Below are 69703 nucleotides of genomic sequence, written 5' to 3' on the forward strand. Positions count from 1 at the left end.
AGTCGTACCACCAGCCGCTGCCTGGCGTTATTGCACGTCACATCGGCCCAGGTAATAACAAGGCTCACTCCCATATATAAGGAAAATAGCCCGAGAAACCTAAGGTACACAATACGCTACTCTTTTCATAGAGTCGTCACTTTGCTGAAATCTCTTTCTTCCATACAATTGCCTCATTATTCTGATTTAGGCATCAGAAGGTCCCCCACCATAAATTTTCCGGCTTTGTGCTCCTACTTCGATCCGGATACGGCGGCAACAAACATCATTCTAAACCCCATTAGAGATGTACTTGTTTTAAGATATAAACAGAATGAAAAGTTGTTATTAAAAACTACAATTATAACAACCATCAGCCGTATAGACTTGAACCATACTTAGGTTCTAACCAAAGCTGACAATGACCCCTAAAAACATCATACCATTCATCTGATTATTTCTCGTAGGTCCTCATCCTCATAGAGCATCCAGTTATCTTTTAGGATTTGGCCAGCTGTCCCCCTTCTTGTCGGGATCGCTGCTGCAATTTGAAGGACCTGGTGGTGGCCCACCTTTAGAAAGGGTTTATATAGAGGTTGTATTCGTCCATTACTTTGCAAGTCTTCCGGCGTTGGAATTGGGAATGTTTCAACTGAACTGAGAGGAATTTCTGCATCCTTGCTCTACCGTATGAAGGATTGAAACATGGATGAAATTTGTAGCACGTCAGGACTAAAATGGTCCGGGAGACCAGTTAATGTGTGTCTGAGATTTGTGACCATTCAAAGTTCATGAAATTTCTCACTGGAAATTTGGCAGGGAAAGCCTTTGTTTTCTCGCATGATTTCATGTTCTCCATAAAAATGGTGGTGACCTAGGTTTCTCACAAAAAATAAGGAAAGAAACAATACGTAGTCATGACTTGACCATCATGTACTGTGGAATAACGAAGTGATTTAACCTATACTCAAAGTCGAAGTATCTTGTACTAATTATGAGAATTGTTTTCAGCCGTCTTTAAGGAAATTTTGGACATTACTCCAAGAAAATTTGGCCTTCCATAAAAAGCTCATATTATTCAAAGTTTATCAGATAAATCCATGCATGCATCATAACTTGGGCATTCCACGAAGTACGAACCAATTAAAAATCACGTGTGCCATAAAAATTAAAATTAAAGCAGAAATTAGAATTGGTCTAATGTCACAAACTCTAGTTAGATCATGGAAGCATTAGCACGGAGTTTCCAAAATACATGTCGCTAGAGATAGCTTAGACATATATGTCGATGTGGCTGATCGACTTGTTTGATGATGTGGCGGCGAGAAAACACATAGAAAATGATAGTTGCAACGAGAACAAAGCCCGAAAAGAAAGCAACCGAAGGTCGACGATCCTCGTAGACGGAGGCGCAATTGAAGAGGAGCAATTGCCTTCGAATTGGAGGGTAAAGGAGCCGAAGGCAGTAAATAAAATCAGAGATTGAGAGAATAGGAGAAAAGCGGTAGAAAGGAGATGTGGATCCATAAAAAACAAAGGATCTTTGTATAATAATCTACCAGAAATAGAGGATATGCAGATCTACTAATGAGATCAATATTGATTCATTAGGAAATAGAGATCGGCGGAGAAACAGACGATCTGCAGATCCACCAAAAAATAGAGAATTCGGATTCTGATTCATCCGGAACAGAGATCGATAGAACGACAATGGGTCTTTAAAGTTTCTTGGCATGGCGACGACGGCACAGCAAAGGCGGAAGAGATGATGGCAGGTTACGTGATCGGTAACTCTAATACCATGTTAAAATATTTACAGAAGAAGAAGAAAATAATAAAAATATTCAGTACATCTAGGGGTTATATATACTTGTGTATAGACTCTATACAAAAAATAATAATATATACTGATATAGGATCCCACTAACAATTGAAAATATTACTGACTGATACAAGTTGTTATGTGATCCCTAAAATCACTTTAATAAGATCACGTTAATAAAGAAAAATAATATAGGTTGATACAGAATTACGCTAATAAAGAAAAATATTGCCGCAACTACACCCATAGGGTGTGAGCCGCCGTTGTACTAAAAAAAAATATTATGGGTGATGCAGGTTGTTACGTGATCCCTAAAATTATGCTAACATCGTTTTTCTGAAAAATGCAAAAACTTATATAATTTTTTCCTTTTTTTTGAGAAACACAAAAATTGGTCCCATTCTTTTTTTTTTCCCTTACTTTCACCATGTAGCCTATGGCAATGTAGAAACTATATAGCCCCAATCCATCCATTTTCTCCTGAGCACCTTTTTCCCTAAGTGCATATTTGCTGGACTCTAGAATAAAAATAAAAATGAGTGGTTTCTATTCCAACTATTTAATTAGAGAGAGAATTCCGATTCTAGAGGAAGAATGAGAATGTCTTAATCTTGTACAATCCAATATCTATTTTTTTTTCTTATATTCAAATTTTATTCTAATTTTAATTTTAATTTTGATTATGAACTAAATATATTAAAGAATGTGGCCATTCTGATTTTTATTTAAATCTATTTTAATTTTAATTTCAGACACAAATTAAATGTGTTTTTAAGTCTCCCCATCTTGTCAGTAGAAAACCAAGAAAAAAAGGGTGGTTTTCTTTTAGGGGTGGGGCCAGTGGAGTTCACGCGGCAAAGACATTAAAATGCATTAGATGCCGTAGGCAATGCGTACTTTGAGTCTCCCTCTTACAACTAAAAAAAAAATAAATTCATCTACAATGGTGAAAAGCTTAATATACTTCTTGTTCTGACTTTGGAGACACACAGGTTACATCGCAGGACAAACAGTAGTGATTGCTAAATCAGAAAATTAAATTATGGCATTTCGTGTTGTGAAAAATTGAAGCCAAAAACGGTTTAGTGATCATCGTAGGGATATCTCGGAGCACTTTCACATCGTCACGCATTCATAGACACATGAGAGATAAAATTGCAAATGTCGAGACTGTATGTTCTATCAATTTAAGAACATATCAATGCAATTCTGCATTAACAATTTTTTCAAAATAACAACATTCACAACCCAACGAGTAAGATGCTTATCATCTGAAAATAAAATTAATGAAACAAAAATGTTGTAAAGTTTTACAAGAACCATCAAAGTATAGACTCGAACACTACCTGGATCCTAACCCAAGCTTACAGCAAAAATCGCCCCAAACAAAGCAATATATGGCATTTCATTATTTCTCGTAGTCCTTATCATCATAGCACATTCATTTATCTTCCGGGTGGTCAAGGGCAGCCTATGTTGGGGTTACTAGTGCCACATGAAGGACCTGACCCTGGCCCACCTTTAGGAAGGGACTCCAACGCCAAAACTCTCTCCACGAGCCAAATTTCGGCTTGCAATGGCCTTGTAGCAGCGAGAGGCTGTGAACTAGCAATCAAGAACACAAGAAACATCAATCCCACCATTTGCCTTCCTCTCCATGAACTCATCTCCTCCAAAGTTTCTACCTCCTCGACTGTCGTTGTGTATCGGCAAGAATGTCTCTCTTCTATATATCCAACTCGTTTGGCTTTGGTGCAGTGGAGAACCTTAGATGGAGAGGGTTTAAATAGAGTTTGCAACATGGATCGTTGGTCCATTACTTTTACCGGATTCGTAGACTGGACCCAGGAGGAGTTTCTGTATCCTTTCTCTGCTGTATGAATGTTTGAAAAATCGATGAAATGTGTTGCATGTCAAGACTAAAATATCTCATACGAGAAAGTTAGCATGAGTCAAGATTTGAGACCGTTCAAAGTTGATGAAATGGGTCGCTGAATATATGGCAACGAAATATGGTAATCAAGGAAAGTCGTCTTTCTTCTCCCTCCTTGTATCTCTTCATGTTCCCTGCAAACTCACAAACATGATGGGAGAAAAGTTGAAGAGGTCGTGTACTACGTACCCCAAAAACTGGAGTCAAGGAGAATTAATTAAGCTTCCTCATGACCTCAAGTTGAGGTGAAGCAAGATTTGGACCGGATCAAAGCCTTTGCAGGCCAATGAATGCATGACCAGTCTTAAGTTTTACATGGTGGCGCCTTTTACGGGAGTTCATGGTCAAAATGAAGAATGCAAGGAGATTTACTACGTGCGTGGTCAAGAGGGAACTAATACAAGTCGTAGTCACTACATGCCAAGGCTAGGGTCCCTCGTGTTTGTTCAAGTCAAACATTATTGCACCAGTAGGAAATATGGTTTCCACGCGAGGGTTTCCGTGGTCAAACCAATATCTCTAGGCCAAAGTATTTTTATTTTGCATGTCCGGTAATTAATCCTATAATTTCTACAATAGATACGTAGCAAGACTAGATGAAAGTCCCTTTCTCACATTTGTTCTCAATTACATTGGTGGAAAAAACTTCTACCTTCTACATAATAAATTTGTGAACTCAAGATTCAATCTGAGTTATGATCAAGAATTTCAATTTTTGAGAAGTACCGTGATCGTCCAATAAAAATTTGGTAGGTAGCTAGTATGCTTTCTATACACGAATCTACCATTGCATTGGAATAATTATACTAGAATATAGGACGAATATCTTGAAGAGATGGAAGTATAACAATAACAAAGAATAAAGAATAAAGAGCATCAGTTTAATAAAAAACTGAGGAGATTGACTCCGGAATGAATTTTGCTGGAAGCTTGCAAGATTCAGGTCTAAACTTCTATTGATTTTCTTATTGTTTTTTTTTTTTGTCTTTTATTCTTTGTTTGGTTTGGGTCAAAATCTCACTTATCAAAAATCATTATAAAAGAATTCTCGGGGCTTGGCCATTATATATCTTATCTATGCATAATATCATAAAAAATGGATACAAATTTTGAGTGCAACAATATCTCATTTTTGGATCCTATGGAATTCATAGGCATAGAAAGAGTAGATATAGGAGAAGAGATGTCTAAGGGTGTTATTATTTACCAAACAAATATTCCTGAGTCGGGTGGAAAAAGGGGGAGAGCTCTCCATTCCTAGATCCCTTGTAGCTAGGTTCTCCATAACCACAAGAATCGGTCTATTATTAGCTAGATTCTCTAGACCTACAACAATCAATCTATTTTTTAGAATCATATACATACTTAGCATATTTGTCATAGTTCACATGGCACTTCGGGTTTGATATGAGTTATATTTTCTTTATAAACATGAGAATTTATGTTTATATGGTACTATGAAACATCAGTCATTTTGGATTTGATCTTAACATGTTTGGATAGAAAAAAAATTATTGCCTTATCAAATTATCTATTGAGCCATGAAAAAGATTCATCAAAAGAAAGATATTGTTACCATACTATCAAAAATATTAGCTACTAATTGATTGCTTTCTGTCCAAAAAATACATACAGCCCTAGTTTCTAATGAAGCCAATTTGATGGATTTATACTCTTTTTTGTCCAAGTTACTTTCTTTTTTATCAAAGTCACTTTTTTTTTTCTTCTATGTGAGTATCGAGAATATCTGCATTCATTGATCTGAGATTTGCATCTATGAATTGAAATATTCGATCAAATCATCTTTTTTAATTGGGTATGGCTTCAATCGTTCCTGGAGCTAGGCAAAAAGTTAACCAGGAGTTAATTCCAACTCCCACATGATCAAAAAAAGTGAAAGGTCTTGAGAAGAAAATGGTGAAAACATAATTTTTTTTCTTCTTCTAGGCAAATGCGATATTGAAATCTTTCTCGAAAGTACAATTGAGTTTTGAGATCAGTTCCATATTTACATCTTTTACTGGTTAGCCCTAATTAAGTCCCCAAACGACATTTTTTTTGAAACAAAGTCCCTCTTTATTTTTTTTTCCTTTCCAGTCACTTGGATCTTTTCCACTTTACCCTTTTTTTTTTTCAAATCTTCGTGTCCATCTCTCCATTTTTTGTGAAAGGAGGGACAAGTAGCATGATCTAATCCCCTGCAGGAGATTCTTATTTCTTGTATTTTTCATTTTGCATTTAGTATTAGTTAAATATGAGAAATTCATTTTCTTTCAGTTGCCATTTAGCTAATAAGTCTATAGATATTGAAGTTCAACAAGATGTACTATATTTGAAGCAGTTGTTCGACATCTTACAAATTTGCGGTAAGAAGAGAAAACCTCATTCCTTATATATAAGAATTTGCTGATTGTGATGAGCATCCAAAACCCAAATTTTGCATATAATTTAATACTCTTTGATAACTATTGCTTTCATCGCGACCTCAGGTCCTGTGGCAAAATTGGTGGAGGGAGTTCAAAGTTTAAATAATGTATATCATAAAATTAAAATAATATATTTTATATATATATATATATCAAAAAAGAAAACCACTATTATAACATACTACTTGCTGATGTTATGGTGCATCATAAAATCAAATAACATCTATTATTTGCGTATTTATCATTTCTCTACATAAATAATATTTTTAAAATTCGATTTGTTATTTACTTTGTCTTTGAAGGAGTTTGTATAGGTAGAAAAATAATATTTTTTATTAGAAGGACAATGATTTGGCAAAGAACGCTGCAAAATTTTGTTATTGTTTGCTATTTTTAAATTTGAAAGTGTACTTTATGGGATCACTAATGAGTATTATAACGGTTATATACCTTTTGTGAAAAAGATAGATAACATCATTGAAGTTCATCAAGGTATTTTTTGTTGTGAGTTCATTGGGATTATGAATTAGTGATTTTACCAACTCAACCAATTAGAAATCAAATAACACCACCATTTGATCCTTGGCGGAGATGCAGTTAACTTTCATTAATTATTTTTGAATCTCATCCTTTTTTTCACTCTTTCCACCTCTCTCCCTCCTTGACATGCCTGCATACATTTTTCCACAACCCAACTCACATTCATAGATGAGAACTAAGTCATACAATAAACAAAGTGCAAATGCTAAGATTGCTGACTAATTTAGGAACAAATCAGTACTGAAATTTTGCATTGACCGGTACTTGAAATGAACAACAATCAAAACCCCACGAGAAGGCACTTATCTTCATAAATAAACATATGAAATAGGCACCTTGAGCCTATTGCTTCCCTCAGAAAAAAATTAAAAATAAAAAACAAAAACAAAAATACATAAGGAAATTATTCGAAACTTCGTAACAACCACCAGAGTATAGACTTGAACCCTACTTAGGTTCTAACAACAAACACCATCACCCTATAAGCATTATTGCACTTCAGTATGTATTGTAGTTTCATCATCATAGAAAATCCAGTTATCTTCCAGAGTTTGGGCAATGGCCACCCTGCTTGTTGGGATCACTGCTGCAGTTTGAGCCAGGCGGTTGAGGGGGACTTTTTGGAAGGGACTCCAATGCCAAACCTCTCTCGACGAGCTGAATATGCCCTTGTAATGGCCTTGCAGTAGAGAGAGGCTGCGAACTAGCAATCAAGAACATAAGAAACATTACTCCCACCATATTTCTTCCCCTCCACGTAGCCATCCCTTCCAAAGTTTCAAGTCTTGTGAATTGGCTTGAAAGTATTTGGAATTGGTGCTGTGAAGAACCTCTAGGTGGAGAGGGTTTAAATAGAGGTTGTAACGTGAATCACTGGTTCATTACTTTTGTCGTAGTCTTAGCATTGGACTGCAAATGTTACGACTAGACTCTATAGGAATTTTTTTATGTCCCTTCTCCATTGCATGAATGTATCAGACATGGATTAAGTGTGTTACGCCACATTAAGAATAAAAAGGTTCAAGAGAGCGGTTAACATGAGTCGACATACCTGACCGTTCAAAGTTCATGAAATTGTTCAATGGAAACATGGTAAGGAAAGTAGTCAGATGACTTGACCATGATCCAGTGTGGAATACCAAGGTCATTTAATTTGGCCTAGTCTCTAAGTCGAACTACCTTCTACTCTCGGAATTGTTTTCAGCTGTACGTGTTGAGGAAATTTTGGACATTAGTGCAAGGAAATTTTGCCTAGCATACAAAATGTTAATATTATTTAAAGCTAATAGCCATAAATTATAACTTGTACATACTACAAACCAATAACAATATATAAGAATCATATGTTGTCATGCTCCGAACCCGAAGCGCGATAAATGTCCCATGCCTGTACGGCGAACCATACAGGCATGCAAGGCTACAGATCATATCAAAGCAATAACAAATTTTTAAAAATTTATTTAATTATTAATTTGTTCAAATAGTTCTTACAATAATTTCAAAGTAACATGTGCTAATATAAATCAAATATTCTAACTAGTCTAACTAAAATGGGAATGTCTGAAAGAATTTTCAGGAAATCTATCGCACTCCCAAAGTCCCAAGCGATCATGCGTATGCATCTGGATCTGAAAACATGAAAAATATGATAGCGAGCTACACTAGCCCAATAAGCGACATAATACCCAAGAGTGGAGTCAAAGCATGTGGGATATTTAATTAAAATATAAAATAATGAATGAAAAATCAATCATCAATAAACATATTTTCCTTTCAAAATTTATTATTACTTTTATAAAAACTGATAACAGAATACCAACATAAATAGGCTATAGCCACATAACATAATGGCATGGGTCGCACAAAGTAACAAATACTACTATTATTAACCATCGATGGCAATAGTGTCCAAATACCACTATTCTAATCATTGGTGGTGCAGTGTCGAAACCAGATTTTTAAAGATATAAGTCTATAGGGCCAACGAATAATACTTATTAGCGGGGCAAAAATAGATCATAGCCATGCTGAGAATACATATATACAAAATAAATTTTTTTTATAATTTATCTCGTTATATTTTTTTGATTTCAGAACATATAACATAATTTTAAAATAATTATTAATATGCCTAACCAATTTAACTAAGTACAAAACTTATATCAAAATTTAATCTACTAATCAATATTTTACTAAATAATTTAGAAAACATGCTTTGAAGTATTAAGTTACTTACATCTTCTCGCTTTAAATAGGTAGGTAGATCAGGTTTACCTGTTTAAATATCATTAAAATATAATTAATTTCATCGGTAATTTCAAAGCCAAACAAAGTCAAAAATACAATTGGACACGACTTCGTAATAGATGAACAGGCCCAAAGTGAATACAGCCCGAACTTGGCCTATAATGGGCATGGCCCAATAGGGTGAACAAGGCCCGAACTTGGCCCACAATGGACCAACGGAGCCCGAACTCGGCCCACAATGGACACAACCCAATAGGGCCCAAACTCGGCCCATAATAGATACGGTCCAACAGGCCCGAACTCGGCCCATAATGGACACGACCTAATAAAACCGAACTTAGCCATAATGGACACGGCCCAATAGGGCCCGAATTCGGCACATAATGGACATGGCCCAACAAGCCCGAACTCGGCCGACAATAGACATGGCCCAACAGGGTCCAAACTTGGCCCAAAATTGACAAGGCCCTATAGGGCCCAAACTCGACTTATAATGGACCTGGCCCCATAGGGCCCAAACTCGGCTTATAATGGGCACGACCCAACATGCTCGAACTCGACCCACAATGGATATGGTCCAACAGGGCCCAAACTCGGCCCACAATAGGTACGGCCCAATAGGGCCCAAAATCACCGAACTAAGCCCAAATGAATGTTCACAGCCCAAAATGTTCTTCATCATGTTAAGCTCAGAAACAGGGAGAGAAGAAGGAAAAGAAGGAAGAGAGGGAAGGAGAAGCCGACGAGGTGGTCGGGCCTTAATGGCCAGAGGCCGTCGTCTAGTCGACGGCAAGCCAACCGCAGTGGCGGCCGGCGGCCGCTGTGGCGACTGGTGAGAAGAAGAAACAGAAAATAGTCTCGATTTGGTCGGTTTGGAGACGGAACAGAGGAAGAAATTGGCTTCGGTTTAACCAAAAATAGAAGAATAGAGGGAAAGGAGGCTCACCAACACATCGACGGACGAGAAGGATCTCGATCGCAGTTGCTCAATTCGGCGATCTTGGGGTGGTGGCGGCGGCAGCGATTCCGATGAAGAGAGAAAAATGGATCTCAGAACAGGAGAGCACAGGAAAGAGAGATCTCAGGTAGTGGTGCTTGGTCAAGGTGGCACGCCGGCCACCAGAGAAGGAGAAGAACCTCAGCCGAGGATAGCTCGGCTGGCGGCTAGCGGCGGCAGAGTTCAAAGCAGGGAAAAAGAGCCTCGGAATAGAGTATACGGAGGAAATGGAGAAAAAAGGAGGCTTTGGGCGACGGTGCTCGATCAGGGTGGCACACCGGCCATCGAGGAAGGAGGAGAATGAGGGAGGAGAAGGAGAAGAAGGTTCGATGCTCTAAAAGGGATGAGGGAGAGGGGTTTTATAGGCTCCCGAGTGGATAAGCCCAAGAGTGGTTGCACCGCCCCCGAGGAACGTGGGCGGATAAGCACCATGAGATGGTCGGTGGCCATTCTAACTCTTCGCATGGTCGGAGAGTTCAACTACCCGTTGAGTCGTGCCGACTTCGCGGCCTCTCTGCTGTGAGCAAGACGGAGTAAGAGCTCCTCTATTCTGGCTTTGGGGCCATGGGCTGAAGTTGGCTGGGCCTGCCGGCTTCAACCCATTTAGGCCTATTCTCCCAAGTAAAACACAATTAATTTAGGCTCGAGCCTGGTCAACTAACCTTCAGGTCTATCTTTTAGGCCTAAGGCTTCGAGCTTCAAGTGGCGCCTCAAGTTTCATGATCATATTTTTATTTAAAAATACTAAAAATATTTTAAATAGATGTTAAATATAAATAATTAAATATTGTCAATAACCAATAAAATGTCTATTATCTCCTTAGGTTCACAAACCAACAACAATTATCAATTAAATCTACAAATGCTGTCATGCCCCGAACCCAATGCTCGGGTCGGCTATGTGACACAACGACATACTTCCTAGGGCAAAGCCCTAAAAAATATACAAGACCTAAAATTTTTTATAACCTTAATATCATTAAAAAATAATGATCTCAATTCATAACAATTAACAAAACTGGAACTATTACAAAATTTAATCATCCAACCAGTATCAATGATAGTTTTTCTACTTATTCTTTCACCCATGATCCCAACTATTGCCAAGTACCAAGCAACCTGCAACTCCGAAAGAAAAAAGAAAAGAGATGGTGTGAGCTATACGAAGACCTAGGACATGCTTGTGGATTCAAATGATTGTATGATGATAGCTGATACGTTAACACATTAGATTATACCGTACTGCTCTGCCTTCTATCACATTGGATAGAGAAGGGAGCACTTCGTTAAAGATCAAAGTTTTACAATGTACTCAAGGATAGCTTTTGTATTGAAGATCAAGAATATGAAGGTTGTCTTCTCAACAACAAAAAAAAGAGGATCCAATTACCCATTTACCTTCGTTTTAGGTCTTAACTAGCATGTAATTTGTGGTTCTATAATTATAGCACAAACATACCACAAGAGAGAGAACCAGGACATGGCTTTAGCATCTAAACAAGCAACTTGGCATGCACCATGCATGTCAGCAATCAAATGGAAATTGCCATCCGCATCTCATGTCTTGCATGCTCCTTCCATGCGATTAAAGATTTCTTCTTTGACTTGACTTTCATTCAAGTTGCGGATGGACTTCCTTTCAGCGCATCATGCCGACTTGCACGACGGGCGGCACAACCGTCCCCTGTGCCCTTCTCGCCATGTTGGCGTGCCACCCTGCCACGATAATTCCAACAAGTATCCAATAAGAATTCCTTATGTTGCAACTCGCACCTATTTTTTGAAATATAATATAATTTTCCTCTGCAGTGCCGCAAAGTGCTGTGCATCACTCGATGATAGATAGACGAGCATTAAATAAGACAGTCTTACATGCCATACACGCATGCTTCGTCCGATGGCCATCCATCTTGTGATGGTGGCCACAAGATCCAGAGTCTATAATTTTTCCGAGTAAAACAATGTAACAACCCATGACCTCATTCAAAATGGCTAGCCGGAAGGTATTATTTGGGTTCCTTGATCCTATATAAGTACCCAAGATCTACCCAACGAATAACCGATGTGGGACTAAACACACGCCCGCAAGGATTCTCACATACTCCTCCCGTTCAAGCCCTGACGTTCTCGTCAGGCTAAGGGTTCATATCTATTCAAATCTAATCATAAATACCACGATTGTCCCATGGTCAGCTCCAATGAATCCATGCTGCAGTATCTCCTAGTCTACATATGTTATGGGCCGGATCCGCTCTGATACCATTTGTAACAACCCAGGACCTCATCCAAAATTGCTAGCCGGAAGGTATTATTTGGGTTTCTTGATCCTATATAACTACCCAAGATCGACCCAGCGAATAACCGATGCGGAACTAAACACACGTCCGCACGGGTTCTAACAAACAAAAGGTGGGAAACTAATTTATGTGGCACTATCCATTCAAGAAAATATTCGATACATACATATGTACATGCATGCAACTATAAATAACACATGCATGGATGCAAGTGTGCAAATATATCAAAAATACCTATAGCCATGTCAAAGCCACGGCGCTGGAGCTCTCGGTATTCCTGGCAAAGAGCACATCGTTCACAAAGGCAGTGTACAAGGCAGTCGCAGCAGGGCCTCTCGGCCAGGCGGAATTGTGTCCTCATCTTGGAGCGGTAGAAGCACGAGTATATCCAGTGGCAACATATGATTCCCAGAAATACATAGAGTGCCCCGCTTGAACCGCATGCTGTATCCAAACACCAAGCCAATTAGATCAACAACCATAAGGAAACCAAACTGGTGCTTTAAATTTTTTGACCATCTCTGGTTTTGATAGTCTAGAACTTTGATAAACTCTCAGTTATATTTGTCTGATTTGTGAAGAATGGAATTAAAAGCTAGGCTTCATTACATTATTATATCCAATAATAAATATATAGAGAGGGTACGTAGTTTCAACTATAGGAGCATTCTGTCCCATAGTTACAAACACACAATCATTCCGTTCCTAAGAGAGGGGAACGTTATAATCTTGTGGTTACAACCGTGAATAGTTAATAGGCATTTTGTTCGGGTTCAATAGGTACAATCAAGTGGCAAACTAGAACATACCCGCCTCGGCCTATGGTGGCAAACCAAATAACTGCACTTTGGACCGCAGTGGCAAATTAATGTGTCGCGATTTGGCCCATGACAGGCAGTCTATAACAAATCTGGTCCAAATTCTTTTATTCATCAATCAAATTATTCAATTTTATCCAAAAAAATATAATTTCATATTATATTTCACGCCCAAATACTAAAATAATTAACATTATATCCCAAAAACCAAAATCATAATCTAAGCAAACATAATCGTTGATGTTGATATGTCTATATATTAACCAAATATATATGTCAAAAATCTTTAATCAATCATACATAAAATGATACAAATCTCAAACTCATCAACACGTGTGATTGTGTGCAGGACTCCTTACTTCTATCGATGACAGACTCAAACACTGAGTATACTGATCCTCTTCTCGATCTATGAACTCGAGAGCAAAATGGTCTGCTCAACATCTTCTTTTCCAGACAGTTGTCCCAATACAAGATCAGGCCTAATCATTAGAGTGGCCCCAACAAACATGATTAATGGTACCAAATTATGAAACAGTATTAATTTTTAGCATTGTCTGCCTGGACCTCTGGTCCTTCCTAAAGATTCCGGCCATCAACCACTCAAATCTGGCCGGCGATGGTGGCCTAGAGCGCTGCTGGGCCGCGAGGAAGGGAGCAGCGGCAATGGATGGTGGCCGGCGATAGTCGACGGCGGTGAACAAAAACCGAAATAGAGCACCCTGTTTCGAGTTGAATTCCGACGACTTGCCAACTCCAATCAAAGAGAATTGATGGCCCAAAGAGGAAAAAGGAGAGAGAGAAGTTGGGAAATCTTACCTTGCTGCCAGCAAGATCTCACGGCCAATCAACAATGAAACCCTCCACGGAAAGATCAAGTTTTCCGACTCTAAATTGAGGCTTCAAAGGAGGATACTAGAGGAGGAACATAGACCTCCTTTTATAGCCTAAAACCAAGGACAAGGAGGATGGTCCGGTGGCATCGAGGAGTCCTCCTCCACGACGGAATCGGAGAAGAAGACTGACTCTTGAAAGGAGTCCGCTTCTTCCTCCCATCTCACATGCAGAGCACATACGTGAGAATTCTTTTTCTTTTTCACCCAACTTTGAGATTTGTGCATGAGATTTGTGCCAGAACTTTATATTCTCCCTTCTTAAAATAATTTCGTTCTCGAAATTAACATACCAAGGCATTGAAGATACTCAAATCAAGTCTACTTAATTGGAAAAGCAAATTAAGTCTTCTATTGCAAGACCTTTAGACTTAGTGTTTTTGACCAAATTTAAAATGATTTAACCAACTACACTTTCGCTGCTATGTCACAGCTCCCTAGTGTTTTTAAACTTATACTCTTGATACCACTTCTATCATGCCCCGAACCTATTACCTGGGTCAACCACATGACACGGCCGCATGAGCCCTCAAGCGATACCGTAGAGATCATGCATGGCCGAAGATGAACAAATATCCATTAACTCAACAAAGAAAAGCCGTATATTCCAAATAAATAAATCCATCATTTTCAAATAATCCAACTAGTTCAGTTACAAGATCTTTAAATGTTCATCGGTATGAAAAAAATAAACTAACTTATAACTCTGATGCTTGAACTTCACACCCAACCTATCCGAAACTATGCATCCTATGACTACGAAAGAAGAAGAAAAAAAGTGATTGTGAGCTTTATAGCTCAGTAAGAATTCCACACACTCACACAAATATAAATATAGTAAATTTAAACTAAGGATTAACTCCATATCTCATCAAAATAAAGACAAAAATTATAAAGCCTCGTACCAAAATATTAACGCTTTGCCCGCGGTGGCAAACCAAGATAACACAGCACTTCGGCCTGCAGGGGCAAACTAAGATAACTGCACTTCGGCCCGCAGTAGCAAACCAGCATATTTATGCTTCAGCCCACGGTGGCAAACCAAGATAACTGTGCTTTGGCCTGCAGTAGCAAACCAGAATAACTGTGCTTCGGCCCACAGCGGCAAACCAAAATATCCATGCTTCGGCCCACGGTGGCAAACCAAGAAAACTGCACTTCGGCCCATAGTGGCAAACCAATGTGTCACGATTAGTCCCGTGACAGGTAATTTATAACATGTCTAGTCTAAATCTTTTTGTTCATCAATCAAATTATTCAATTTCATTCATACAAAAAAAATATATATATATTTTTATATTATATTTTACGGTCAAATTCCAAAATAATAAGCACGATATCCCAATGGTTATATTCATCCCACACCTCAATTACTGGCTTGTATATGTTTTGGTCCTAACTATGATAGCAAAATAAGATTAAGTGGTTTCTAAAATTTCAAATGCCACTATTTTGTTAGCCCTCATGGTTATCATATATGCAACAAGCTTCTCTAAAAATCAAGACATATATGCAACAAAGAGAGAGACTTACAAGTAGCTCCTTGGTCCACAATCTCTGCAATCTGGCCAAACGTGATACACGGGCAGAAGCAAGTCATGCAACCTTCAAGAGAAGAGATAAACTTGGAGATAATTCATCATACCTTGATACTAAAACCAGTAATTTGAGGATTCAGGATAAAACCTAAGAAGAAACCTACAGCTCCAGCAGTCGGTGGTGCAGTCGCAAAGTCCGGTGGACCATAGATGAGGCCCCTGCTGCATCTGGAACGCCGAGGGAACGCCCATCGCCGGTGGCAGCCCGGCCGATGGGTATGACTGATTTGGATACATGGTGGCTTGGAGATTGATCAAAGAGAAAGAAGGCCTTCTTGTGATGTTGAGCTGCAACAAAGAAGCAAAGCAATAGAGAGAATCCTCTGGAGATTGGTTTTTTAGAAATAGGTATGCCCACATATAAGGCCAAGTCAAGTCAACGCCCTTCTTTTTTTTCCTCCACTTTCTTAACAACTTGTTGATAAGTATGAGCACGAAAAAAATATCTAAGGCTCCTAATGTTTCTTATTTGAGATGACATTCTTTGATCCTGAGGTTCCACCACGCGACAAGGTTAGTGCCTCCAGCAAAAAAATATTGAATGGTTCACGTCCACCAACTCAGCTGTGGACCAGTCCAACCATAGCGCACCACACGTAGCTATGTCTGTATTGCTCCATTTTTCGTCTATTTTTTCTCTCCATATTTATGTATGTTGCTCTATAATTAGGATTGGTCCACTGTTGATGTTGATGGATCTAGTTCAACCAATAATTTTGGATGCCTTGATCTATTTAATTATCTATTTTGTTCTTTTGTGACTTGGCATGTGGGTCCCACCTGACAATGGTATGTGTCTGGATTGTTGACATGGTGCATTTTTTTTGATCCATTTAGTTGCCTAACTTTGCGTTCTAGTGACTTGGGAGAAAAGTAATTAAACATGATTGTTGGGCTTTATAATGAAAACGAAAATGAACTCAAGCATTTGGTTGGAGAAGTTATGTTCTCGTTCTCACTCTAAAAGGACATGAAAATGCTTCAATTCTTTAAAATTTAATTTCAACGCTTCTCTTAGTATTCAAATTCTATTCCATCAGCTTATCTAAAAATTAATTTTCCAATAATATCTCTCCATTAATTGTTTAATAGCTTTTGGGAAGTGCAGATCATGGTGACTATTCTGATTCCAAATTTTAGTGGCGAATCCAACACATCGCAAAAATAGTTATTTTAATTTTCATTCTAATTAATTTAGATTCCAAATGCGAACCAAATGCACTCTCATTTTTTTAGTTTAAATATAATATAATATTATATACTACATGAGAGCTATAATTAAGAATATGAGAAAAGATAAAGAGGATTGGAGGTCTTTACTACTCCAAGGTGAGCTTCATTTGTATCCTTCTACATGCTTGTTTGGAATGACCGGGGAAACAATGACATAAATCGATAAGCAGATTAATAAATAAATACCATGAAAAGCTGGCATATTTCGTATCCGTTCCAATCAAAATGGAAGGAGCGATCAAATGGTAGCCATCAGATCATCTGAACTAGAGATAAGGACGAGAACAGATGAAGAATTCTTGCTATTTCTTTCATTCATAAATCCAATTGAGATCCAGCGAATGCAACTAAAACCTTGTACCTGTTGTCGCAGGATCCGAAGCAAGGTCAGAGCGCAGCTCGAACGAGCTTGAGGTCAGTTGGAACTGAGCTGAGCAGGCTGGCTGAGATAGGGTCGCTGGTCTCCTCCAAGGATAACTTGCAAAAATTCGCTTGCCAAAAAGTTTTTAACGGAGGACTCTCTAATGTCTAAGTCAGAATAGAGAGACAACAGTATGGAAGAGAGAGTTCAGTAGAGTTTTGTTCTTTATGAGCAATATAGCATGCATACCTGAGGTCCTCCAGGCTGTCCCTTTATATAAAGGAGTCGGATTTATCATTACTTGGGCTGACGTGGCGTGCATTGAGGGCCAAGTATTGACCGATAGCACGATCGGGGCGTGAAGTCAGTCCGCGTGGGCGGCGTGCAGTGCTTGTCAGGTGCAGACTGTGGTATCTCCAAGACTGTGAGCTACTAAGGCCGTCGGTTATGAGGATTGTTAGTTCTTGTGACATGTGTTGATGGACTCCTCGATCGGGGCCGAAATCGCTCACCTCGGATGGATGGATCCTCAGTTGAGGCCGACGTCGTTCACCTCGGGTGGTCGGCTCTTCAGTCGGGGCCAAAATTGTCTAAGATCGAGTAGTCCAATATTTCTGCCATTAGTACTAATACTAGGCGTGGCAATTTATGACCCGATCTGTTAACTTGATTTGCAAAAAACCTGCTTTAAGCATGTTCGGATTTGACATAAATAAGTTTGGGTTATAAATGGGTCGATCTATCTAAACCTATTTATTAAATATATTGGGCCATGTTTAGACTTTTAACCCGTTTAACCCGTTTAATAACTGGATCATGTTTTGATATAATCTATTTAACCTATTTTGTCCTATTTAACCCAACCCACTTAATTTGTTGAACCTATTTAAATTTATTTAATTTGTTAAAAAACCCACTAAACCTACAAAACTCGTTTAACTTGACTTGACTTGTTTAATGAATGGGCTATGCAAGTTTGGTTGGATTAGCTGTTTAATAAATAGGTTGGGTTCAGATTGAGAAATTTTTGACCCCAAAACTCACATTTGACCCAACCCGATTGCCACCCGTAACCAATACAAAGTTTAAAGGTCATGATTTTATAAATTATTTGTTTCTTAAATCATAGTTAGATCCAGGGAATGCATCTGAAACTTTGTACATACAAATACGAAGTCTAGAATTCATGAACTTATAAATTGCACTTTATATTTGATTATCAATAATCAAAAAGAATCTGAATGAGAATCGGAGTGGAATGGGACACGGAATAGATTCATTGTTTGAGGTAAAAGAGGAAAATCAATTCAATTCTAATATTTAATTTAACTAGTTATACCACAATAACCTATCAATTTTATATTATTTTTGTTTTATTTTTGGTTGCACAATTCTCATTCATTAGTTTAAGCAACAATTAGTATGTTATTATAATGCATGTTACTTGATTCTTTACTATTTTTAATTAAAGATTAGTTAAATTGTTGTATTTTATTAATGCCATAATCATCCATATTGACTCATATCAAATATATTATTTGTTGCAATGTTATTCCATAAATATTACTAATCAAATAATTTTCCAAAAATATCATTCATTCCTCTTAGTCTCAAGAAGAAGAAGACAGCTCTACTGCTACTCTATAACTGCAAACAACCTGGAACATGAACAGCACAAGAAATGAAAGGGAAAAATTCTTGTCAAAAGAGACTTGTCTAATCATGTATTACACGGTTCTCTCATGAATGGATTAAATTAACCACACAGATTAAATGGTCCAATCTGTACTGATTGCTTTCAATGTTCTCAACTTTTGAAAAAGCTGTCGTTAAGAGGACTCGCAACTGAGATGAGTTTCTTGGCTGAGGATGGAGATGGAGAATGATCAAGAGACTCATGACATTGGAGAAACCATTCATAAGACCCCTATGGAAAGACTACCAATCTCGCATGAGACCATTCAAGGAAACTCTTGGGTCTAGTTCTAAGTCTGATTCAAATATTAAGCAAGTTCAGGATGATGTATCAGATGACGATGAAGACGACATGGATGATTCGGATATCCCTAGAGTTTCAATCTCTGAAGAAACAAAATGTAGCCTTCGTAGCCCTTGGGCACGAGCAGCGATCGTAAAATTGCTGAGAAGATTGTGGAAGATGAGTGAGTTTGAAGCGTTGTATCTTGGCAATGGCTTTTATATCCTTCATTTTGACTATGCAGGTTATGTGAATGATGTTCATGTTGATGGACTATATTTCATTTTTGATCATTGCCTACATGATCAGTGATGGAGGCCAGAATTTCAGCCATCCAAATGCTCTTCCAACACAAAAAGGGACGGGCTTGTATCTTTTGCATGAAAGAAGGATTCGTCTTCCTCCGTGCAAATCTGCCGTGGGATCACCCATTAGTTGCTTTGATATCCGTGCAGCTAGAAGAATGAAAGAGTTTAGAGTGCTTTGAAAGCTATGTAGAGTATGATCTAATGGTGGATCAGAAAGCAAGATGATCCTTTTTTTTTTTTTTAGCACACTGGCAGCTCACCCTAATCTTACGTGAGTATTGTCATCTGAGTCAAGAGACAAAATACTGCACAGATGTGGAGGAACGAATACAAAACAGGTCTAGAGAACCTCTCCAAAATGGTGAGTACCAAAAAAGGCGACCCAGTCATCAGTTCTATTCGCCTTCCGGAACACATGCACAATCTGAAATGTATCACACTTCCTCAGCAACTTCGGGATGTCATCTAGAAGCGGGTGGTCGGACACCTCCGTCTTCTCTTCTAGAATCCACTCAATCACTTCCGCTGAGTTTTTCTCGAGGATGATGCTCCTAACCTTCAATACCCGTCTTGTATAGGAGACTCCCTCCCAGGCGGCCCGGAATTCCACCCCTAAAACTGAGGTCTTGAAGGTACGTTGCCCTTCCATCACGACCAGTCTAGACTTGTGATCCTTTTTTCACATAAGAGATGTATCCTATCCATAAAAAAAATATTTACTTACGAGACCTTACCCTAATCGGAATAGAGTCAGCGTTTAAAGCATCTTCTGAAACCAGAAAAGGCTGCTTGACAGTTGACACCACCATTGGTAGCTGATTTAAAGATCACGATGAGTAACTAGCTGGAGGCGTAAGCCAAGTGCCCAAGGTAAAGCTCACAACCGCCTTTCGATCTCCGATGAGATAGGGAGACGGAAAGCAGTAATCATAGTGGAAAAAAGGAAAGTTTTTAACTCCTACGGGGCGGTTTGGAAATGCATATAGGAGGCTGGGGCTTAACCGGCTGGTTAAAACTTAAAATTACTGTGTCCCCTTTTTGAAATAATTTTAACATGGTTAGGTAGATAAAGCGTCTTGAGTACAAAAAAATAAGGCTGCTTTTTTTTTTTTTTTTCTTTTTTTGGGGGTAACGAACCAGACCTTAACCAGGTACTATCGAGGGACCAAATCCTTCTCCCGAATCTCTTTTCCTTGGAGAAATTTCGCACCCTCAGATATCACCGCCCCGATCACTCTCCCCCGTCAAATCTCTCTCTCGCTCGCTCGTTCGCTCGCTCCCCGCCACCGCCCCTCTCTCTCTTCCTCCATTTGCCACGTCCCCAGCTTTCTCTCTCTTATACCAGTTCTGATAAATTGGAGGGATGGAAAGAGCCCTACAAATTAGCGATCGATCTCAGGGCGAAGATGAGCCGAGAAAAAGATGAAGAGAAGCTGCTGATTAGGAAACCAAGAGGAGGATCTGCGCATCCAAATAGGTAATTATGTATATCCCTTTTTGAGTTTTTTTTTTTCCTTTTTTCAAAGAAATCTTCTAGCAGTCCTAATCCGAATAAAATGTATTAACGTCTATAAATTGGCATTTTAGGTTTTTTTTTGGGAACTCTTTTGGTTTTTTTTCCCCCGATAAAAAACGTATTTTCTGATACGCGATTCGGGATATCTGGAATCGCGTTTCGTAGCCGAATCAGATTCCGAGCCGCTAAAATGCGATGGCGGGCTGGTAGGTGTAGCAGGCGTTTGATGCAACTAAGGGTCAATGGCAGGAGGGGAAAAGCAAACTTTACCCAATTTATCGATGACCGGTCTGGATTTTGTTGCATCTTATATTATTTAATTTTTATATGTGTTAGAATTCAAAATATTGCAAGCAGGGAAATGAAAAGCCCGCAGCTAAGGTGAGTGGTGGATCCCCATTCTATCATCTTTGGGGCCGTTTGATTCCTTGCTGCTAGAGGTACGTGGCAATTGGAGTTGCATACATGTGAAATCGCAGGAATTCTAGTTACATATGGCTAGATTTCTTTTGTTTGGATGCAGGGCTTGTAGTTGCTTCAGTGCCTTTTTTTTTTTGTGCAAGAATAGAAAATCTACATATTTGGGTTAACTGGAAGAGGGTATTATCACCTTTAAATAAATAAAGTTAGTGATATAACTCTTTACCCCTATGTTTTCCAAGGCGCAGTACTCTAAAGAGGCAAACCTGTTATAAGTGTGACGTTCCAAGTTATGTATCTCTTGAGCGTTTTATCGAATATTTTCTGCACATATATTCTAGAAAATAATTTTGAAGTAAGGCCAGATTTGAGTGCATGGACATGGATTTGTTAAGCTTCTTGGAGGGCAAGGTGGCAAGAATGAACCCCGGAGCACAAATCAACTGAGGCAGTTTTCATGTCGACCCAGCCACCTTATCATGCTTCTCCACGGAAGGGTGGTCTACTCTAATGTTGAGTATCTCCAAGATTTTAAATTCCATAGGACGGAGCTGTCTGATTTTCTTGAGGAATCAGAATTGCATCCTATCCTGACATATGGGACAGGGATATCCTATGATACACCGATCTGGATGCTCGGACAATAATGGGATAGTCTCATCTTGACGCTTGGGATTGTACCTCATCCTGATGTTTTGCGAGATGCTCCACCGAGATTTGAAACCTTAGTATGCCTATTGATATACATGGAGAGGATGCCTACCACGGTGATCATGTCGAGCCAGATGCAGGGAAACTAGAATATTTAGAAGAAGCCTAGCCCTTCACGGGCTAACTTGGTCTCAATATATCATGGTGTTTGAATTTGTTATATTTTTCTTGGACATTTCACTGAATTCTTGTTGTGTGTTTTGTTGGACCCATAGGTAACAAAGAGTGGTTGTTGGTTGGGGGTTGTCAGCATAGTGAGAGGTGGAGTAGAAGGATGATAGCTCAGAAGGAGGGGGCTTGCAATAGAAGGAGAAGAGGAGCACGTTGTCACTTCAGGGGAAGAGGGGGGGTTGTCATGTAGTCATGCAAGGGGAGGATCAAAGCTTGGGTGAGAGAACTAGACGAGAGAAGCTACCTGAGCATGTGTGACTTGAGTTGCAGCATCTCATCCTACAACCAATCCAGATGGCCTGATTTGGCATCTGGAGTTGCAGCAACCCTCTGAGCTATAGCTATCCAAACAGCCCAATTGCCACAAGTTGCTGCACTCGGACCTGCAGATAGCCCAGTTGCAGGGAAATAGACTTGATTTTTGAACAATGACTATGAAGTCCTTCATATTAGAGGAAAAAAACGAAATTTTACTTAGACATGTGGTGTTATCTTTAGACATTTTGAGTTTGCATTACATATTGTTCTCTGCCATTCATTCCAATTAAGGCTTATTTTCTGATGCTAGCTTAAAGTAGGCTCTTCGTCACAACTACTTTGATTTGTGTTGATCTTGTCCTTCCCTCCTCTTTTGTTGCCCTTTATGCAAAGCTTACCCAGTCTTCTAATTTCACAACTATCATAAGGGACACCCTGTTTGATTAATTTGTTAGGACGTGCCATTATCATTTTTAGCAAAGAATGATTTTATGACTCTAGTTTCGGTGGTATAGGTTGTTTTGTTAAATTTGATACTTGGGATAATTGTGGCTTCATATATTTAGGGCATATTTGGACATATTCCTGCAGGAATATCCTGTAAGGAATTGGGCCTAGTGGCCCACCTAGCCTGCATCTTCTAAGAGCCTGCCGAAATCCCAGCCTGTAGGTTTTTTGGTGTATAGGAAGAAAACAAGGACCCATGGAGGTATTTTCTTCTTCGCATAGGATTCAGACTGGGGGGTGTTGGGTTGATATTGTCCATGCTTAAATGGGCTTCCTAGTCGACGAATCCAGTAGAAAATTCAGCCCAAATCCTATTGGATTACCCAAACAGACTCCTAATAGAAAATATGCTGGCATTTCCAAATTATACTATTATGTTAATAGGATGCTAGAGTAAAATTGTTGCTTTTTTTTTTCTCTAAGTTGCTTATGCCATATGCATTTTGTTCCTTTTTCTTCTTCTTCAAGTTGCAGGTATTTAGAAATTGTTCAACAGGATTGCCATCCATGACCGCCATTAACGAGGGGATCCAATTTTGCATTTTTGACTTAAGAAGGGGACAAAATGAAGGCCAAGAAATTGACAAGATATTATTCTTTTACCCTTCTGACTGTCCTTTTCCAATGCAGCTATCTGTAATAGGACTCTGTGAGGGAATCATTACTTTTACTAGGTTAGTATCAATCATTTCATGCTTGTAATGTCTTGTGCAGTTTTTTGTATTGTAATGTGCACCCTTTTTAGAATTTTTTCCCTTTTTTTGCAACTAATACAGGAAAAATAGCTACCTTTTTCGTTACTTTCATTCTGTCCATGAATCTATTAAGCTGAAGGCTTCAATACTTTGGGAAACTAATTGAAGATTATACTTGTGTAAAGTACTTCTTTCACCAACTCCTTGCATTAGTGTCAGATTTATTTCAGTATTATCTGTATGACTAAATACACAAACATGCATGTGTGGCTGTGTCTGCATTATTAAGGAATGAAAATATTTTGATTCTTGGGGAATATCTTTTTTTATTTTGCTCCATATATTGGCTGTCAGATGTAGTCAAGGGGCAACAAAAGGGTGTTTATGTGAAAATATTGTTGTTAAAAGAAGTAACAATAGTATCATAGGAACAAGTTACAAAGTAATATCATAGACACATGATGATCAATGATGTTGAAAACACAAAAATGTGTAAAAACATGTAGCAACTTTATTCCAAATTGGTACCTAAACTCTAAGAAGTAAAGATATTTGATATATCTCTTGAATGGAAAGATATCAATCTAGGTAGCAACGTAAAGATGTGAAAATTTATACGAGCTAGAAGTGACAAAGCAATATCAGTTCCAATGTAATTTTGGTTTATGTCACATGTGTTAGATGAATTTTTGTTTGCATTGTTGTAAAAAAGATGGAATATTTTGAAGATAACTATAAATAAAAATGATTAAAAAGATATCTTGCCAGTTATGTGAGTAAGAAGGCATGTCTGAGCATAAATTTCTATTGACTATGTAATTTAAGATTTCATGGACATCGTATGAAAATAAGAGTTGGCTTACCGAGGGTTTTAATTTGGCAAGAAGATAAGCATAGTAGACACTAGAGAGGAACATGTATGCAAGAAAATGAATTTGATTAATTTGTCCAATAACTTATCATCTGTATGTATAAATAGAAAATTTGACTTGTGTTTGGCAATCTCTTGGTCCTAGTAGTGATAATGTGCTGACTGCTGAACATCAAAGCCGAATAACTGTTCTTGCTAGATATAGTACCCTCTCCTTCCTTGCATGCAGTGAATTAGGTTGTATATCCATTGTAATTATGTCTGGAGGGTCTAGAAATTGATTCTTTGATAAGTTTAGTGGAGCTCAAATTTTACCTGCTACGTTTCTCTTTCTCATGCATTAGGGGTTCTTGCTGCTCTTGAGGAAACAAAAATTTTTGGGGAATTAGAGGCCTACATCTATTTGGTGTTTTACTTAGAGGAGAAAAATGCTTGCATTTGTGGAGTTATATAATTTGGAAAGCCTGTGCTAATGATGATTTCGTGGATACCCTTTGATGATTTGTCCAGTAAATAGATACAAGTCATACAACTTTTATGGCCAAAAAGGAGAGGGTGGCCTAAATGGCCTGCTTCTTTTGAGCATTGTAAATGATGATGTTTTTTCTCTTTATTTCCCTTGCGGTATTGGTGGTTGCTTTTCTCTCTTTTCTTTCCTTTCTTGACATGTATGTTGTCAGTTTGCTTTCTTCTTTCTTACTCCTTTTTCTTTTATCTAAACATATTTGATGCATTTTAGTTGTTTTTTTATATATCACTAAGATCTTTTCTCTGCAGAATTTTTTCTCCACAGGCTCCTTGTGAGGTCATAGAAGCAGAGAGACACTCTCATGTGTTTTATGAGGCCGAGTCAGATATATGGATGGTTATGGTATGAGCTTGTTTCTTTTAGACGGTTGTTGATTTATGATATTTTCGTTACTGGGGCAACATCATCTCTATTTACGAAAGAACATAGATTCTAAATATTTACCCTGCTGCAGTATCAACATTTGAAAATGATCACCATAGGATCTAAAGTTGGGTGTAGCTTATCATATGCCCAGGACAAAATGCATGATTTTTTTTTGCCTGTTGCCTCTACAATTATGCTATACTTTGTTGGTTGGATGATCATGTGCATAGATAATGACACCTGATTTTTCTTATTAGTCATCCTTATTGCTATGAAGAAAGTTGACTCAGGTTTTCTCAATTAGGATTACATTTAGCTTTCTTCTAAAATAGTTATAACTACCAAAACAAGGCCTTCTGCTATGTATATTCTCTATCTTGCTTTCTGATTATATCAAGCAGAAAAAGCTCCTTCTATACCTGGATGCTTTATCTTGGTGATGAGGTATCAGCTTCTACTATATGCTCTATCTTGCTTTGTTATCCAAGCATAGAAAGCTCCTTTCATATAGATGCCACTGGCCAGTAAGCAATGACTTTGTGTTGTTCAGGCAACTAGTCTACAAGTATGATTCTTCACACTGACAGCATATGTTACAATAGCTGGAATACTTACTTCCTGAGAAGATGATTCTACTATATCCCCTAGATACACTGCATTGTTCAGCTAAATAAAGGATAGCATTAAGATGGTAGAAATGTTCAGCAAGGGGAGCAAGAAAGATCCCAATATCTATAGTGTGGGCCCTCTTTTGCTAAATTTTTTTTTGTCTCATGGCCATGTCCTCATTGGTGTGTAAGATTTGTGGTTTGCATTTGTCCATTTGTGTGTTGGAGGTTGGTAAAGATGATTCATTAATCTTCGTAAATATGAAAACTTGGGTGTAAATGGGGCTTAATAGGCCTATATATGTTAGAGTCGTAGTAAACAGGTTGCTGCTATCTAATTGTGGCATATGATAGATAACATGTTCGGCAGCTGGCCATGACTAAGAGGGGTATTCTGGTCATCATGCCACTGAATTGGTCTGCTATGTTATAAGTAAACTTCCAATGGGCCAGCTGATTGTAAACCACCTTTTTAAGGTCCTCATATATGCTTTTAAGTAAGTGCATCCACCCTGGCTTAGCTCTCTTTCTTTCTTTTTCAAACAGGAGAAGTCTAACAGCTAAAAGTTGGACTGCATTTATTATCCAGTGTCTAACATAATTCAGAAAGACCTCGATCCCACATGTGTATCACAGTTGCTCAGTGCTAGTACATGTTAAGAAAAAGGAGCACATGGCCTGCTGTTATGACCGTGTTCCCATTTCTTGTCCTCCGTTTCTTTTCCTTTTCTTCTACCCATAGATTTTATGTATGTTTTCTCTTTTCCTTTCATGGTTTTTCTCTAAATTGATCCTTCTAATATAGCAACCTATGCAGGATTAAATTAATCCGTCATGTTAAAGTCTAGCCTTTGGATGATAGTAGAGCTAATGATCATTTATTTGTTGACCCTATGTTCTATATCTCATCCATTTTTTGTTGAGTTTATGGGGTTTGAATAGAACATCTTTCTGCATCTTCCTTCTTTTTATTGTTTAATATCAACATGTTCTTATCTCATCTATCTCTTATCGAGTTTGTGGGTTTGAATTAAACATCTTTCCACATCTTCCTTCTTCTTTATTATGTAATATCTACATAATGTATGCGTCAGACCTCATCATGTTTGATTCCCCCCACTATGGAATAAATGTGCTCTTTCTAGGGAAGTTGTTGGTGAGGATGTGATAAGGTTGTCCCATGTGCGAAACATAGTTATTAGTGAAAGACACATCATTATTACCACAAACAGTGAAATATAATCCCGGAAAGGAGGTATATGATGTCAAAAATGTTACAGCTGGTGGAGATGTTGGCTGAGGCTTTCCTATAGGATGTAAATGAGAATGGAGCTAACTATGTGCCTGTGATCAGGTCAGCTTCTCTTCCCACTACCAGTATATTTTGATGTAACTTATGCCATTAAAAATTCTATGTGGTTTGAGTAGATGTTTTGGATGGAATGAAGAACAAATTTCTCCACAAAATAGACCATCCAATACCAGGTCATCATGTGGAGCAACCTTGAGGTTCTTATTGCTCAGTGGAAAATCCTAAACTTTTTTCCGCGGTCTTCGCCGCACCCCCGCGAGCTTTCCTGCGCTACCCCCCACGGGCTCCGCCGCCCCTCCTCGGCCTACGCTGCCCCCCGCGGCCTCCGCGGGCGGCTCAGCTATTTCCTGCGGAAGCAGGTGCGCCCAGCCAGAGCCGGAGAAGAAGAAGAGAAGGAGAGAGCAAGCGGGGGAGGGAGGGAGGAGAGGCCAGTGACTAGAACCGTACCGGTCTAGTAGGCGACCGGTATGTCTACTAGTACTGGTACGACGTACCTTGATCCCAATATAGACAATGGAGCTAGCAGACATAAGAAAAATCACTCCTCAGGGTCTCTTGGAGGTGAAGCCATATCTGTTGACATAACCTGTGAGAGAGATTGCCACTGCCTTATAGATATAGTGTAAGAACCATCCATTTAGCAACAAACAACTTGATACAGTGTAGTACATCCATGACTGATCTCTTCATATTCAAGATAGATTCAAGCATTCCTTTCTAACAATACCGCCCAGCTGAGAACTATGATGCCATAGTCCCTTTGATCCCTGATCCTTAGTGGTACTGCCCGGACCGGTACCGAACCAGTCCGGGTCTCCATCGGTATGCCGATCGGTAGCGGTTCGGCGTACCTTGCACCCGACACTTTCTCCATGTAGTCTAGAAGGACCTAATGGCACTTGGCCACCTCTAACTTCAAAGTCATAAAGCATACTTTGTTTCTAGAGCATCTATGCACGATTAAATTCTAAAGATTATGCTTTAAGCATAGTATTATAGCATAAACTATAAATGCTCTGAAATGCACATTCTGTTTCTGACAAACGCTAAAAACATCATAACTTCATTGTTTTAACAACTCAAAACTACAAACAAATAGCTAAAAAAATGTGTATAAATGTAAACCAACATGGTAGCACAACTAAGCAAGTACATATTTATGTTTTTCTTTCTTGTGTGTATACACATGGATATGTGTATGCATACATGTACATAATTGATTAATAATAGTTAGGTAATTGAATGAACCACATGATGATGAGTTAAGGAAAATAATGCACACTAGTAATAACTAATATGATCAAAATCTATATTTCACCTACTAGGTGTGGATTGCAATTCTATGATTCACATTAGGAAACATATAGATGTTTGAGATACCGTGAAGCAGGTGACATCAGTCTGAGAACCGTGATGCGGAAAGCCTCATCGAACCAGCAGTCTTCATTTTTTGGGTTTCCCAGAAAATCTGTGAATATTTATACTCACATGATTAAATCAATAACTCTGTCGGTGATGCCATGAACTTATGAACTCATATCAATTGCTTGGATCAGTTACAGTTTAGGAGAGAACTAACAAAAGGATACTATGGTTAGAGTCCAATAATATTTCTAGGCATTTTATGAGAATGTTGAGTGGATAGATCTCTCTGTTTTATAAGTCTTCTTCCTCTCCACTCATCTAGCTGATAAAGAGAAGATGCGCAGAGACATCAGCTGAATAGAGATTTTATATCTGACTCCTTGTGGTCCCATCAGCATCTTTTTTTTAATCATATAAATTCATGTATTTTTGTTGGATAACTTGAATTGTTTTTATCAATTTCTGTGGGCAATCTCTTATTTCCTAGAGTTGCTCCCTTTTGTAACTGACTTTTATTAACCTCACTAGTTTCTTACTTCCATTTCCTGCACATGCATACAATATTCACAAAGTTAGAATCAGTTTTTTCGACATAATACATTTTTCTTCTCTCCTATCTGTATCTTTAAACAGTTAAAACTGAGAAGCGAGAAACAATAAAATCAAAATGGCTAATACACTTATGGGCCTGATTGGTTGCCAGGTTTTACTAAAGCTGGATTATTCAAAATTGCGAAATGAATGACTTTTATGGAATCTTCTGCTTGATTGCTTATCATAAAACCTCTTGCGAAAAGCCAAGCAGCCCTTCTAACTACCTTCATCTCACTTAGCTCATTCAATAACACCACCAATTAGAATACATGTTTGTCAGCATGAATATTTTTTGTATGGGTCTGTCAGTTATTTGGGTTCATTATTTGTTTCTCCTTGCTTGTAACTGTTTTAGAAATCTGTTGTTTACCCTGATAGACTTTAGCTGATTGTGTTCTCTATACCGAGATGGCGAACCTTGTTCTTCACTTAATGATTGCTATTTAGTAACGCATTATTTTTGCTATTGCAGGTAGTAATGCAATATTTGTAGCCAATTTGCATACTCTCGCTCTCTAAGTAGTTTGAACTGAGAAGCAAGAAATAATTAAAAGAAAAAGGCCAACTCACCTATAGCTACCTCTGTTACAGATCATTACTCAAGTACATGTAATGGCAAAACCACCAATAGAATATGTATTTGTATGAATGAATGTTTGGTCTAAGTCTGTTGGCTAGCTGGTGATTCTACTTGTTGCTTCTCACCTGTAACTGTTTAGATTCTTTAGAACATGTGCTGTTTGACCTGATGGACTTTGCTGATTGTATTCTGCCATTATTAATAATTGTTATTTAACAATCCAATATTTTCTGCTACTGCAGGTAGTGGATAAAAATAAAGACACTGAATCTATTTGGCGATGTGATGCCTTACGAGGCATACTTAAAGAAGTACATTCTCTATTCACAATGTTTCATGGATCTCTGCGAGCTTTACTTGAGAAACAACCAAGCGGTGAACTTGCTCGTAACCATTTATATTCCTTTATAACAGATTATCTAACTGGTATGAGAAATTTCTGTCTCCCTTACAAAATCGTAATGTATGGCTGTCATTCATATTATCTTCCAATGTTGTACAAGACTGAATTATGGTGTCCTAGTAGGCTATTCTTGTTCTATTTTCCCTGGTTGACAGTCATTGCTGAGATTTTATTTTTCTCTAATCAACCTACTTTCCTTGTAGAAGACTTTCTTGTTGGGAAAAAAATTCAAATGCCGTCCTTCCGTGATTGTCTGAGTGAGCGCAAAACAGTTCAAATGCTAACAATATCACGGGAAGTGGCAATTGAAGTTCAGGTATGCTATCTTGTTTAACAGTTTAACAGAGAAACAGTATTCTTATGTTGCATCAAAACATTCCAAGTTCCAACAGCCCTTTGATTCAGCATGTTTGCATAACTCTAATGCTTCCTATCTCAAGTATCCTATGTTTTTTTTTTTCTGTTGGAAAATGTTTACATTCTTTTTCTTTCTTATTAATACTTTCTATGCAATACTAGTGGTATGCTTTCTATGCAATACTAGTGGTATGCTTGAAAACTACCAAGAAAGTATTAGACTTTCACATTTTCATCAAGTCACCGAGCAAATAATATTGAACTTCAATTGAAGTAAGACTGCATATAGTGATAGGACTTGAACCCTAATTATAAAAGAGGAAACAGATACCTCTAGTAGATAGTTTGAATAAGAAAAAAAATTAATTTAATCCTTTTATTCCATCTTCTTTTCTTTTCCTACTTCTGTTTAACTGAATTTGTGGAGCCAAATATGAATTGAGAACAGCTATTGACACATGAAGATTTTGTCTGCATTTACTGTCTCCTTCTTTCTCTCGTTGTACCTTCTTTCTTTACTTTCCCTTCGTTCATCTTTCATATTTCTTCTTTACATCTATATGAAATGAGATAAAACAACTGATTTTGCTTCTAAACATCATCACCATCATCATTATGTCCCTTCACTCTTTTGTCTCCAGGTCAGAAAACTGATTTGATAATGTACAATTGCACTTAAGAACTGAAATAGATCAGGTCTGAAGAAACATGTCCTGTACATCTCCTTCATTACCAATGTTCCTCTCTTTTTCTTTTTCTCCTTTTTCCTGCTTCAATCTATATATGTTAGGTGGTGATAGTTTAGGGTCATTTTACATAATCACAATGCATTATAGTTGACTAGTTTTACCATTCAAGATGCTTTTTGCTGCACACAAGAAGCTGCAAGTGCTACTTTATGAAGCCAAGCAAGAGCAACACGAATTGTGTCGACCATGTTACGGGCTACTACTGCATGCCTTTTAAAAACATTCATGTTGGAATAGAATGCGTAGAGTTCGTTATTATGGGGTAGCGAGTAACGGTCATGTTATTCATGTGGCCTTTTTCATCTGCTTCATAGAATCATGACTTTGTCTATGACTTTGTAGTTTCTTCAAAATCTAAACCTAGTTTTAATGCTTAGGTTGCTGAAATCATGGAGTGGTAGAACTGTTTCCCTTACGTAAATTCCTATATATCTGCTGGGCTTTGGCAGTGATGGCAGGGTTAAGTTAATTTTCAGATGAGTCAATGTCTAGTTCTTGTGTGGGCTTTGGAGGAATTGCCTGAAATGGTACCTACATTCCTCAAGTTCTTTATTATGGGTTTAGTGACTGGAATTTGCTTATAGATTCATTGAGCTTCTTGGTGTCTACCAGGACTCGCTTCATCTGACCAAGATGCTGAAGACAGGGCTTAAAAAGTTTTGTTGGAACTTGACGCTAAATTGCATTTAGTCGGATAAATAAATCAATGAAGCCTTCCTAGGGTATTCATCATTTCTTTCAGGAATCTGGAGTTTGCTTCCTTGGTTTGATACACAGAGCTCAAAGGTTTGTTGGTATCTGCCAGGACTTGCTTCTTCTGACCAAGATGCTGAAGACAGGGTTTAAAAAGTTTTGTTGGAACTTGACACTAAATTGCTTTTGGTCCGATAAATAATCAATGAAGCCTTCCTAGGGTATTCATCATTTCTTTCAGGAAACTAAAGTTTGCTTCCTTGGTTTGATTTAGAGTGACACAGAGCTACAAGAAAGGAATAGAACTATATGACCAAAACTGTTCCTTTTTCAAGTAAAGATGGTGTTTTAGCTTCACTTTTTGTTATTATTCTCCCTATGGATCTTTTAAGTATCTAGCAATACATCAACATAGGGAAGATGCATTCTAGATCTTATTGTGTCTTTCTTGATTACTTATCTATGGATTTGTTGTGTTTCTATTGGGTTCACAGTTGAGTTAGGGGTCAAGCTTCTGTTCGAGAACAACGTATTATATACTGAAACCATGTTGTATTCAGTTGTGACCAAATGCCATATGCTGCAAACGATTCGTAGTGGTTGGTGTCTTCAGAGCCATGGAGTAATATATATATATATATATATATATATATATATATATATATATATATATATATATATATATATACATGAGGGCAAAGACAATTAGGGAGTAGGAGAGAGGATGCAAAGAATAAGGTACATGAAAGAGTAAAAAAGTTCCTGCATGGTTTCTGTCTCCGACTTTTACCCTGAAAAAAGACTCTCACAACACCTAAATTGGGACTCTCATAGCACCTCTCTAATTCTGTTTGAGTAATGTGCTCATTGCTCACTCTAAGGTGTACTTTTTGGTTGCAATAGTCGGCCCTATCATCATGCTTAAATATAGAAAAAGAATGTATGCCTAGGCTTCTTACAACTTTGACTCCTTCAAGAACTAGGAGAAAAATTTCTGCCAAAATATCACATAATAACCACTATAGAACTGAACCCACAAATTTAAGCTAAAAAGGCACCTACTTCATAAGGACTCCCAGTTTTAGTTGTACTTGTACACACAGGAAAAGTCACCAAATTAAGATAAGAGAGATTAACCCTTCACCAAAGAAAACCCTATGATGCATTGGCCCTACCCTTGCAGTGCACATGCAAGGAGTCTGTGATGGCTCCCCAACACTCCTCTTTAGTGCTGAATCCTACATCATCATGCCCAGTTTCATTGATTCTCCAGTATTTACGATATTTTTCAGAAGTTGTCTTCACACTCGAGATTTGGTTTCTTCTTCAGCAAGGACCTCTGTATCTTGGTCTTCTTGCTTTTTCTTTAGCTATGAATGGCTCCTTGTAGACATACCATCTATGAGCGAACGGATGCTAATCTTTCACAGGCTTTTTTGTTGTCATGGAGAACCATCATCTCAAGGATCATCATTCTTCTCTGGCCTTAATTCATCAGTTTTGCTGCCTCCCAAACTAGACCTAGCCTCCAACTGGCTAATCTCCCCTGCTTTCAATCTTCCTCTTGGAGCTGATTTTGCACCTTTTCTTCAGGCTCGAAGGATCTGACAAGAGAATGTTTTGCTGGTCCACCATGATGATGTGCTATTAGATCACATTATGAAAAATATATTCCTTGTTAGTCGACGTTCATGCTACCCCTGGTTCGACGTATCGGCCCGAACTAGGCAGTATGGGGCATGCAGTACCAGTCCGGTACCAGTTCCTGGTACAGGTGGTGTACTAATTCTTGGTACGCCAAAAAAAACTCCGTACTATACCGTATCAATAATGCTAGTGTGACACCCGTATGGAGTCCAGTACCAAGACGGCGAATCTTGATGCTACCTCCATCATTTGATCATAGCAACCTACAATAATGCACCTTTTTCAACTTCGGTATGCTAGTTTTACATCAAAAAATATAACGCACACAATAACTCAGAGATGCTTGACTTTCAATTTGTTTCCTAGTAGTTTCTTGTGCAAACAAAAAAAATCCAATGGATTTCTAGTAACCAGTTGAGCTTGTACAAGACCAAGATCTTACTTATTCAGCATATAACGTTCGTTGGCACTTGTCTCTCAACTAGCAATTCTTTCTCATTGCCACCAATGTTTTAAATCTCGTGAGACAAGGCTATCCTGATTTGCACATGAAATGGGATGTGCCTCTATCCACCTCGTCCTGACACTAGGACAGGAGATATCCCAAGACGTGCTGATGGTGATGCTGGGACAAGGGCGGGATGGGCCTGTCACAACACTCAAGACGGTACCCTATCTCGGTGTCCCGTAGGATGTCCCACCAGGATTTAAGACCTTGATTGCCTCCTTGTTCAGCTATTGGTGTTAGCAGAAATGAATTGCATTCTGGCAATGTTGCTTTCTTGTGCATATGGTTTAAGACTTCCCTAACATGGCATGTTCTCTATCTTGAAATTTTTACAGCTTTTTTCCCTCCTTTGGTGGGTGATTGTCACGACCCCCGCCCCGTTCCCGGCGGGCCGCCGCGACGGTCCTAGGGTGCGGGTAGGCATAAGGCCACCAGCCACCGCGTAGAACCCTACTACCTATCAATCATCAATAAATCTTGAAAAATTTGGCATGATGCATGCACAAAATGATCACTTTTCCTATAGTGACCTGTCAGGATTATCTCAATACATACAACACACTACCTGTCAGAGCAGCAATCACATAATCTGTCACATAATAAACCTGGACAATATATAGCAATACATTATCACAGGCACACAACTGATCTGCACACATATATATATACCTGCTTCCCAATCCATCCATGGTCAAACCCATATCCACAACAGGATCTATGACTGTAACTATGCACTATATACAATAGAAGGTTTATAATACACCAAAAGGTATAAACCTCTATTTACATTATACTATACTATACTATGGAGCGGCACAGCTAGCAGGCAACCATTAATCATGCTCTTCTCTATACAATACCTGCCCTGCAATCAAAAACACCAAACTGGGGAGTGAGTATATAAATACTCAGTGAGTGGAGTAGAGAGTACTATGCACATGAGACAGAATATAATCATGGCTCGAGATGAAATCTCAAGATCAATAACAAGATGAACATGAATTCAATATAGAGAATATGGAGTGAATCATCACAATCCCAATCAACACATCTGGAGCACATATGGAATAATCAAGTAATCATATATGCTACCCATGAATATGCTCAATAGGTCATAGTACTGAATCATATAAATCAGGTGTCAATAGGCTGAATCATCAACAAGACAGCTATCGGGAGGTGGATTTTACGCCCCAGGCGAACCAGCAACAACTCCCTACTGCCATATAAATACATCGAATATGACACCACACCAATATGTAAATCATCACTAGACAGCTGTTGGGAGGTGGGTTTTACGCCCCAGGCGAACCAGCAACAACTCCCTACTGTCACATGCATATGCAGGATAAGACACCATATCGATAATGTAAATGCTAGACAGCTGTCGGAAGGTGGGTTTTACGCCCCAGGCGAACCAGCAACAACTCCCCACTGTCACATACATATGCAGAATAAGACACCATACTGATAATGTAAATGCTGGCCAGTATCCAGGACAGAAATCCCTCTCACATCTATATACTAAACGGCACCTCGCGGGAATTCTACATCCGTGGAAAGCCATACTGCACCTCGCGAGGTCTTACTATGCCCGGCGGCAAGCAGAATATAAGTCGTAGGACCGGCCGATCCTACGCCTAGGGCCGTGTCCCCCCTAGGAAGGGACTGGGTTCCGCCCACCCAGAAGGCTACTATGTGCACAAAGGCCGATGTTCAACCCCATCGACTATAGGTGTCCTGCAGATACTGCCAAGCCATGCATGAATGCCATAATGCACCCTCCCAATACTCTACTAAAAAGGAGTATGATCAAGACTACCACTCACTCGATCATGACCCAATCATAAACTAACATCAGGGTTAGGAGTGAGGGTCAAGGAAGTGCAATACAACTCAATAAATCACTAAGAAGGCTCTACAAATCTTTGAAATGGAGGAAATGAAATCAATTTACAAAAGAAGTTATTTCACAATTTGGAACCAATTTAATTACTCATAAAAGAGTATAATCAAGCTATGACTCACAAGTCTTTAAAATAGAGGAAATGAAATCAATTTACAAAAGAAATCATTTCACAATTCAGAATCAATTTGATTACTCATCAACCCCTCGTAATTCCTCTCAATGTTCCCTCAAATGCATGTACAGAATAATCAAGCATGGAGAATCAAGATTATAGAGGAATCTACTACAATATCAATCAATATGCTCAAGTGGAATCAATTCACACTTGGCGACATTCATGAAAATGAATTAAGGATGCTCATAGTGCAAAGTACATGACTCCCACTCACCTGTCAATCTGGCACAGCCCTGATACGCCTCCAAAAATCTACAGCTGGCAGTGGGGAACTTCTTCCTCTTGTTCCCTAGCTTCTTGCCTAACTGTGACATGCATTTACAATACATTTAGTTTTGTATCAAGGGCTATAATCTACGTGCCAATTATAATATAGGGAACTTTAATTGATTCAACTCCCCCATTCCCTAAATCTTTTCTTTTCTTTCTTCTTTTTCTTTTTAATTAATTAACTTACCATTTATATGTATTAGGGACTCCCTTGCATGAGTACAAGGTCCCTTTTAGCTTGATCTAGGCTTAATACCCTATTATAGCATGAAATCCCTTATTTTCTACCCGGATGAACAGTAACCCGAACTGACAGTGGGTTACTTCATCCCGGTTTTGATCCACTTTCAGGACTCCAAATTTGATGAAATTTTTACCTAACATTCTACGCTCATAGAGAATTCCAAAGAGGTAACATGCATTACTATCGGAGGTCGTTTGACCCCTTAAATAATTCGCCGAAGTTGAGACTTCGACACAGTTTTTCCGTAGTGTCGGAAAAATTTGTCAAAATCCGATTCTTCCTCTTTTAACCACCTCTACAACCCTTATCCGACCCCTCTAGACTATATCCACCCTTTGTATAGCCTAATGTCATCAAAAGACTAGATAGGGATGGATATTTACCTTTTTCTTTTTGGAAATCGAGGTCTTTGCGTAGAGGGGAAGGAGATCTACGTTTTTCCCTTCAGCTGGAAGTGCAACCGGGATCCCCCTCCTCCTCGAATCCCCTTCCTCTTCTTCTTTCTTCTTCTTCTTCTTCTCCTTTTCTTTCCTTCTTTTCCTCCACGCCTGAGAACCCCCTCTCTGTGACTCTCTCTCGATTTCATTCCCGTGAGCCACCAACCACCCCATTTAAATCACATCAAAGCACTATTCACCTTTGTTTAATATTATTAAATTCCCATTTTGCCCCTAACACTTCAACATATCTACAACTATGCCATTATCTTTTGATTCCTTCCAATTTTACCCCTTATATCAATTTTAAAGGACTATTCTATCCCTTTTTATATAAAAAAATTTTTTGGGGTTATTACATCCTCCCCCCCTTATATAAAATTCGTCCTCGAATTTAAAAGAGTAAATTACCTGTCATAGTTGCATTCGATGCCTATGCCTCCTGTGGATTTACCGTGAACACCCTTCCTTGCCCTCTGCCTACTGGAGCTGACAGTTGAGATGGTCCAGCACTCTGCTGTGATGTTTGTGCTTGACCTCTGCCTCTGCCTACAGGCCTCCTACTACTAGGCCTGTCCATCTGCACAGAAGGGTAGGATGCCAAGGGCACAAATTGCTGGGTGGCACCCTGCGGGCATTCTCTGGCAAAATGACCCGGCTGTCCACATCTGTAGCACACTCCCTGACCTATTCTGCATCTGCCAGGGTGCTGCTTCCCACATATGCTACATACTGGCCATGATTGAAACTTGGATTCAGTTCTGGCCATAGTGACTGGAGGACGAGGTACTGATGGTAGAAAAGTATCTTGTGATTGACCTCTTTCCCTCCATTTCCTCTTACGTGGGGCAGGTGGAGCTGAGCGTACAGACTGCTCCATCGGGCCCTCCGAGAGATCTACTCCCTCAGATCTATCTCTACTGCTTTGCCCTTTCCCCATACTCATTTTCCTCTGTTCTCTTTCAGCTCTTTCCTCTTTGTTTCTGGTCTCCCACTGTTTTGCTTTATCAATCAGCCTAGACAAGGTGGGGACCTCTACTGCCAGTACTGCATTATAAAGCGGAGAAATCAGACCCCGCCTGAATCTTTCTATCCTGGCAGCTTCAGTGGGGATGATGTAAGGAGCATACTTCCCCAATCTAGTGAACTCACGAGCGTACTCAGATACGCTCATTCCGGGCATCTGCTTCAGCCTCTCAAACTGAAGAGCCCGATTTTGCCTCTCAGCCGGAGACAAAAACTCATCCATCATTGCTTGCCTGAACTCTTCCCAGGTTGGAGAATTCCTACTGTACAATCTGTCCTCCACTTGTCTCTGGTACCAGTCTCAGGCATCTTCCTTCATTGTAAGCCCTACAAGTTCTATAGCTCTTGCATCAGAATAGGGCAGTCTCCGTATCATCTTTTCAGTCTCCTCCAAGAATCTCTGAGGATCTTCACCTTCTTCCCCCTTAAACTCTGGAGTTCTGAGCCTCAGAAATTCCTGTACAATAATCCCCTCATTATCTAGAGCCCGCCTAGCCAAACTTCTTGGCACAGGTACAGGAGGTGGGATGGATACTACTGACGGGGCAGGAGGTTTCCCCCGAGCAATCTGCTCCCTCAGAGCCTGATTTTCCGCCAGTAACCGTTCCATCAATGCATCTCTACTTCCTACCTCTCCTTGATCATCAACCCTCCGTCTATCAGCAGGAGGAGATTTTTCTCTTTGGGGCTCGACATGTGCGGAACCCGCATCCAATGCTATATCTGGCTCCATCCTCCTTCCAGGACGAGCAGGTCCTCTCCTTGGAGGTATTCTTTATATCTCTCTAAAAAAGTCAAAAAGAGAGGATGGTCGTTACACACTGAGTCATGATATATTTTACTGAGTTGTAAATGATTCATAAAATAACATACAGAAAAATCCTATGCTCCATAGTATAATCCTATACTTAATCCTGACTCATCCTATTGCTCTGACAAGACTCTTCTTAACCTTTGCTCTGATACCAAGCTTTGTCACGACCCCCGCCCCGTTCCCGGCGGGCCGCCGCGACGGTCCTAGGGTGCGGGTAGGCATAAGGCCACCAGCCACCGCGTAGAACCCTACTACCTATCAATCATCAATAAATCTTGAAAAATTTGGCATGATGCATGCACAAAATGATCACTTTTCCTATAGTGACCTGTCAGGATTATCTCAATACATACAACACACTACCTGTCAGAGCAGCAATCACATAATCTGTCACATAATAAACCTGGACAATATATAGCAATACATTATCACAGGCACACAACTGATCTGCACACATATATATATACCTGCTTCCCAATCCATCCATGGTCAAACCCATATCCACAACAGGATCTATGACTGTAACTATGCACTATATACAATAGAAGGTTTATAATACACCAAAAGGTATAAACCTCTATTTACATTATACTATACTATACTATGGAGCGGCACAGCTAGCAGGCAACCATTAATCCTGCTCTTCTCTATACAATACCTGCCCTGCAATCAAAAACACCAAACTGGGGAGTGAGTATATAAATACTCAGTGAGTGGAGTAGAGAGTACTATGCACATGAGACAGAATATAATCATGGCTCGAGATGAAATCTCAAGATCAATAACAAGATGAACATGAATTCAATATAGAGAATATGGAGTGAATCATCACAATCCCAATCAACACATCTGGAGCACATATGGAATAATCAAGTAATCATATATGCTACCCATGAATATGCTCAATAGGTCATAGTACTGAATCATATAAATCAGGTGTCAATAGGCTGAATCATCAACAAGACAGCTATCGGGAGGTGGATTTTACGCCCCAGGCGAACCAGCAACAACTCCCTACTGCCATATAAATACATCGAATATGACACCACACCAATATGTAAATCATCACTAGACAGCTGTTGGGAGGTGGGTTTTACGCCCCAGGCGAACCAGCAACAACTCCCTACTGTCACATGCATATGCAGGATAAGACACCATATCGATAATGTAAATGCTAGACAGCTGTCGGAAGGTGGGTTTTACGCCCCAGGCGAACCAGCAACAACTCCCCACTGTCACATACATATGCAGAATAAGACACCATACTGATAATGTAAATGCTGGCCAGTATCCAGGACAGAAATCCCTCTCACATCTATATACTAAACGGCACCTCGCGGGAATTCTACATCCGCGGAAAGCCATACTGCACCTCGCGGGGTCTTACTATGCCCGGCGGCAAGCAGAATATAAGTCGTAGGACCGGCCGATCCTACGCCTAGGGCCGTGTCCCCCCCTAGGAAGGGACTGGGTTCCGCCCACCCAGAAGGCTACTATGTGCACAAAGGCCGATGTTCAACCCCATCGACTATAGGTGTCCTGCAGATACTGCCAAGCCATGCATGAATGCCATAATGCACCCTCCCAATACTCTACTAAAAAGGAGTATGATCAAGACTACCACTCACTCGATCATGACCCAATCATAAACTAACATCAGGGTTAGGAGTGAGGGTCAAGGAAGTGCAATACAACTCAATAAATCACTAAGAAGGCTCTACAAATCTTTGAAATGGAGGAAATGAAATCAATTTACAAAAGAAGTTATTTCACAATTTGGAACCAATTTAATTACTCATAAAAGAGTATAATCAAGCTATGACTCACAAGTCTTTAAAATAGAGGAAATGAAATCAATTTACAAAAGAAATCATTTCACAATTCAGAATCAATTTGATTACTCATCAACCCCTCGTAATTCCTCTCAATGTTCCCTCAAATGCATGTACAGAATAATCAAGCATGGAGAATCAAGATTATAGAGGAATCTACTACAATATCAATCAATATGCTCAAGTGGAATCAATTCACACTTGGCGACATTCATGAAAATGAATTAAGGATGCTCATAGTGCAAAGTACATGACTCCCACTCACCTGTCAATCTGGCACAGCCCTGATACGCCTCCAAAAATCTACAGCTGGCAGTGGGGAACTTCTTCCTCTTGTTCCCTAGCTTCTTGCCTAACTGTGACATGCATTTACAATACATTTAGTTTTGTATCAAGGGCTATAATCTACGTGCCAATTATAATATAGGGAACTTTAATTGATTCAACTCCCCCATTCCCTAAATCTTTTCTTTTCTTTCTTCTTTTTCTTTTTAATTAATTAACTTACCATTTATATGTATTAGGGACTCCCTTGCATGAGTACAAGGTCCCTTTTAGCTTGATCTAGGCTTAATACCCTATTATAGCATGAAATCCCTTATTTTCCACCCGGATGAACAGTAACCCGAACTGACAGTGGGTTACTTCATCCCGGTTTTGATCCACTTTCAGGACTCCAAATTTGATGAAATTTTTACCTAACATTCTACGCTCATAGAGAATTCCAAAGAGGTAACATGCATTACTATCGGAGGTCGTTTGACCCCTTAAATAATTCGCCGAAGTTGAGACTTCGACACAGTTTTTCCGTAGTGTCGGAAAAATTTGTCAAAATCCGATTCTTCCTCTTTTAACCACCTCTACAACCCTTATCCGACCCCTCTAGACTATATCCACCCTTTGTATAGCCTAATGTCATCAAAAGACTAGATAGGGATGGATATTTACCTTTTTCTTTTTGGAAATCGAGGTCTTTGCGTAGAGGGGAAGGAGATCTACGTTTTTCCCTTCAGCTGGAAGTGCAACCGGGATCCCCCTCCTCCTCGAATCCCCTTCCTCTTCTTCTTTCTTCTTCTTCTTCTTCTCCTTTTCTTTCCTTCTTTTCCTCCACGCCTGAGAACCCCCTCTCTGTGACTCTCTCTCGGTTTCATTCCCGTGAGCCACCAACCACCCCATTTAAATCACATCAAAGCACTATTCACCTTTGTTTAATATTATTAAATTCCCATTTTGCCCCTAACACTTCAACATATCTACAACTATGCCATTATCTTTTGATTCCTTCCAATTTTACCCCTTATATCAATTTTAAAGGACTATTCTATCCCTTTTTATATAAAAAAAATTTTTGGGGTTATTACATCGATGGATTAACCTTTTTTGCTTTGAAATTGTCTAGCTGCTAAAACTTATGATGACAATAGCTATTTTGATGATTTACTGAAGTTATCATAGAATGGTGCATTTATTGCTAAAACTTCTAGTGACTTACAGTCAAATCTTTTGTGCTCTTGGCAATATCATCATAACTCATCATATACCCATTGCTATCTTCAAATTACGGTAGATGGCTTTAATTGATTCGTTGAATGCATTACTCATTGACATGCTTTGTGCATTTTGCAGTCACTTGTCACAGTAATAGGATCTTTGTGTATTGGAAACACAATTTGCAACTCAATGATACTATTTCAAGATCTGCTGGTGTCAACAACACTCTCTCCTGTACGGTTGTGTTTCCTCTCACTTTGGATTTTCAATTATTCTTGCTAGTTTGTGAAATTCAGAGCAAATGTTTGCTGGATAATATGTTATTTTTCACAAGATATTTACCCTTATACTTTGCATGGTAGGATGACACGACAAATCTGTTTACTTATGCTGTTCTGAGGTTAACTCCGCATGCTTTAACTTCCAATACAAATTCTTGGTCATATTTGCGGAAGGGAACTTCTGCACCTAATGTTGCTGCAAACTCTGCTGTACCAAATGCGGGATTGGCGTCAGAAGGGTATCAACACAGATCTCGTGATACTTCCCCTGGAGGACAAAGTCAGAGATATCATATACTAAGGCCTCTGCAACGTGACAAATGGTCTAAAAGAAAGGATGGTTTTGTTGGCACTGACATTTGGGGTGCAGAAGTTGGTACTTCCATTCCTTTGAGCCCAACATTGTGGCTCCAACAGACAGAGGAGCACGCATATCTTTGTGTTTACCAGTATAGGAATTTGACTCTTATACTCCTGATTCCCGTTTGCTTGATGACAAATGGAGAGCAGGGCTTAAGTCTGGTGAAAAAGCAACTTCTTGAAAATGTCAGTATACTTTCTGCAATAGATGCTTTTCATCTTTTCTATTTGTGCCTTCAGTCTTTTTCATGTCTGGATTTCTTCACCTGCATTACTCTCCTTAAGCAAATGAGAGCACTTAATGTTTTACATGTAGTAGCTTACATCAGTCATTCTTCTTTACTTTTCCTCCATCTTATCAACATACGTATGGATACACCTTATAATTATTTGCTTTGAAGTATAAAGTACAAGTTCAAAGAGGAAAAGGGAACAAAAACAGCCAGAGTGCAAAAATAGCAATAATGTACGGCTAAATCAATAAATAAAACCACCAATTTTATGTTCTGATTTTCTATATATATATGCTTGTGTCATTTAATTATGGAATTAACTATAGCTCCAAATATCTTCACGTTGCATTTCTTACTGCTTTTTGCATGGACAGCGTCAAGATTATTGATCAAATTATTCATGGTGTCTAGAACCTGTACCAGTTTTGAATAAGAAAGCAATTTTTCATGATCATAACTACTGATCTGCACATTCTATCTGGTGGTTGTAGCACTTTGGAATGGGAAACTGAACTTTTTTTTTCCCTTGGTATCATAAAGCAAGTGTGGACTTCTATCCTGGCTATTGAATTTTGCATGACAATTACCATGACATGAATGCAAAACCAAAACCCAGAGGACTTTATAATTTATTTTGGTTTGAATGGAATCCCTTTCCACCATTGGTTCCTATCAAAAGCTTCATTGTCATTGTTGAGCCTGATATACATTGTTGGCCTTTCCCTATCACTTTAAGCTTTTGGGGTCTAGTAGTTAGCTAACATGGTATCAGTACTCAAGGTCACTAGAGGTCACAAGTTCGAATCCTGTCCATGCAAATTATTTATATAATTAATCTAGATGTTTCATTCTAGTCATTGTTCATTATCTTGACTTATTTCAGTTATTGTGGTCTCTCCACATGCATGGTCCGAACCTCATGAGTGGGAGTGTTAAGCCTAATATACATGGTTGCAAGGTCCGCGGTACCGGTCCGGACCGGTACCGTACCGGTCCGGACCGGTACGGTACCGGCCGGGCTCCACGAGTCAGACTTTTTTTTTTTTAAATGTTGTCTCTGTTGGATCTTAAATTAAATGAAAATTGATGTTTTTTTATTACTTTTTTCATGATTTTTGATATTTTCATATTTAAATTTAGGGTTGAAATTTGAAACATATATGATGTATGATTGCATGTTACGTTTTCCTCCCGTTCGAAATGATAAAATCATACACATAAAATATCTTCGAATTAAGATACAATCATTTACATACATTTAAAGTACTCTAGGATATCTAAAATCGGGACGAGTGCCGATGGCTCTCGTAGATATCTGGATCATAAGTATAATCAGGAGGAGGCAAATCAACCCAATCAGAAGGAACACGCGCCAGGTCATAAGAACTGTCGGATCTCTCGCTCACGCTCTGGCTCTGAGAGGTGTCCTCTGATTGTGTAGGGGCCCATCCAAATATGGCGGAAGCAAAATCCAATGCACCATATCCGTATTCGTCAGGCTGAGGCTGTGGATATAGAATCCGTATCCGTATGTCCTCGGATCTGCAGTCGTATCCTGTCTTCCTGAACGACCTCGAGGAGCCCGTCTTCTATATCCAATAATATCCTCACGATCTCTATCAGGTGGTCGACCGTGGTCCGTATCCTGTGTAGCACCCATAAATTGGGACTCACCGGTGAAATAAAGACCACCCTCCGGCTGTGTCTCATGAGTACCATACTGTCCTCCGCTCCCTCCATGGCTAGAAGATCCATCACCACCAGAACCTTCATCGCTACTAGTCCAAGTCTCTTCCTCGACACTCTCCATTGGGATTCTTTGTTTTCCTTTCCTGGCCCTCTCTGTCTGGCTCCCCTGTGCCTGCGGCTGATCAGCTCTGGGAGTGCGTGGAATATTGCGCTCAGCCCATTGCTCTGGATCGACCCCAGCTTCGGTGGCTATGAAGGTAGCTGGTCGTGGAGGCGATCCTGGCTCGTCAAGCTCGGGCTCCTGCTGCTGGCCTACAAGCCAGCCGAGTAGTGGATCATCGTCATCAGCGGTGAAGGACCCGTAAATCGGATCTGTATACTTGAGCTCCACTTCCTCCTGGATGCACTTTAGCCTCAACCGCAAATTGTAATGCACATAAACAAGGTCGTTGAGGCGCTTTTGCGTCAAACGGTTTCTTTGTTTGCTGTGGATAAGGGCGAAGGTGGACCAATTGCGCTCACATCCACTAGAGGAGACTGTTTGGGAGAGGATCCGGATAGCTATCCGCTTTAGATTTCTCGCGGATCCGCCAAAATGCACCCACCATTCAGCTGCAAAAATATTTATGAAGATTACATATATGATAGTTCCATAATAGTAACTAAGTAACACCAGGTGAATGTTTTGCTGATGTGTCACGTACCTGGATTCATATTGTGTTTGCTGACGACAGCCGCTCGTTGGCCAAAACTGTAGCTGCCCTCTCTAAATAATTTGCTCTGTGAAAAATAAGCATAAGAAAACCATGTTAATAATTGAAGATGCTGATATACTTACACATGCTAGTAATTACTAAATCATAATTACCTCTTCAAGACATAGGGCCGCTTTTTCTGGATCTGCCTCCATCTTGTAAATCACATTACGCAAAGCATCCAGAAGTGTTTCATCCATACCAATTCCATCTATGCTGTACTGAAACCGGGGGTTTAGGTAGTATGCTGCACATATACGAGACTATCTTAGCATAATTATATAATTATATCCATCACTATAATTGTCACTATAATTATATCTTAGTTTACCTGCTAGATGTAATTCCGTACCCATTTGCGCTCCCCACCGTTGCTCAATGATGTTGATGTATGACCGGCCATGTGCTGGATCTGCCTCCATAATCTGATCCTTTGCCTTGACCATCATGTGATACAAAAATCCCATCTGGGGGTAGATCTCGCTATCTACGGCCCGCAGCACTTCATATAATGGTTTGATAGCCTTGACTATTGTAGTAGCCCGCTGCCAGAATGATTGTCTCGTCACCAAGTCTTCTATCTTGCTCCCTTCAGAGCCGGCATAAGAATATCTACTATCATACCACTCCGGACTGGCAAACATCTGACGTAAGGCTCCTCTCTTCTCGAGTATGCTATCAAGTGCGATGAAGTTGGTAGCAAACCGTGTGACTCCTGGTCTCAGAATCTCTCCCCCTGCATACTTTCTCATCAATGAAAGAACCCAGTTATGGTTATAAATATACCTCGTAATGCGTTGGGCTGTCTCCACCGTTTGTTGCACCCTACGGATCTTTCCAATGTCCATCAACATAAGATCGATACAATGTGCAGCACATGGGGTCCAGAAAATATGTGGCCGCCGCTCCATCAAGACTTGCCCGGCAGCCTTATATTGCGGCCCATTATCAGTGACGACCTGCACGACATTCTCCTCTCCTACCAGATCAATCACATCCTCCATAAGTTTCAGCATGTACGAGGTGTTGTGCACAGAAGCCGAAGCATCAATCGACTTGTGGAAGAAGGTCTTAGCATCACAGTATGTCAGGAAGTTGATGATGCTCCGCCTGGTCGGACCGGTCCAACCATCGCACATGATGGTTAGTCCATATATGGGCCACTTGCTCTTGTAGGAGTCAATCCAATTCTCCAGCTCCTCCTTATTGTTGTCAAGAAGCTCACCGTATATATCCTTCGGGCCTGGAGGAGCTACACCGGGACCGGCAGCTTGTATGGCGGCAATGGCAGACCTGTAGTATGTATTGTCTGCCACATTCGCTGGGATGTGGCTGAAGTGAAACCAGGATCCAATAGCTCGCCACATAGTTTTCTTCTTATCCTTCATCCACATTGTGTCTACCCTCTGCTGCCTTGAATCTCTACTGGGGAGAGCATGCGGATCTACATCATGAATTGTCGCTCCTTCTGCAACTCCTCTAGATGACTTCTTTCGGCTACCAAAACCACCCAGCATAGATGCAATCCGGCCACGTTCTTTGCCGACGCCCTCCCTTACTGAAGTTGTCCTCAAGAACTCTGGATCTTGTCTAGTGCTTCGAGAACCGCCGCCCGACTCGTATGCAGAGGGCCCAAATCGAGCTCTATGCCTGGCCACCTCCTCCTCCTGCCACTGATCATCCAGGCTTGCATGCATGGCCGCCTGAATATCTGCCTCCTCCTCATCTAGATCCTCGACCTCCTCTGGCTCCCTAGAGTGATAGGAAGGTGGCTCTGCCGCTTGGCGATCGACCTCCGCCCTCTTCTTGGAAGCCACCTCCTTCGCTTCTTTGGCCTCAGCAAGATTCTGCCTCATCAGCACACGAATCTCGTTAGGACAATTTCGGCACGTAGCAACCTCACCGGAATTTCCGGCTAAGTGTTGCTTCAACCTGGTTACCCCTCCTCCCTTGAAAACCTTGTCGCAAAACTTGCATTGAAACTGGTGTCGTTGCCCCTCACTTCCAAGTCTTCGCCCATAAGACCAGCCAATATCACGCTTTGCAGGGTTCGTTTTTCTTGATGGCTCCATTTCTATCATAAAAGGACAACTTATCAAAAAATTAAGCTAATAAAGTAAATTTTTGCATTATCTTATTATTTAAGTAATTTATAAACTATTTTTTTTAAATAAATTATTAACAAAATTAATGAAATAATATAGGATAAAAAAACCGCACCTTAAATAGTCTCCGCTGGATTTTTTGGGCAGGACCTCCTCCTCGCTATCTCTCAAATCTTTCCGTCTCCGCACCTTAAATAGAACCCATTTCTATCATAAAAGGACAACTTATCAAAAAATTAAGCTAATAAAGTAAATTTTTGCATTATCTTATTATTTAAGTAATTTATAAACTATTTTTTTTAAATAAATTATTAACAAAATTAATGAAATAATATAGGATAAAAAAACCGCACCTTAAATAGTCTCCGCTGGATTTTTTGGGCAGGACCTCCTCCTCGCTATCTCTCAAATCTTTCCGTCTCCGCACCTTAACTAGAACCTCTCAAGTCTCAACCTCAAATTGTTTGGGAAAGAAGTGAGCCTCGTTCGGTTTTTATAACCGAACGAGAGGCTTAAGTTAATCCCAGATTAACAGAAAATTCCAGCTTAGTAATGTTAAATTCGTACGGAAAGAAGTGGCCGGTGGGCCGCTTCTTGGTTTTTAATGGGAAGGAGTGGCCTCCGGCCACTCCTTTTCCTATTAAAAAAAGGGAGAAAGCTGTGGCCTGTCGGCCACAGCAATTTTTTATTTTTTTTTTTCATTGAAAGAAGTGGCCGGTTGGCCACTTCCTTCACAAAACCACGCGCGGCGCGTGGTTTTTGAAACCACGCGCCGCGGTGGTTTTGGGAACCACAGCGCCTCGCTGTGGTTCCCCGAAAAAAAAAAAAAAAATTGAAAGAAGTGGCCCCGTGGGCCACTTCTCCCTAAAACCACGCGCGGCGCGTGGTTTTTGAAACCACGCGCGCGCGTGGTTTTTGAAACCACAGCGCGAAGCTGTGGTTTCGTAAAAAAAAAAAAAAACCACCCGAACCGGAGCCGGTTCGCACCGGTACGAGTCCCGTACCGGCCGGTACGGGGTCCGTACCGGCCGGTACACAGATGAAAACCGGATATACCGGTTTTCATCGCTCTCCGGTACCGGTCAAGCACCGGACCGGTTCGTACCGGCCCGTACCGGCCGGTACGGACCGGTACGGCTTTCCTTGCATGGTTGACTTGTTCCCAGTCAACTTAAGCTTTTGGAATCTAGTGGTTATTTAACAGTTATGAAAAATTTCTTTGGCTCCTTTTGCACGGCTACCATCCATGTTATCTCATGTTTTCCTCTTCACTTCTAGATCCTAAAGTATGGGTCTTAGATATTGGAACTTACAATTCCTATACCTACTCTAAAATGCTTAATCTTCATCTTATCCCTTGTGAGATTTACACTTAAGCTTTCTCATCATTGCTTATTTGGTGTGCTTGTTCCTTTTTTATGGAGCATGTTCAAGTTAGTTCATCCCTCCATTTCTTATCGTATTTGATTTGTCTCCATAATCTATGATGGTAGGGTACCTCTAGGCATTTAATTTGGACTATGCCTCAACTTCATTCCCCTTGCCATGAAATTTGCACTCTGCTGCGAGGATTGCTCTGGTAGGTGTGCAAAAGGGAGGCTTCCAGTTATACCATCCTTGCAGTGCTCAGAGTTCCATGTTTGCCAAGAATCAACCCAAGATTTAGGTGTAGCCAATCATAGTTTACTACTTTAAGCAATGCACAAGGCACGTAGGATGTATTTATTGACAAGCACATGTATGTGATGCGTTGCTCTTTCATGATATGTATTATACTCCTAATTTTAATTTTTGTCATTAAAGATTTGTTCTATATTTTTGAAGTAGTGAATGAACGTCATTTTCATCTTACCATCCCTATGCTTGACCCCTTTCTCTAATTGTTTCAGGTGTTAGATGTTGCTATCCTAGATAAGCCCATTGATGTGAGTTATCTATAGAGTAGACTATGAGATACGGAAGGCTTCAACATGAAACTGGAACTATGAGAGGAGTTTATAGCTAACAGAAGTACATAACTTGGTGTTAAGCTAACATATGCTCATTCATTTCAAATTTTCTAACCTTATTGGGAATATGGATGGAACTACAGACTTGATTAGAATTAAGGAAAAGGAATTTCAAAAAAAATGCTATAAAATTTTATATTTGTTTTAACAAATCGAGTAAAAATATCAGGGCATCTCTGATAGGACAGAAAAGATGGTTGGAGTGTAAATGCACCTTCAGATTGTTGCATGATCTTGAGATTCCATTAAAACTTGAGAAAAACTTCACATAACAGTCAAGCTAAGCGTTATGGTATAAACGAGAATATTGGACAGTGAGATGGCCAATCAGAGTTAGATGAGCTTCGGTAGAGTTGAAGATGCTGAGGTGAACTTGTGACAATATGTTGCACAATGCTACATTTGAAGAGTAGAGGCACAAAGTTAAGTGTTTGATATGGTTTGGGCAGGTGATACGTGATCTAGAGACAAGACTGCTGAAAAGGGAGTCCATAAGCATGTCAGGGGTCCTAATAAGAATGAAAGACATCAGAAAACTACAACTAATGTACTAAGGATTTATTTGAAGAATCATCCAGTTTGGTGCACTTGCATAGAATACAACAAAAAGGCATTGTGGGAGGATGTTAATAATTCCAAACAGTTGATTTTGTGATTTATGTATTAGTTGATATGCTATGGTATATAACAATTGAGTTTGGGACAACTGATGACTTGGTTGTAAAAATATGAAATTTTATTTTCTTGCATAGTCTTTGCCAAGGGCCACTACTAAGGCATGTACCGGTTTTCCGGTAGCACAGTTCTGTACGCCCCTTGCCATTCCATACTGGGCTTGTACCAACACAACAGAGAGGGCGAGGGAGAGGGAGAATGGGAGAGAGGAAATGAGGGAGGGTGGGGAGGGGGGGGAGGGTGGGGAGGGGGGAAGAGAGAGGGTGGGAGGTGGATGGCTGGGGAGGGGCACGGAGGGGAGGAGGAAGGGCTCTATTCTCCAGTTCCCCTATTTCGTTGGACATAGGGGTCCCGGAGGGGGCCTCTTTTTTTTATTTTGAAGAAATTAAGTGAAATAGGGGAATCAGAGGGCAGAGCCTTTGCTCTGCCCCTCCGTGCCCCTTTCTGGCCCTCCGCTGGCATCCTTTGGCCATCCTCCTCCCTCTTCCTATCTTTTCCTTCCTTCCTCTCCCTCTCCCTCCTTCACCCATTTCTATTTCTTTTCCTCTCTCGTTCTTCCAGCCGGTATTTGGAACAAAGGGGTGAAACCGTGCCGGTCCGCCCCCAATATGGTATTTTGCGTTTTTGCTATTTTTTTCCCTCTCATGGATCATGGCTCCTAGTTAGCATTCTAGTAATTTCAGTGATATTTGCCAGTGAACATGCATTTATGGTATTAAATTATATATGGTGTTAATGAGTCAATCATGCTTTGCTGATATATAAAGTTGGCATTTTATGAATAGGAAGAGTAAAGAGGATATTGGAAGTACTTATAGTTATAAATTTAGATTTCTGCTGTATATTATTTTATATCAGTCTACCCTATACCTTTATGTCTTGCTTCTTCTTCTTTTTCTTCTCCTTCTTCTTCTTCTTTTTGAGATGGGAGGGCTATTCCCCGCCTCCACCCTATGACATCCCACTCCATCTATGCCAAAGCCCAGCCCCCTGTGCAGACCATGCCATTACTCGCAGGACTAAGGCTTTTTATAATTGGGGATCAAAGCGAGGGTCAACACCCTGCAGAATCGAACCCCTGCCTGTTGCCTAAATGAGAATGGTGATACCATCTGAACCATAGTTCAGTGGTTTTATATATTTTTACATCTCTAGATGATCCTTTATGTGCTTGTATATCCTGCATAATATGGAAAGATGTGGTTGTTTAGAGCCTAAAAAATACAGTTGTGATTCGTCATGATCCTCAGGTGCAACTTATATTAGTGAGTCTAGTTATTTCTTGGTTTTCATGGCATAAAGCAGAATGTGTGCCATCCTGGTCTCAATGCACTCACAACCTATAGAACATGAACAGGCATCTCTCAGCCTTTTCTTTTGCAGTTATGTATGATATGCTTGTACACTTGTTGGTGATCATGCCGCCTCAAAAATTATTCTGGAAACAATGATCCTGATATTAGTACAGTCGCCTAGCATTAGTTGAAGCTGCATCTTTTTCTTAAGAAGGTTGAATTTTGATGCATCAGTAATTTTTCAAGTCTAGCATAAATAATTTGAGATTATGTTGGCTATTAACATTTAATTAGATGCTTGACCTTTTAAAATGGTTTATGTAAGAGAAGGTCCTGATGGCGTCACTCTTCCATATTTTTGCCCCAGGGTTACCTTTCTGTCCTGGTCTTCTTTCATTTCTGATATCTAGTACTTAACAATTTCTAATGCTGAAACCATGCTGATTTATTTTCTTTTACCTTTTTTTTTCTCACAGGCATCACAGAAGATTGTAAATGTTGAGGAGAAACTATCCAGAGGATGGGGTGGTGAAAATGCTTATCATGTCAGTGGGTATCGCTACTTACTTGTAGACCGTGATATGGGTATATCAAGGGCTTCCCCACCAGGAAAAGTCACGACTCTTACAAAGGTTTGTGCTGTAACATGTTGTCATGCACCTGTGCTCTATATATAACTGTTATATTAGCTGATCTGTCTCATTAAATAGATCCATCACTTCCTACCATTCACTTTCGGGAGTTTAAAATTATGCAGAATTATTAATTGGTTACCATGCCTGTACATTTTTGACTTTCTCAAATCCCTATTATCTATTCTTTGTTGAATGATCTGCTTTGTCTATAGTTTCCATTCAAAATTGCTGAGACTTATGCTTCTTCCATGTTCTATCATCATATTAAGGGTCTGCTTGGAAAGTCCTGGTGGGATAGGCTTGGATTGCATCATGGAGGGTACGGAGAACGGAAGCAGGATAGTGGAAGAGTGAGAGCATGGTTCACGGCACCCAATCAAGAAAAAAGACCTCTCGAGTTCTTTATCATATCCTACAAGGTCTTTTTCCTTATCCCACCAGGAGCTGGCCATGGGACTCCCCACTTCCTTCCTCTCCTTCTCCCTCACTCCCTTCATGACCCTCTAATCCCAGCCTACCCTGCTGGAATTTTCCAAACAGGACCTAAGAGTCTGCTTTATCCTGCTATATGCTCTAGGATGATCTTTCTTCTACATTATGGGTGCTTATCAGCAACTATCTTGTTTTATCCTTATTTCTGTTTGGTCCCAAGGTCCTTAGGTTACTCGTTGATTGTGCAGGCCTTAAAAATAGTTTTTGTCCTTGTGGAGGTCATTTCGTGTTTACCATATGCATTTTGTAGATGGTACTTAATTACCTAAACATTTGAGGAGAAGGCCTCAACCAGATTCTGAACTCGAACAGAGCTCAGTTCTAGTCTTAGATACAACTCTCAACAATTGGTTTATCATAAAAGAGGATATAGTCAATGACCAAAGTGCATTTTAGGCATGATCTGCCATACCGGTCCGGCTTGGAACCATTATCAGATCAGCGTAGAATCCAGTACCGGTAGTTTATTGTTGGAGATCCGGTACGGAACCGGTATGGGCCCGGTTCGGACCGGTCCGGGCCGCCACCGGTACGCCGACCGGTACCGGTACGGCGGACCTTGATTTTAGGTTTGTGGAACTATTAGAATGACATACCATGGGCAAGAACTGAAATTCTATGTCTTTAGTGCTGTGGAAATATCTTAAATCGAAAGATTATTTGGATTTGAATATCCTTTATGATGAGAATTTCAGACTCAACTTTTGGGAAGATAAATATGATACTGCAATACTAACCATTTCTCCTGCATGATTGCTTAGAAGGAAGAACTCATAGTTTGAAATAGTTTTTGAACTTTTAAGAAAATATTGGATGGTAAAACCTTGTATCTCAGACAGTTAATCCAAGTTTTTACAGGGTAGCGTTAGTATTATATCATCATGGATGGCACTAGGTTGTTAACATGGAAACACAGTAAGTATTATATCATCATGCTAGTTAACATGGGAGCGCACTAAGTATCATATCGTCATGCTCTTCATTGCTGACAAAAGAATTTGGTTGACATTATATAAGAATGTTTTAAATGGAAGATTACTATTCACTTAGATAGAAGATATCTTTAAGGATTGAACGTTACCCTCCCCAAATAAGCCATGTAAGTAGTCAGAAGGAGATTTTTAACCCAATGTTTCCCTCAAGGTTTGCTGTACCGGTTGGTACTGTACCGTACCGAGTGTACCATACCGTATCGGTACTAAACTGGTATGCAGTCTCGTAATGTACTGACATTCGGTATGCCTCGCTATCTCGTACCGTACGGTATAGGATGGTTTCAGTATGGGGTCCGATATCGAAAGGCAAATCTTGGTTTCCTTATTTACTTTTGTGGTTTAGAGCTATGTCATCTAGTGGAGAATCGAGAAATAACTAGATCTGTTCTTGAGAAAAACTAAATATGAGTGTGGTGACACCAATTTACTTATATCTCATGTTTTACCAGCCGTGACACCAGCAATGTAGGAGGGAAATTTTTTATGGGCCGTCGTTATTTTAAAATAGTTTAGTGAAGAAAAAAAATAGATGTATCAGATCCTTGGTTCTTTATCCTGTCAATTTCTCTCATGAATCTACAGATTATGGCATGTTATACCAGCTGTGCATGGAAGAGTTTTAGGCCTGAGGTTGAGCCCGTGTATATATGATAAAAAGATTTTGTAGCAAAGGGCATGGTTGTAGTCCTTTACAATGTTAGAGTTTTTTTTATTATTTTGCATTCAATCCTAATATTTTTTTCATATTGTACATAACGTCTCTATTTATGCATATTTACAAATTGAAGTAATCTATTCTTATTTGCCAAAAAACACTTCTGTTAGCCGTTCGTCCCACCTAGAATCATGGTTGCAAGTTTCGGTTAAATGAGACTTGAAACAAAACCAGAATGATTTGGCATCCACCCATAGATAGTCTGAAACTGAGGTTGGTTTAAGAGTTTTAGACAAAGCAATATGGCCGTATTAAATGCATGCACATAAATTATTTCTGAAATAAGATTCATTAGAAAGTATAGAACTTTTCTCTTGAAATCATTGTTTGCATTACTGAACTATTCCGCACAGTACCGAGCATACCTTTCAGTACCAATAAGGTATCAAGACTCCGTACTGTGTACCTACATGCACTTAGTCCTGGGTGTGTCAATTGGGTACTGCTACAGGGTTCAGAACTGAGTTTGCAAGCTATGTTTGAAATCAAATTCTTTTTTTTAGTTCTGTGATCCACCTCCAATCTTGTGGCAATGGTATTTAATGCTGTAATCTTCATTAAGCTATAAAAGGTTCTTGTTTTTTGAAGAGCATCGATGATTCTACAAATTCATCTAGAGATACCCTCGTTTGAGGAGTAGGATACCATTGTAATGCATTTTTTTTTATTTGTTGATGCCAGCAAATCCAAGTATGTAGGAAATATTTCAGTTCTATTGGTATTTCTTGTTTCTAACCATTTTAGATATGTTGCAGCTTTGGAATCAAAGGAAAACAAGATATCTTATAGTGGTGCAAATTTAGTACTATATTGAAGAACTAAAACGGCATTGAATTCTTATCCTGCAAATTGAGCTCATGATTGCAATAACCAACCTGCACTATATACAAGTTCAAAATATGTGCTTTAACAGGGTTCTTCTGGGCATCTTGCTTTGCAGGACTCATTACTCGCACTTAATAAGCTAAGAGAAGAGGTTGACTTGGAGAAGTCGAGAGCAAAAAGGGATAACCCCGACTATAGAAAAGATTTTGAAGTGTGTATTAGAGCCAGAAATAATGCTTGGATAATTGCCAAGGTTACAAGAGGAAGAGAACTTTATATGGCTCTGGAGAAGGCCAATGAAACACTTCTTTATGCATCCGATGCTGTTGAGAAGTTCAGCAACAGGTATATGTTTTGTAGCTGTGCTTCAGGAATTCTTTTTCCCATTTGTTTTCTCTTGTGATTAATAAATAATAGATCAGGAGTCGGTTTGCATAGATTAAATATCACTCTACACTTGATTTTAAACTGTTTCTTGAAATGTCGCCACTAATCCCAGATATGATTATGCTATACGAAAGGTATTTATTTGTGGCCTCCTAACTTTTGCAACATCATTTGTGCGCTAGCTTTTTCAATTGGTCTTGCACCCCAGAATCTTGCAACTACCTCATTTATGATGGAGGAGATCATACCACCATGAGATTAGGTGTAAGCTGTTGGCTTTTCCTGCCTGTTTGAATTGCTAGATATAAAATCTAATATTTTAGTCATTATGTTGCTAGAATAATAACTAGATTCATCTTTGTGCAATGGAAGATGCCAGCTCTTCAATATACTTATAAACTATGTCGTTTTGAGATTTGACACCCTGATTCATCATTTGTCACAAGCTAAGGAAAATTTTGTGGCTCATTCTTAGTGCTGGATAGGAACTTAGATACTTTTCAGAGGTTGGAATGAATCCATTCAATGCTAGTTCATTGTTTAAATTTGTTCATTATTTGCATTCTGATAACTTTTGGCAATGCTCCCTGAAGGTATTGTGATGGAGCGTTTTCTTTGGACTAGACCAAGCTCAAGGTTCTTTTATCGAGAGAAAAAAGGACCAAGCTCAAGGTTTCAGAGACTCTAAAGATCCAAAGCAGTCCCCTCCCAAGACCAATTTATAGAACTGCATCAACGGGACTGTTCCCTGGCCAAAGTACCATGCCTTGCCTTGACGGGTTGCAGTTCTGATTTCAATTTACAAAGGCCTTTACAGTATTGTGGGAGTGTATATAATGTTGAACACTTCATATCATTACCACATTTAAAGTCTACTAGTCACATGCAGCTCTGAAAATAAGTGGGAAAAGCCATGAAACAAATGATATCTATTATTTTACAACTAATTATCTTGACATGCTTTTGTGCAATTTAAGTGTGCTGATTATTATACGTACTCATTTCTTGATATGCAACTAGATGCACTCCAAGTATGTTTCTTATTATGTGTACTCGTTTCTTGATAAACTACTAGATTCAATTTCTGGCCTTCAGATATCATTACTACATCAAGAATCCTAAGCACATCAAGATCATAGGGCTGGGATCATCATAGCTGGCTTCATTGTTCTACCACGTAGGTATGTCACTGTTAACTATATCTACAAAATCTATCATTGCCATTCTTATCAGAAGACGAAAGATTTGTACATGTTTGGAAAACATTATCCTTTGAGTGTTTTTGGTGGTCTTTCTCAGGCCACCCTCTTTTTTTTTTTGGTTTTGTTGTTGTTTTTGCTGCTTTAACGGGTTGCTCATCCACATTTATTGGATGACTCTCTCCTTTTGCTCCTTAACCCCGTACCCTCTCCACCGGGCCTGCTTCCTCTCCCACTTCTCTCATCCTCTCTCCGCTATCTGTTCATTTTGTAATGAACAGTTTCTGTAATGAACAGTATTTTCTTTTGAATTTGTGGGGCTTTACATATTAATTCTCACCTTAAATATATGTTCTAAGCATCACGTTTAGTCTCTTTGATCCATCTTCACCAATTCCTACTCCTTCCTGCACAAAGAAGCTATCATCACCAGAAGTAATAGATCCATTGGCTGCATATTATATATGATATCTGAGTTGGCTTCATTACAAATGAACTTAAATTCATAGATATCCTGGTTTGGTAGATATTGGAACTTTACACAAATACTTAATAAACCCGAAAGTGAACATACAAGTTCTAACCAAGATAGAGACTCGCAGTATCTTTTCCCTCACCAGCTCAAGATCTTGTTGGGAGGTTTGTGGTGTCAATTTTGGAAAAAGAAATGAAAACTATAAACAGACAAACAGAAACAAAGTCATATTTACTATATACCTGAATGTAGCTGCTGGAAATAATGCATGTATACAGGAATGTACACGGTATAAGTGACAAGTCATACAAATTTTTATCGTCATCGAGCGAAAATAGAAACATTAATAAATGAAAGTATGTAGTTTGCTAATAACCATGAGATGAAGTTAAGAGATAAATCAAATAAATCGAAACTGCAAGGAAAAATAATATCAGAGCCAATGGGAACTAATCTATTGCCATTTAATAATGCAAGAATATCTTATCCATCTCTCGTCTGAGATGACATACTACAATATGGGAAGTTAATTTCTTCCTTTATTGTGCCAACCAGACTTGAACTGGTGGTTGGAACCTCTATCCTCAGGGGTTTCACAGGAGAGAGGTTATGGTTGTTTCACAGGAGAGACTTGAACTGGTAGTTGAACTATGTTTCACATTGAAAATTGGAGACAAAAGACATGATGATTGGCCATTAATATACCAGCTTACCGTGGCAGACAAAATATAGTTGATCTACTGCCTTTCCCTGTTCCAATATCACTTCTCCTGGAAGGAAAAATTCTTCCTGTGGCTTGATAAACTGCCAAGTTGTAACCATGTTGTTTTACTTATTTCCCAAAGAAAAAAGGAGGAAAGAAAAATATCAAAACCACAGTTTTCGGACAAGGTATCACTAGTTCCTATGCTATTGATCATATGACAAAAAGGTCACAATACACCAATCAATCATAAGATCATAGAAACAGGAAACCAGCATCTTAGCACCTCTAGAATAATATTTTCCAGGCATATCAAGAAACATTACTTAGTTATATAGGGCAAAGCATGAGTAATATTAAATTAACTACACATATATAATGCGAATAATAGGGGAATGTATCAGACATTTCCAAATGCACATCATAATCCAATCAAGGCCCAATGTTCAACTTTTCCTCCCAAGAAAATTTAATGCAACCCTAAACAGCATTTTTGGGTTCATGACAAATTATCATGATTTTTATAAAAATTCTCATATAAATAAATACAAATGAAATATGCAGATAGGCTATGGATAGTTGTTGTGGGCAGCCCTTCGGTAAGTTCTGGCAGAGTTTTCTATTTTCAAAATAACACCAGAGTTTAATTTTCAAAATAATTCCACTCCTCTTATCCATTGGAGGTTGTTATTTGTTTTGATCGTTGGTTTCTTGACCAAAAGAGGCTTCATTTACTTTCTTATCCATTGAGAGAAGTTCAAATTTTTGACTGCTACATTTTTAATTTCATGATGAGGCACTTCTTTTCACTCCTGTAATCTGGAAGAGTTGGATAACTTTTCCTTCTCTTCTTTCTTCCAGCCATACTCTTTCTTTCTTACAACTGCTAACTCTCTCTTACAAATTAGCAAGTATATGGATATTGGTGTTTTATACTTTTAGGGTGCAATCTAAAGCATAAGAAGTATAAGTTTTGTATCCTAGGGACAATAACTTCCATAAAACCACTTGCAAAGTAGGAAAATAATTATTTTATGAAAGTATCTTAAATGGTACGTCTAGCCCAATTATTTATTTCAATTTGTGCAGATTTTCTTTGAATTTGGGATGTAAAGTCTCTCAACAGTTTTAAAGATAATTATCTTTCAGTTCAATAGCTAACCCTATGATGATCAAAGGTCCTACAAATGAAGTTGAAGTTCTGGATCGATTTGATGGATTTCAAAAGATTGCTTCTCAAATTCTATGTCTTCCTTACCATGCAAAAGGTGGTATATATACCTGAAACACCATCTCCAGAAGTTACTTGGAAGATAGTTCTTACATACTAGAGCAACTCAAATGGTTGGAGGATAACTACGTTTGTAGAGGCATGATTTTGGGTGCTATATCCAACAACCATTTTTTTGACATTTATAGGCATCATCGGACCATGTTAGAATCGTGGAATGCACTTCAGACAAGATACTTGACTGAATAGATAGGAAATAGATCATATTTGATCAATAAGTATATTGAGTTCAAGATGGTGGATGAGAAGCTTATTATGGAGCAAGTTGAATAAATGATTCATATGACGCAAGACATTATCACAATTGGAGAATCCATGACTAAGACTTTTCAAATTTCCACCATTATTGGTAAATTACCTCCATCTTGGAAAGATCACCAAAAAATGTTGAAGAATGAGCATCATCTATAAATTATGGAATAATTACTTTAACATATTCAAATAGAGAAAGGGCACATGTTCGATATAAATTGGAGAAAACACAAAATCAGATCAATCATTCCAATTTTGGCACCACTAATGCAAATTTAGCAGATACATCTTATCCTAATAGTTTTAAAATGACTTACAAGGGTAAGAAAATGGCGCGATCGAAAAAAGATTAATTTTTTAAGAGAGATAATAAGATGTTGGCAATGGAATAGTGGTTCACCAGCTTTCATCCAGAAGGACTCTCACTCTTAAAAATGTGCATCATGTTCCTGAAATTTGAAATAACTTTATTTTTGTATTCTTGTTGAGCCATCATGGTTTTCATGCCATTTTTGAATCTAATAAAATAATCCTATCTAAAAATAGATAATTTATCGGAAAAGGATATGCTAAGGATAAGATGCATCTCTTGCGTGGTATCAACAATAATGGCATCAGTTCTTCTTATATATATGATTTGTATTATATTTGGCGTTATAGATTAGGCCATGCTAATAAGAAAGCATTAATTAAAATGACATCACTAGAATTGATATGTAAAACTAGTGCTATTACTTCTCTTTTTAAATGTGCATGTTCTGTAGAAGCCAAATTAAATTGGAAATCATTTAGATCTATAATGAGATATTCTAGTATTTTAGAGTTACTGCATACTGCGCGCGCGCGCACTCACATATATATATATATATATATATATATATATATATATATATATATATATATATATATATATATATATATATATATTTGTTAAGAACTAAAGATGAAGTTCTAGAAAAGTTTAAGATTATAAGGTTACGGTGGAAAGTCACTTAGGAACAACTATTAAAATATTTAGAAGTGATAGAGGAGGAGAATACTTGCCTATTGAATTTGTAAAATTTTGTGAAGAGAATAGAATAATTATCAAACTAGTGCTCCTCGAACACTTCAACATCATGTTGTAGAAAAAAGAAAAATTAGAACATTATTAGAAATAGTTAGTACTATGTTAATTAACTCTAATTTACCATCTAATTTATTGGTGAAGCACTATTGCCTGCTAATCATATTTTTGTAAGAAAATATTACATAAAGGTTTTGATAAAATATTATATGAATTATGGAAGAATAGAAAACCCAAGTTAAATTACTTTAGAGTACGGAGAAGTCTTGCATATGCTTTAGATCCTTAACAAAAGAGAAATAAAATTGGTTCTAAGGGATTAAAATTTATATTTATTTGTTTTTCTAAAAATAACAAATTTTATAGATTTTTATATCTTAAGACCATTACTGTGATTGAAACTATGACAGCATTTTGAATATTTAACAATTAAATATGCTAAGGCATTTGATATTGAGAAAGAATTAAATAGGGATATACAAGAAAATGTAGGTGATAATTTTTCACAAGATGGAGTAAGAGAGGAAAACTTGAATGACTCTAGCGAACTAAGAATGGACAGTGAAATTTTAGAAGAACCAGAACTTAGAAGAAGTAGAAAGAAAAAAATTCAAAATGATTTGGGACCTGATATGTTTACCTTTAACATGGAAAATTCAGAAAATTATAAAGAAACTATGTCACTTCCCAATTTTAATGCATGGAAATAGGTGATGGATAATGAGATTAAATCCACTAAAGATAAAAATACTTGGACTTTAACAAACTTACCACCAAATAGTCAAACCTTAGGAAGTAATAGATGTTGAAGAAAAAATTAAAAATAGATGGAAGTATTGATAAATATAAAGCAAGATTAGTAGTTAAAGATTTCAAACAAAAGAGATACTCTTTTCACTATATTGGCTTAAACTCAATAAATTATCTAAGGATGCCTTACATGCCTATTCAGATGCGGATTAGGCTGGAGACCCTAATGATCGACAATCTCTGAGTGGCTATACTATATTTCTTGGCTCTAATCTTATTTCATAGAGCTCAAAGAAGCAGCATACCATTGGTTGTTCTAGCATAGAGTTGGAATATAAATGGAGTCGCCCGAGATCTTTCATATCAAACTCATGAGTGAGAGAAGGGAGCAGATCATCAAGCAGGGTATTAGGACTATCTGTGAGAATAATATCATCAACATATACAAGGAGAAAAAGAACATAGGTGTCTGTGCACTTGATAAAGAGAGACATATCAGCATGAGATCCAAATAAGTCGCCAAAATCATGAAGATAAGAACTAAGGTACTGCAACCAAGCCTGTGGAAATTGTTTAAGCCTATATTGAGAGCATCAGAGATGACAAACATAATACAACAACTATGTCAATAGCAGTAATAGATGGGCCAGGCAACTAACCAGAAGGACCAGCTGCATGGTTTTCCAGAATGAAAAAGGAACTGCAGAAATTGCCATTAGAAATATGATTTCTAGCATCTTGGAACGGGGTTGAGGGGGATGGAGACAACCGATCAGAGATGGGAGTGGATGGGGATTGAGGTGGTAAAAAAGATGGAAAATTGGATATAGTTGGATTGGGTAAATGAAACAAGACCAATAAGTCTGTAATGATTGGGGAAGACAAGCCATCAATTGACCCAGAATTGGATTGCCCACTAGCTGGCTGATATGGAAAGTGTTTTTCCATCAAAAATAATATTCCAGGATATGTAGGTACGGCCAATAGATGGAGAGTAGCATCTATATCCATGATAACCAGGTGGATAGCCAAGAAAATTCTGGGTGTAGATCAAGATTTAAGCTTGTGAGCATTGTACAAACAGAGATTGGGATAGCACAAACAACCAAAGACTCAGAGAAAAGAATAGTCAGATTGATAAAAAAAAACAGAAGTTTCAAAAGCAACATCCCATAAGGAGAGAGAGGAGCATTTGATTCAGCAAGGCTAAACCCCTATCTCAACTATTTGTCCATGCTTAAGCTCCGGTGCCCGATTTTATTGAGGGGTATGTGGACACAATATGCGATGTCCTATCCCATTCATTTTGAGTTCATGTTGGAATTTAGAAGATATTCACATGCACCATCCGTTTGAAGAAATTTAATTTTAGAATCAAGAAGATTTTTCAAAGAAAAATACCATGAAAATTTAGAAAATTCATCAAGAAAATGAATATAATATTCAGAACCAAAGTGAGAAATAACTGTGATGGACCCCAAAATCTGTATGAACAAGTTCAAGCAGTTTAGAAGCAACATTAGAAGAGGAATAATATGGGAGTTAATGATGTTTACTCAACAAACATGAATTGCATAAATCATGATGAGAATGAACAAATAGAATATATGCTAAAGATAAAATTAATGTATTGACCATTGAAAAATTTGCATGCCCAAGATGTCGATTCCCCAAAATGTTGGTTGATGAAGCAAACACCACGAATGCCATCGGAGACAAGCTAGGGGCGTCCTTATTCAAAAGGTAGTATGGCCACCTTTAAGAGGTTCGTGGAGCAAGGTTTTGCCAATTTTTTGATCCTTCACAAGAAAATGAGATGGTTAAGATTCAAAGAGGCAGTTATTGTCCTAAGTCAAGTGGGAGATAGATAATAAGTTTTTTGAAAAGGTCGGGACATACAAGATATTTTATTAATACAAAGATCAATGCAAAGAGGAAAGAAAGTAAGAACCGGTGTGGGTAATGGGCAAACCTTGTCCATCTCCTAGCATAACATCACCCCATAATTAGATAGAACAGAAAGATTAGAGAGATCAACAGTCATACGATGTGTGGCACCATTGTCGGAAATCCACGTATGGTCACCAATATCAAACGAGTGAGGCAGAGTAGAAGCAACATTGATGCAGGAGCACGAGCCCAAGCCTGGAACATACGTGGAGATTGAGTCTCCTCATTGGGTGAGCACCAAATTACCTTGAGTTCATAAAGTTTCAGCACTTAATTACATTGAATACATGAGTCGTGTAAAAAAGCCTTAACTAACTTGGACTCTTAATCATGTGTCAATTAAAGAGTCCAGATTGATTAGGAATCTTGAATTAAGGAGTTTGGGTCCAATATTGGGTGTGTCCAATGTTAGATTATGTCCATATTGTTAGTAATAAATTATAACATGCTAAGATTTAGAATCACAAATAATACCGTATTCAAGTTTAAGAGATATACCTGCGGAAGACATATTGAATACGTTCCTCAATCACCTGGAATAATAGCGGCTGGATCTTCCCTTCCTTGCTCCTCACAAAAGATAGCTGTCAATGGGGCAAGCTATCAACCATATGGAGAGGAGAGGGGGACCTAGCCTATATATAGGAAACAAAGAGGAGCCTTCCCATTAAAAGCTCCAAAACCCTAATTGGGTTTCCTGGCCTACATACCAAAAGTACCACAATAAATAGGACTCAATCCTATACATCCAAGGTGCACCAAAGCCCATAAAACAAAATGATCACACATCATATTGGGCTTAATCATAGTACCATTCTGAGCCATACGTCTAACCCATTTTATAAAACAAAAATACGCAATCAGTGTAAGCCCATATTTTGAAATTATTCTAACATTCTCCCACTTGGGCGAACACGGATTGTCATATTAATTTAAAAACTTTGTTTTGAAAACGACTCTCGGGTTAGACTACAAAAGTGGCCACACATATAGCTCAAAGGATAATCACCTTGGATACATGATCCGGTCCAACAAGAACATCAACATTGAACATGGAAGTCGTTACACCATTTAATCGATGTAAGACCACTCCACAGCTACAAATGCTAACATCCTTATCGACATGGATCCCCATCCTCCAACCAATGTGGTAGTATGTAGTATGAACTTAGCACCAAAATGTGATCAAAGGTGTGCTAATTCATATTGGTCCTCATAAATGCTTCAAAAGAAGCCACATGTCTCAAAAGAGACTCACATCATGTCTTTATGCATTATATCTCGAGATCAAAATGATATCATAATAAAAGACATATGTGCAATGCATGCTCAAACATAATTATAATTTCTGTGCACAAAATACAGAATTATAAATAGGAAGATAAATATTTTTTTTTATAATTGGAAGAGGCTGTACCCGAAGCATATGGGTTGCCTACATACCCTGTAAAAAGGATCAAGCCAAAATATAGTTCTCTTACATAAATAACTCCCACTAACCAAAAACATCAAAGGTTTCCACAATGCCCATATTAGCAATATGTGTCTTAAAGACTTTCGTTGCGAGTCCCTTAGTTAATGGATCTGCAATCATTGCTTTTGTATTTATATGCTCTATTTTTGTCTGCCCTTCTTTAACTTTATCTTTGACCACCAAGTACTTGATGTCTATATGCTTAGAGCCACCAGAACTCTTGTTATTCTTTGAAAAGAATACCGCTACACTATTATCACAATAGATGGTAATTGGTCTCGAGATGGAATCAACAACTTTCCATCCTGAAATAAAATTCCTCAACCAAATGGCTTGGACTGTAGCTCCATAACATGCCACAAATTCAGCCTGCATGTTAGAAGAAGCCACTAGAGTTTGCTTAATACCTTTCCCAAAAATAGCACCACCAATCATTATAAAAATATAACCTGAAGTCGACTTCAGATTATCTTGACATCCTACAAAATCAAAATCTGAGTAGCCTACCACCTCAAGATGATCTGTACGCTGAAAGGTAAGCATATAACCTTCAGTCGTTTTCAATAATCTCAAAACTTTCTTAGTTGCTTTCTAATGCTCTTGTCCTGGATTCGATTAAAATCTACAAAAGACACTCACTGCATAGGCTATGTCTGCTCTAGTGCAAACTTGAGCATACATCAGGCTCCCTACAGCTCTTGCATAGAGTATGTTCTTCAAAGATTCCCTTTCAAGTTTATTTCTTGGACACTGGGCTTTGCTGAACTTATCCCCTTTTACTATAGGTACATCACCAGGTGCACAGTTTTGCATATTGAACCTCTCTAGGATGCGTCGTATGTATATCTTTTGCGAAAGTCCCAACAAGCCATGATCTCTATCACGATGTATCTCAATTTACAGTACAAAAGAAGCTTCCCCAAGATCTTTCATTTCAAAATTAGCAATGATATTTTCCTTGTCTCATGAAGTAACCCTAAGTCACTACTAGCAAGTAAAATATCATCCACATACAAAACGAGAAAAATGAATTTTCTCCCACTGATCTTGAGATAAATGCATTGGTCCACTGTATTTTCAATAAAACCAAGAGAAGTCACAACTTCATCAAATTTCAAATATCATTGTCGGAATGTTTGCTTGAGCCCATATATAGATTTGTTCAACTTACACACCAAATTTTCCTTTTAAGTCTAACCTGAATTTGTAAACCTATTTGCAACCTATGGTGTTAACATGTGGTAGAAGCCCAACAAGTTTCCAAACTCTATTTCTCTTCATAGAAAATATTTCATCTTCTATGGCATTCAGCTATTTATTTGAGTCAGGTCTTGTTAATGCTTCTTTAAAAAAAAAGGGACGGGATTAATGTTACGCCCAATATTAAAATCACTCGCTAGTAAATAGAAAATATAGTCATTAGGCAGGGCAGACATTCTTTCTTTTTTTTTTGTGGTCTCCTAACCTGTGGTTCAAAAAACTAACTCAACCACTGTTTGAGGAGGAACGTGAGGCTCTTCTTGATGCTCACGTTCTTCATGAACTGTGGCAATCAGCTGAAAAATAACTCTTTCTTGTACAACGAAAATTGAAACCACAACTTGACTCAGTTCTGTAAAAGTTTTCTTTAATACAGAACTCCCACTAGTACCAAGTACAAGAAAGAAATTTCTCCATAATGAACTCAATAATTTTGGTGCCATGATTAGGACTATAGAACTTATAGCCCTTTGATCTATAAATTCTGGTGTAGATTTGGGGTCTAATTTCTTTTCAGTAGGATTATAAATCTTAACCTCAACTGGGCAGCCCCAAACTCTAAAATGGGCTAAATTGGGTTCACGTCATGTCTACAATTCAAAAGAAGTTTTCTCAACATCTTTACTAGGAACATTTTTCAGAATGTATACGACAGATTTCAATGCTTCACCCCATAAGAATTCTGACAAATTTGTTTTACTAATCATACTGCTAACCTTATCCTTCAGAGTCCGATCATGCTTTTCAGAAACACCATTTTGCTCAGGTGTTTCTGGCATTGTGTATTGAGGGACTATCCCACTTTGCTGTAAAAATCTTGCAAAATCACCCATGTTCTGACCAGACTCGTCATACTTACCATAGTATTCACCACCACGGTCAGATCTCACAACTTTGATACTTTTCCCACATTGTTTTTCAACTTCCGTTTTAAATATCTTGAATTTTTCAAGAGCGAGGGATTTATCATTAATTAAGTAAACATAACCATAACGCGAGAAATCATCAATGAAGGTTATAAAATATTTGTTCCCACATATAGTAGAAAGTAACGGTCCACTAATATCGATGTGAATAAGATCCAAAAGAACCATCGCTCCTAGTGGATCTCTTCCTTATAGTTTTAGTCAGCTTTTTCCTAATACAATCTACGTAAGTGTAAATATCTGAAAAATTCAGAGAGGGCAGAATGTCAGCTTTTATCAATCTTTTCATTCGCTCCTTTGAAATGTGGCATAAATGCTTATGCCACAACACAGAAAATGGATGTTTATTGATGGCTTAAAATATGTCAGTTGCATCAAAAACAACAGAGGCTCGATGACCAAATCTTTTGTTCCAAGCAATTGGGGAAATTGCATTTTGCCTTTAATAGTAGGTATAGTACATGCCTTATTACAGGTGACTATATCATGAAATTGGACCATAAAACGACCATGCTAGCAGGTTCATATTGAATGTCATGGTTGCCAAAGGAGATAGGGCATGCCAATAAACTGTAGTAGGACTTGTGGAGTCTGCCATATATTTAGGACATATCAATTAGCTGTAGTAGTCCTCATGGAGTCTGCCATGATTTCAGGACATATTAAAGATGTTGGATGAATCTCGACAAAAATGTTGAGATGAGTTGACCTTTGTATTGGTTATGAAAAGGTCACATATTACTTTCTCTAATGTTTTGATTCCTTAAAAATTAATTTCAAGTTTGAACCAACTTAGGGGCTTTATTGTTTCAGTAAAAGGCTTGACCAAGATAGGGAGTCTGGAGCAAGTCTTCTTTCTTCAGAATATTTTCTATTCTTTTCTCTTTTTCTGCACCCAACCAACCTAAATCTGCTTCAAGTTCTACATGCATATAGCCTCAACTATCAGAAGTAGCCACCAGCCTGAATAAGGGTTTCTGGTCCGACTTAGCTCAGATTTGATTATACTAGCTCGGTCTGCTCTTAAAGCAGCCCCTATAGTCCCTTTCCGATGCTCAAATCAATCTCTTAATTGTCTACAAACATGCTGTCTCAATACTCAGCTCTTAATTGTCTACTAACCGTGACCAGTCTACTACTAAGTGCAGATTTTTGATTAGCAAGTTGGTCTGTTGCTCACATCACTCCATCCATTGCTGCTAAGTATGGATCTGTGATCAGCGGGCGATTTGTTTTCCATATCAGTTCAACTGTTGTTTGATTCCAGAAACCCATCATCATTTATTTATTTTTTTTTTTTTAACTTGAAAACCCTCATTAACTTCTGCCTAGAAAAGCCTAATGCTTATCGACACATTCAGAATTCCCCAATAAAACCTAGTAGATGAGCTTGGGATCTATCTGTTTGCCTACATAAAACTTAAACCATTACTTGACTATCAAAAATTGAAATCGAAGCCTAGCTCATGACTTGAGAGGATCTGCAGATTAGTGAAGAGATGCTGAAATTACTAGTGCATTAGAGAGGTCGTAGCTCGGTGCTGCTCCTCTAAAGCAAAATCTAAACCCAAGAAAACTCAGTGCTATTTCTATGCCTCGTTTCCATCTCACATAATTATTTCCAGTCAAGGTTTCAACGACAGACATTTGGCTTGATAGGGAACAGGCATTCAAAAACTGCGGAAACAACATATTTTATTTAATATCATCCAAAAGTGATGCATGCAATCAATGGATGATAACATATCTATCTAATCAACTTGGGCTATTAATTAGATAGTCCGTAATCAAACTTGAAAAACATATAAGTCTAATTACGGTAAGAGCCTTGGTGCATCATTGTAAAGTCACCTTTGGGCTAACAATACAACACGCTATAAGGTCCTCTTAAGACATATCATGAAGCCAATTAACAAAATCACATCAGCTTTCAAAAACACCATCACCTTTGGGCAGAAGAATGATTCTAGGCTAATGTAATCCCATTAATCACTTCATGTCACTTTTCCAAATCATTATACACAATAACACCTTCGGGCAAGATATTGCATTCAATGATCTGGCAAAATGCAATGTTACCCTTTTTTTTTTTGAGAAAATCAGATAAATATTAGTGAGTGTGCCACTTTGGCGGCTACTACCCACTTCAATTTCAAAATATTCTCAAATAGGAAAATAAGGATAGTCTTTATGCCCAACAATTTCAATCACAAAATGATAGTTATGTGACAAAATCATAACCATTAAACATGCTACAAAAATAATCAAAAAACAACATATGTGATTGATTAAACAAAAATGTTAATTACAAAAGACATATATGGCAGCAAGAGATGTCCAAAATTTAACACCTCAATAATTAATATGCATGAGGGCCTTGATTCAGCTTATTCAATATTTAAATAATAATTAAATAGG

At 38.7% G+C, this 69703-nt stretch overlaps 2 protein-coding genes and 1 long non-coding RNA gene across 7 annotated transcripts; 1 reads left to right on the top strand and 2 right to left on the bottom strand.

The window, feature by feature from the left end:
• Positions 1 to 7135: 7135 nt before the first annotated feature.
• LOC103711114 (cell number regulator 2-like) lies at positions 7136 to 15929 on the bottom strand. 5 transcript variants are annotated; one of them, XM_026806250.2, is made up of 5 exons: positions 15655 to 15921; positions 15486 to 15557; positions 12476 to 12685; positions 11580 to 11660; positions 11254 to 11536 (listed from the first exon to the last, which is right to left on the bottom strand). In XM_026806250.2, the coding sequence occupies exons 1-4, from the start codon at positions 15908 to 15910 to the stop codon at positions 11584 to 11586; spliced, it is 615 nt and encodes a 204-aa protein (XP_026662051.2). In that variant the 5' UTR covers positions 15911 to 15921; the 3' UTR covers positions 11254 to 11536; positions 11580 to 11583. The 5 variants fall into 5 exon arrangements, with proteins under 5 accessions (XP_038974916.1, XP_026662052.2, XP_026662051.2 ...); XM_039118988.1 differs by lacking the exons at positions 11254 to 11536; positions 11580 to 11660 and adding an exon at positions 7136 to 7403 and having other exon boundaries at positions 15655 to 15927; XM_026806251.2 differs by lacking the exons at positions 11254 to 11536; positions 11580 to 11660 and adding an exon at positions 8130 to 8328 and having other exon boundaries at positions 15655 to 15922.
• Positions 15930 to 21610: 5681 nt separating this feature from the next.
• LOC120106103 (vacuolar fusion protein CCZ1 homolog) lies at positions 21611 to 56940 on the top strand. Its single transcript, XM_039118989.1, has 9 exons — positions 21611 to 21878; positions 23488 to 23687; positions 25357 to 25450; positions 30176 to 30652; positions 42624 to 42722; positions 42851 to 43315; positions 52367 to 52522; positions 55668 to 55897; positions 56533 to 56940. The coding sequence occupies exons 1-9, from the start codon at positions 21846 to 21848 to the stop codon at positions 56561 to 56563; spliced, it is 1785 nt and encodes a 594-aa protein (XP_038974917.1). The 5' UTR covers positions 21611 to 21845; the 3' UTR covers positions 56564 to 56940.
• Positions 45740 to 45961, bottom strand: LOC120106105. Its single transcript, XR_005508352.1, has 2 exons — positions 45920 to 45961; positions 45740 to 45831 (listed from the first exon to the last, which is right to left on the bottom strand). It is a non-coding gene; the product is annotated as an uncharacterized LOC120106105 (long non-coding RNA).
• Positions 56941 to 69703: the final 12763 nt, after the last annotated feature.

Source organism: Phoenix dactylifera, unplaced genomic scaffold (genome assembly GCF_009389715.1).
Source record: "Phoenix dactylifera cultivar Barhee BC4 unplaced genomic scaffold, palm_55x_up_171113_PBpolish2nd_filt_p 000465F, whole genome shotgun sequence".
NCBI classification, from domain to species: domain Eukaryota; kingdom Viridiplantae; phylum Streptophyta; class Magnoliopsida; order Arecales; family Arecaceae; genus Phoenix; species Phoenix dactylifera.

Coding starts and splice junctions, on each gene's coding strand:
- LOC103711114 (XM_039118988.1), bottom strand. CDS start 15,910: ATGTGGGCATACCTATTTCTAAAAAACCAATCTCCAGAGGATTCTCTC. Junction 12,686..15,485: donor TGTGGACCAAGGAGCTACTT/GTAAGTCTCTCT, acceptor GTTTGGATACAG/CATGCGGTTCAAGCGGGGCA. Junction 7,404..12,475: donor TGGCTTTGACATGGCTATAG/GTATTTTTGATA, acceptor CTTGATTGCTAG/TTCGCAGCCTCTCTCTACTG.
- LOC120106103 (XM_039118989.1), top strand. CDS start 21,846: ATGCTTCTCCACGGAAGGGTGGTCTACTCTAAT. Junction 42,723..42,850: donor TGTCAACAACACTCTCTCCT/GTACGGTTGTGT, acceptor TTTGCATGGTAG/GATGACACGACAAATCTGTT. Junction 43,316..52,366: donor AAAAGCAACTTCTTGAAAAT/GTCAGTATACTT, acceptor TTTTTCTCACAG/GCATCACAGAAGATTGTAAA.